General features: G+C 40.8%; 1 protein-coding gene across 2 annotated transcripts; it reads right to left on the reverse strand.

Moving 5' to 3' along the window:
- Positions 1–206: 206 nt before the first annotated feature.
- On the reverse strand, positions 207–52227 carry sorcs3b (sortilin related VPS10 domain containing receptor 3b). Of its 2 annotated transcripts, none has more exons than XM_030442416.1 (27): positions 51339–52227; positions 34649–34716; positions 29275–29374; positions 28963–29121; positions 27774–27847; positions 26839–26903; positions 26096–26214; positions 24317–24406; positions 23942–24121; positions 21085–21231; positions 20044–20146; positions 19576–19652; positions 19390–19481; positions 18461–18568; positions 18164–18281; positions 17842–17975; positions 17152–17265; positions 16157–16328; positions 14514–14700; positions 14103–14236; positions 13621–13744; positions 13198–13310; positions 12700–12834; positions 11746–11845; positions 9855–9960; positions 9592–9752; positions 207–4592 (listed from the first exon to the last, which is right to left on the reverse strand). In XM_030442416.1, the coding sequence occupies exons 1-27, from the start codon at positions 51999–52001 to the stop codon at positions 4528–4530; spliced, it is 3708 nt and encodes a 1235-aa protein (XP_030298276.1). In that variant the 5' UTR covers positions 52002–52227; the 3' UTR covers positions 207–4527. The 2 variants fall into 2 exon arrangements, with proteins under 2 accessions (XP_030298276.1, XP_030298275.1); XM_030442415.1 differs by having other exon boundaries at positions 11746–11860.
- Between the last annotated feature and the right edge of the window lie 19862 nt (positions 52228–72089).

Below are 72089 nucleotides of genomic sequence, written 5' to 3' on the forward strand. Positions count from 1 at the left end.
ACAAAAACAAAGCTTCATGAACCCGTTTTCACTTTCAGGTTTTATGTCATGGCTGCATTTCTAAATCCCTGACAGCCAAAAAAGACCGTTTTAGCCTCTTTTCTCTGGCAAATAATAGAGTGCAAGCCCTCACACGATGTTACTTTTTCCACTACAACACGTACTCTGTTATATGTGCATGCACAATAGGAAAAAAAAAAACATAATTCCATATAAAAATACATTTATTTTGAACAATTTTAAAATGGCAATTTGTTCACAGTAAGAAATATGATTCAAAACAAGACGATTTTTTTTATATCCTCGACAAAAATGGACAATATCATAGATCATGCACAACTTTTTGGCAATTGCACAACTAGACTATTAGACAAGGTGTTGAATAATTTGTTTAATGTGTCAAGTAAACTTCAAAACCAACCATGATATATATTTATATATATATATATACACATACAGCACTCGCTCACCCTAATATAAGTCGTAAGTCTTTTAGCACAGATAATTAGGGCATGCCACTGTAGAAAATAAATAAATAAATACAAAAGAACGTACAGCTTCATGTGAGACTTAAGGTCATGGAAACATATTACTTGCTGTTCAGTGGGTCGACTTTACAATAAAGCAACTGTATAGATTTACATTCCGTCTTATTCTATGTACAAGTTTCCAGTAATTCCCATTTCCAGACCCTCATGTCCCGTTATCACATTTCATTTGTGCACCATCATCATCCCGAGAAAAAGTCATTGAAAGCACCATGTTATCTCACAGAGTAACCACATATTTCATCCTTAAAATCATCCACAACACATCAGATTTCTACATTTTCATATGTATTCATGTATTTACAACTCAAAGACCTCTAGTTATAGGGCGGGAAATGCAGATGTTTATCAAGAGCGTACAGTTGAAGCGGTTTATTCAAAACAACGAAGTGATAACTAAACTGTGAACTCTGAACTGTGTTCTGCCTTAAAGGGATAGTTTGGGATTGTCGGAGTGGGCTTTGTTTGAGGTATTTATCCTTCAAAGGAAGATCCTTTGACTTCACTCAAGTAAAGTTCACTCGTCTTGTCTTGATGAGCAATTTTGTCTTTATTTGAGTTATTTGTAACCAAAAACAAGGCATTTGTGTGTAAAACCTCCACATCAAGGCTAGAAGACTTATTTTAAGCACAAATAGTCAAGTCAAGACAAAAACATCGACTTTTTTGTGAAATAATGTTAATCTTTGATTTGAATCTAGTCTTGCTTGTTTTTTGGGGCCGTCCTTGGGACAAAACATCTAATTCCAAGTTTTAGTCTTTTCAGTTTATTTATTTTGACGCATTCCACTGATAGTAATGGCTTGTTAGATGGTTTACATCCCATTCAGTTAGACCCAACATCCCTCACTGACTATGACGGCAGTGTCAACCATAAGACGTGTACAGCAAAAAACACAGGATGAACCTGGCACATAAAAAGACATGAAGCAATAAAAGACTAACTTTGAAGTATTTCAAGTCTTTGAAGTTTTGACCTGATAGTGCTAGAGGAAAAGTTTTTTTTACAATTTATTTTGATGGAGAACACGAATGTCAGAACCAAATGTTCCAATCCAACCAGTAAATGAGATCTTTCACCGGCTACGCTCACATGCACACAATATTTTTTGGAAATATATTCCGAAATAGACAAAATTTCCGAAATGGACTCCGACGAAGATATTTAAATGTCAAATGAACATGAATATCCCATTAATATTCCCATTTACAGCCGCGCATACTCTGATTATGTATACATATATTTATACATTATAGATTATAGCGGACTTGTTGGACCGTGCAAACACGGCCTCAGTCTTTCATTTGTTCAACCACTTTTTCTGAAGAGGTCCACACCTGCAGCAGAGCCACGGTCTCTCACAGCGGCTGCAATTGTTTGGCTACGTAATAATGTGAGTCACCTGTTCTTTGTTCATTAATGTTTTTGCAGAGTCTTGATGTTTGACCGATTCAATTTTAAATTACATACAGATATTTGCTCCTGTATTAGGTTTGTATGCTGATAGTTTATTGTCTGGTTCTGTTTAGACGAACCAGCTATGATTGGTGCCAGTCTCCTTTGTCCATCATCCTGTTAAATCTACAACAAACCTCAATTACAGTGGATCCTCCAGGTGTTTTTATCGTGCCTGACCACACACCCACAGTGTTTATCAAAACTCCTTGAAATCAGCCTACCCTCCTATACAGTACTTGTATATATTTGCTGTATTTGCGCATATATCCAAATACCTGTTGATTTCTGAGGCTTAATTAGGAATATGCAAAGCTGTTTTTTGCTGTGACAAATTCTGAATATTGTCACATTCGGAATAAAAACCGGAAAATTGGTGTGCATATAAATGTAGCCACTGAAAACATGATAACTTTAGACTGGTGGTGGCACAAGAGGAATAGTCAGGGGATCATCCAAGTCACGGAGTGTCCTTCACTGAGGGCCGTACATGTCTGTACAGAGTTTCATTGCAGCCAAACAATAGTTGAGATATTTCTGCCGGATCAAACTGTTCCACCCTTTGAATTGTATTTTGGTGGGACACAAAATGTTGTAAGTTAAAATCCCGGTCTGCACACATGCTGATCCCATTTTCAAGACGTTTGTTCCAAGGTTGTGTAAAAACTGAGAATCCAAAAAGAAAGAAACGCAGCATTTTCTACTTTTTTCAAGCGTTTCAATACTTTTCAGAGTTGACTTTTTCCGGGCTGGAATCAACTTATTTTAAAATCTCTCACAAATTAAAATGACGGATGCATGGACGGATAGGTTGAGGTCTGTATCTTCTCAAATCAAGCATTTATGATTTAGATTTCACCTTTGCAGTGCAGCAGTAAAACATAACAAACTAAATTTCAGCCACTTAAAATAAGTCTCAACTAAAAACATTACCATCGGTTTAAGTGTTTGATATATTTCCGATTTGCGGTCAGACAGTCGTTTCTTTTGGCATTATATTTTCTCAACTGTGAAAAACACTCCATGTGCTGGTCCAGACCTCTGCCAAATAAACCAGATTAAAGCGAACTAGTTCACAACCTGGTAAGATCGCACTCAATACCTACAAATAATTAAAATGACTCATGAAACTGCAATAAAGAAATGCAGTTTCCACAGAAGTTTCCCCTCTTTTTCCAGCTCCGCCTGCAGAAGTTCTTCTTCTGTGTACTTTGGTTCATGTAGTTATATTCCCTTTTACAAACCGCTGAAAGTCTGACCCAAACTGTTAATCTGCAGTGCACAGGTATACAGAAGCTCTGCGGTTGAGAAGATTTTGTGCTGTGAAGGGCTGTCTGACGGCAAAGTAATGCATGAAAATATTCAGAATACGGAACACAATGAATAAACGTTTCATATGGGACTTCTTTCAGGTGGCTCAGATACCTTTTTTGCTACTGACCCGGTCCAGAGCAGCACTTTGCTTTGCTTCAATGCAGGGATTCGTCTCCGCTTTGATAAAATGAGGCTTGCCAACCGCCACTTACTGTCGGCAGTCGGTTTGTCGCTCTTATTTTTGTCTGAACGATCGGTGATGATTGATTAAGAATTGTTATAGCACCCCTAAAACTTATGGTCAATCCACCACACCCCATCATACGCCCAAAGACCCAGACTATCCCTTTAAATAGACGACTCTACAGTATGTTGTTCGGGTTTGTATCATCCAGCGAGGATTTCTTTACAGAAAAGACATAAAATGATAAATAAAATAAAGTGAAAAGGTTCCACTTGACAAATTTTATAGCCTGTTGGTTCAATTTATGAGCAAACATTACACAAAGAGGGAAACATTATCAACACATACTGTAAGATTACAAAACATTTTTATGGCATTAAATTAGTTTGTCACTTCAAGCCCTGTATGATATTATTATAATGTCCCTTAAGGGTCTAAATATCCTGATTGTAAGTTACGTAATCCTCTATCAGTCACTGCTGGAGTTAGTTTATCAAACTTATACAGCCACCTCCACACTCTTTCTCTTGCTGACCTTTTTAGTTACTTTGGTACTTTTTCTTATGAGGCATTTTATTTCTGTAAATCAGTTTTTTTTCTCTCCTGACATCCAAATTAAGGACAATAACGTCTCACAGCCAGTAAGGCATTAGTCAAATTTGCACAATGGCATCTGAATATTCATGAAATATCAGCAATAGATCCATGGCGTCTGTGTAGAGCTATGGAGTCTTGATGCTAATTAGACATTTTGTGCTTGATGCTGTACTTACGGGCCAATTTCCACAATTTACCACCCTCAAACTAGAGGCCCCAGGAGTCTGGCTCGCTGGATTGGTCTTCATCAGGTATTGTAAAGTAGATACTATCTCTATCCATGTGAGTTAAAAAGTATGACTTTGAATGATAGCAGCGTGGAGTAAATTAAAAACCAAAAAAAAAAACAATGCCAACAGAGCAAACAATTCCAGCACAATTGTAACACTACAATCTGTACTTACTCAGAAACAGAGAGCTTGTTTTTTTTAGACATTAGTACAGTTTGGAAATTCCCTTGTAACAATTCTCTCCACATTTCTTCCGATTCCACCTGAAAACATGCAAAACAAATAATGAAAATACATTAAATACAGGAACATTCAACTGCTTTGACATCAAATGCATGTCACACCTAGCTTGATTTGAGAATACGATCGAATAATTACGAGAGATAATCCTTGAAAGCACAGCTTTGAGCTGGAATAAGTGATACATGACATGATTTTTGGAGTGAAGTAATGACCTTAAACATCAACCAAACAACTCAAAATTCAATCTTGCTGTCTCTAATCTTTCTGACTTGGAAGATCAAATGGTTTGTATGAGTTTTTACACTTAATTATGAAGTCATCAGCCGTGCATTTTTGTTGAAAAGCCCCCTGTTGCCTCAAAGAAACTTGGCCTATCCAGGCAGGGCTGAGCTGGAGATGAGGGTCTGATGAGATGGGATCGCTGCGACAAGTGGGGTCGTTCAGATTGTGCCGACACTGGCTCTTTCAAAGGTGCCGCTTTTATCTACCAACTGAATCAGTAGTTTAAATGCCATCACTTGTACCGAGCAGCGTGAAGCTAATCTCGTGTTCGCCTGTGTGGCTAATAACCTGACAGTGAATTCATCAAGGTAGAGATCTGGCAGTCAATTTGGATTTGCCAAAGAATATATGATTTATAAGACAGAAATTGCTTTCACATGGAGTATATTTTAAAATTAAAATGAAGTCTGCAGTGAAGTTTTAATTGCCCGGTGAGCCCCAACAGAAGTTACAATATCACAATATGCCAGGGAGGATGGTTTGCCATTTCCAGAATGCTGTTAAATATAAAGCAGCTACAAGGAACTTTCATATTTATTGATTCTGGCAGATTCTGTATAAAGATCTTGTTTTCTCTTTAAACACAGCTGTTTGCAGGATGTCTAATGATGAGGTGCTGTATTAATGTGTTGCTGTTTAAGATTAATAACTGTGATATGATTTTTGTCCTCAGCAATAATTTTACTTTTATGACTTATCCAACCGAGACAAGTCAGAATTTGACCCGGTGACAGACATTGAGAAAAACTATGATACCTTTACTAATTTCCCATTATGAATTCATTCCACATCTTAATTTCAACATTCAATCTTCAATAACAATTAGAAAAGCATATCACCTTTTAAGATAAGGTGGTAGTTTCGCAAACAAATCCAACATTTATATATTTAACATTTATATTTATTTATGGAGCATTTGTCATTTATCTGTAGCACAGTAGTGTTTCTGATCATACAATAGTCAAATATTCACTCTCTTATAGCTCCACTTTTGGTCTCCACCCACTCCTGAGGGAAATATCTGCCTCTTTAAGCTGCTAAATGCTCTACTCTGTTCACCAGCTCGTCTGTCTGCTGTTCGGTGTTAGGCAGGTAGTGTGAGGCTGATCATTGTTTGCCTGCAGGCTCAACACAGATCCTAGACTGCAACGTACGCAGGTGGCCTACGCCGAAGTGACCATTTATACTAGCGCACTGGTGTGTCTCTGCAGCATAACCCAAGAAGAGCAGCAGTTGGTTCGTCGGGAGGGAATGCAACAGCCGAAGAGGGAGGTGTGTCAACTGGGGAAACTACAGGTCACGATCCCTGTTATTAACACCGCTGCTCAACACCGGAGGAGAAGCTGGAAAATGGGATTCCAACATGTGGACCAATCAGTCGTTGTGGTCTGTGTCATTGCCATGCAGTTACATTTTGGGAGAGGTGCACATCTTTGCAGAGGTTATGCCGTAGCGTAGATTCAACAAAGAAGTATAAACCAAGCGTGAGGTGGGTTTTTAAAGTCTGAATTCTGAAAAGAGCTGCCTGCTGTTCGTTGCGAGGGTGAACCCAAACAACAAAGTTGTGAGAAAATCAAAAGAATGAGCTCAAACTTTAAAACTTAATAAAAGCAGCGTGGAGCTGCAGATTCAGATAACTCTCTGTAGGTTCATCTGAATGTAGGATTTTGCGCAGTTACAAATGAAATATGACTTGGTAAAATGTGAGGAATGCATGGTAGAAATCTTTTACCCCTCAAATGGCTCTTAATACCATTTCAAAGTGTAGTTCGTCGAAGTTTGATAAATACAGGCTGGACTCCCCACAATATATTCTCGGCTCACATCCCACCAACTTTTGTCAAAAACAACAGTTTACTTCTCCTTCATAGCGTGTGGGAGAAGTCAATGGTCTAGCAAGAGACGATTCACATCTATCAGACAACTGTGTTTATGAAAATACAATTTTTTTTCCCTCTACAATATTTATTTTGCATTGGGAAATACCGGCTCGACTGCAGGGTAAATCTATTCTGACAACCTCCTGTCTTGTGCGATGCATCATACGGGAGAATCTCGAATGTCTTTTTACAGCTTGATACATTCCCAGTTCAACTGAACCGCAAACTTCGACTTATTATGAAACATGAGGCCACGTGAGCTGTCATATTAATCATTCAGAACCAATTTGTATTACCATAAATCAAATCAAGACCCTTAATTAAACATGGACTCAAATTTTCATTTTAATCTGTCAAATCCTGTTTTTTCAATGTTCAAATCTTTGTTTCAACCTTCATGAATTTTGACTGTGATTTTTCTCCATCGCTTTCGCGGCACTGTGACAACTATCAACAAATAGCAGATTATTCTACTTTTAAGAGCTTTTAAAGCCATTTGGATTAAAATGAGAACACATAAAATCACTGAACACCGGCATTAATTAAATTAAGACTGGTTAATGTTTTTCCTCTAGTAGGGGGCTTGTTTCCCAACGCCTGGAGCAAGATTTAACTTGCAAGCATTGGGAAATACTGTTCTGTTTATACCGAGTGTTTTAAACCCAATTAAATCTACATGTAAGCGTAGTATTTACAGCGTATTCACAATGTAAGAGCGGGAAAAAAATGAAGGCAATATAGAAAAACAGAAGAAAAAATGGCTATTAATCCTGCAGCTGGACGGTGATCTGCATGAGCAGATGATAGATAGATTTTTTTATTATATTCCCATGAACCTGATTGAAGCTGGATACAACAGACTCAGCTTTGTGTTTGTATCTCAGCCAGGCTGTAAAAGAAACAAACCAAGCTTCTGATTGTTAATGAAATCTTTGAACAGCAGGTTGTAAATTAATTTAATCAAGCCCCCCAATCAAAAGGTCCCTCGCTGCTCTGCCCTCTGGTAAATAAACACTTTTCCAAAGTAACTGAAAGAGTTCATTTGTCTCAGATCAGCAAGGACTCGGAAAAGGTAGAAACAGCTGAGAAATGAAGAATAGCAGAAAGTGCTGAGTGACCAGAAAAAAAGGCCTGCAGCCCACATGTCTGTGTCAGGAGCACTGCAATGCTACTTTTGTCAAATCTTCCACACTGTCTGCAGGGACCAAATAGATCTCATCTAAAAGACATCACAGTAGATGTCAGCCGTGGCAATCAAAAAGTTAACTTGTCACTGGGATATCTGGTTACCGCGCGGCAGTTGTGCTTGCGCCATGCACTTTGTTAAATTATGACACATTGCATCAATAACCACATTCCATCTCCTCAGATGTTGGCTGTGCTTCAACACACTGTCTCCTCGCGCAGAGAAAAGACATGATTTTAAATGAAACTTAAACAATGTTTTGGGTCTACAGTGACTACATGTTAGAATTTTATTCCAAACGGATGCTCAGTGATGTGTTTTTATGGTAATAAAATGTTAATTAGTATCAGTTTCTCACAGTGGCAGTTATCCTTTAAATCCCGTATTAATGTGTCTGAGTGGTACACAGATTTTAATATTCTGAATTTAATTTATTCTCTGGGGGGAAAAAAAATCATGCATCACAGCTGTTGTATGCCGCAGCTTTGACTCTACATCTTAAAAAACATCCACTTAAAATAAGCGTTGGGAGGTTGGTAACTGTATCTGTAGTTACTTTGCAGGTTAACATGCGTTTCATATCATGCATTGTTCTACCATGAGCGGTGCTTCTTTGTTTGAAAGGTGGTGCATAAGACTGATGTACTGTATATGTGTCATGAACATGAGGGACTATTTATAAATATTTATGTCCATCATCAGTAAGTGTCATTTCGTCAATTATGTCATTTTTGACGGGGCTAGGGTCAATTGATTGAATGACAGGTGTCAACCACTGTCATCTATGGGTTTGTCGACCTATAGGTTTAGTCCTCGAGTTTGACATAATGCCTGTAACGAGCCAGATGTGACCCTAATTGGACAAGAGGGCGGAGCTGTACAGGATGTCCTGATTGGATCCGACTGTGCACCAGAGGACAGGTCTTGGTAGTGACTTGTCAATGACAAGGTAGCAACACCAAACACCGTACGCCGATTTAGTTTCCTCTTTATTCTAAAAGGGACAATCATTTACAAAATGAACATCAATCTATGTTGAAGAAGACTTAAAATTAGTGTTTGAGACCTTAAATCCTATTTGGAAACGATTTACTGAGGAACTAAATCAAGTGAAAGTAGGGTCTTTTTTTCATAAGCATACATACAATCAGGTTTCTTTGAGAAACCAGTGGAGTTGCCCCGTGTAGGTTATTATGAATAATGCAGATTTCAGACACCTCCACTCTGGCTTGTCTTTTCAGACCTTAAAGCTCCGTCCATATTTACAACAGCTATAAATATTCATAGAGGATCCTTCATGTTCATGAGTCATGTCAGTCGTATGCACAGCCCTTCAAATAAAGTGTCACTGCGTAGAATAAATCACTCCACAGTAAAAGCATTTTTAAAATGAGCTATATATTAAAATGGTAATATCGTAATGTAACAGCAGAGCTGATTTTGGCTGCATAGTAAGTAGTTTTACTTTTATACGCAAGTACCTTTCCTTGATAACTACGTACTACTTGTACTCATTTTAAGGTTTAAACTTTTTTATCTCCACCTTCAGTAAAAGATCTCAAAAGGTCTTCCAAGTAATTTCTCAGGGATCAGTGTAAGAAAACACAGTAACAGGTCACATATAAAGAAATATATAAAGGTGGTAAAATAATACATCTATAGCCAATGTACCTCTGCTCCTGGCCTCCAGCTCCTTCTCCATGAGCTCTTTCTGAGAGGGAAACTCACTGAGCTTGACCTTCGTCATGTTGTCGTTCTGACCCACTGTACTGATCACTTCCGGGTCCTTCTCGTGACTGTCCTCAGTCTGAACATGGATCCAAGGGATTTTCCTAATGACGAGGAGACGAGCGGAGCAACTGTGTAAGGTTTTCACCACCAGCAAAGATACAGTCTCCTATTTACAGCTGAATTAAAATTGGAAGTGAACAAACCTTTTGAACTTGTAGATGAAGAATGCCGCTAAGCCAACAGACACCACAGTGACCAGCATCAGCATGGCCGACCCACTGTGGATGGAGTTTGAATCCACAAGTGGAGCTGAAAAGACAAACACATCAAATAAGCGCCACATTTTGACCAAGACGAATTAGTTAAACCCTCCCTTTTGTCTTTTTTTTTTTTTTTTTTTACCTAGACCCTGTCTCGTTTCAAGGAGATTACTTTCATTACCCTGTGTCATGTAACAACGGCAGGTGGAGTTTGAAGAGCTGCTCTCTGCATGTTATCCCCCCAGGATAATAAAAGGAACCTTTAGGAGGTCTCCTTTCTCTCCCCGGGGTCCGTCATGCAGGTAAGCTTATGCATAGTCATGGCTTTTTAAATGCTGAGATGCAATATTCAAAGTATTTCCCTGCACCGCCCATCTTTCTCTCCTTCAGAGAGATGCCTATGAAGTCCATGACCTTTCAGGATCATTTTAAAAGGCAACCCAGACCTTTGTATGCAGACACAAATGAAGACAGATCCGCTGGTGGATGAAAAGGGTAAAGCCACGCAGGGTTGATCGACACGTTTTTGCGATATGCTAATGACCCGGTGACCCTGCCGATTTCCTCAGTGCATACCAAATGCCTTCTTTGTCAATCATGTCATTGATCGACTGATTTCAAAGAGTACTACTGTCTCATAGCCTCAGGTGCAGAACTGATGCACCGTGAAAGATATTTAAATCTTGTGATATACGGAATCATATACGTCTCACTCAGGGAATACTGTTTTACTACTTTATCTCAATGTCAAATCATTCCAAGAAAGATGCGTGGCTTATCTTTTTCATATCAAGGAGCAGATCAAACGCACTGCAGACGTGTAGGCACACTGTAGTTAACTGGAATAAACTAACTAAGATTTGAATGCTTTTTTTGAAATTTATTTACCTGCAAAAGTTTTTATAATTATAATTACTTTGATCCAGTTGTGCAGAGATAATAGTCTAAGGTATTGTTTTTTTAACCCCACGTTTTAAAATCTGCCCTAACACACCTGATTCACATGAATGGGTCATTTGAATCGGGCGTGTTGGAGGTTTGGTTTGTGGGAAATATTAAATTCTTAGGCTGCATTCCATCACACTCAGAACTCGGGGGGGGGAGGGAACCTTGACACAGGGAAATGCAACTTAACGGTCTTCCTAATCGGAAACTTAAGCAAGATCCACTTCGTGCTGGACTTAAAAGCACATGACATCACAGCAGTATGGTGGCGCACAGAGTGAACAATTATCTTTTCATTACTTTTTATTTTACGTTGCGTTTGTGTTGGAAAACATGCCGTGACAACACCTTTGTAGTCGCCATGCAAGAGTTGTCGTTTACTGGAGGACATGCACAGGGACGCATTCAGATTGGAAGTTGGGAATATTGACTCAGAAATATCGACTTCCGATGTTGAATGGGTTGCAGCATTAGATGCATCAATATTCTAACTTGAAAGATTATGTCTGGATGCAGGAATGTCAATAGAGATCTAAAAACCCCAATTCTTGACATTTTGATTGCCTGTAAGAGTTTTTTTTAATCTGGGCTGTAAATTCCTTTTAGCAATTGGATGGTAATAGCTAATGGAAATAAACATGCTAAGCTAGGTTAGGAGTTTTGGTGAGGATGGCTGAGCGTGAGCAAAGATGATAGATGTTAATTAATCTTTTCATTTTAACGATGAATCATCAGAAATACTAATGTTTTAAAAGTAGCAAGTGGTCAGACAGTGAAAAGAAACAAAAGTCCAACATTTTGATGGATCAGTAGGTCTTAGTAATTGTATTGTAGCTTGTAGCTCAAATCTTATTATGAGGAGCCAACAGATCTGATTACAAGCACTTACCCAAAGTTTGCTGAATCATGTACACAATAATGCGAATATCAGCTTTCAGCTCGAACTGGATCAGGCCTTGGTTCAGGAAAGTGACAAAATTATCTGATATCTGTTTGAGGAGAAACTGATGTCAGAGAATGATGTGTTATGGCACAATAAATACAAAAAATATACTCTCTATGATTACAGGTCCAGATTTAGTAGCACCTAGTTGTTGGTTGCAGATTGCTAATTAAATTAGCTCCCTCCCCTACAGTTGCTGCTAATAATGTGAAAAACACAAAAGGCTCTTTCTAGAGTAAGTGTTTGGTTTGTCCACTCTGGGCTACTGTAGAACAAAAACAACAGAAACACAACATCTCTTATTTTCAGGTGATTATTAACTAATGAACTCAAACAATTTCTGCCCCTGAACCCTACATGCTGGATCTTTTTAAATATGATAATATCATGAACTGGAAATTTTCTTGCAAGAGTAGTTAAAAAAAAAAAATGTAATTCAAGAGAAAGATGAGAAAATTGACTCTACTCTTGATAATGGAGCTGGAGCCAGGAGGCACTTAGCTTAGCTTAGCATAATGACTGGAATTAGGAGGGAAAGTTAGCCTGGCTTTCTCCATTATTCAAAATTTCACTAATTAACATGTAAAGACATTTAACGTGACATGAAAGATGCACAGTACTGTGTTATTTAGTTAGCTTTAGCTTCAAACTCTCCGCAAAAAATCCCCATTAAAACACTGAACTATTCCACTAAGCATATTTTGGTTTGTTGGCTCCTTTCCACAGCAGCTAGTATGAAAAAGTACATAACAATCACAGCCATAATCAATAATCTTATTTTATACTGGTGGATATTTGGCCTTCATATACTGTTTTCATACCTAAAAATATATGATTAAACATATCGGCTGTTTTAACTAAAAGTCCACATGATAATTTTCCACATATCAGGGTTCGTACCGTCTCCAGAGCCTCCTCGCTGCCTCTCTTGTGCTCACTGGATGAGCGCTCATCAGGTAGGATAAAGAGCTCTGCTGTACTTGGAAGTCCGGGGTACAAAGCCACCAGCAGCTGTTCCTCAGGAACCCCAGACACCTGCAGTGACAGGACAACACAACACACACAACAGACAGGCATCACTCCACTGAGGAGGTAAAAAGTTTGAGCTGCTACTTCTAAACTTTGGACAATAAAGTCAAAATCTATAAAGTGGCACCGTCCCATGACACACACTTTGACATCAGTCTGAAGTCAAATTCACACCAGACGAACTTGTCTGGTTTACTGCCATCAAAGGTAAACTAAAAAAAAAAGGCAAAATTCCTCACACAGACCATAAAACATTGTGAGTGCTGTATCAGTACTGCACATGGGTATAAAATAGTAATGACCCTGAAAGCTGATGGTAGCTGATGTTAGCTCCAGGGAAGGTCTCACAGCAGAGAGGACTGGATGTACCTGTGACAGAGCTGTCCGCACCACACGCCCTATGTCCTCCCTCCACTCAGGGATGTCAGGATTGTGCTCATCAAGGGCTGGCGAGAACGATAGCAGCAGCGACCTGAAGAACTCTGGAGGAAAGATGAAGTGATGTCTGTGTGAATATGAACGCTTCCTCTGGTTTGGTTGTTGATTAATCTGATGTGCAGTTTTGTCTTTTTTCATTTGGCAACATGCGCCTTGAAGTTAATTGCTCCTCAAGATTTCGTGTTCGCCTACCGTGACATTTTATTCATTAGACAAGTCCACGTTGACATCAGCGTGGCGCCTCTTACACAGTGGACTAAGAGGCATTACACTTTCCCCAGGATAGCATATTGCATATTCATGGTCGTGCATCGCACCAATTAAAGCGCTTTGAAGACTGTCTCCCTCACTCACCTTTAACAGTTATAACTTTTGAATCCTGCATTATGGTGCTCCCAGAAGCAACCTGGACCGTGACCTTGTTTTTTCCCTCTGTCAGAAACGTGTAAGAGATACTTCCCTCCAAGGTTATAATGGGCTGGATATCAAAAGGAAAAACACAGAGAATTTCAGAGGAAAACCTGCATCCTCCCAGCCGAATATAGAATACAACGTACATGCAGCCCTTGACATACTGTATAATGAGGAGGTGCTGCAGTGAAAACAATCAACATGATAAATAAATACGACCAGCCATCCTAGCTGGATCCTCCAGAAAGACACAGGCCGGTCACGGGCAGTCACATTTTATACGATTTGTGCGAATGCTTGGTAGATTTACACTTTGTAAACAACAGCACGAGGATGTCAGCAGAGGAGTGGGAAAATGGAAAAGACTGCAGTAAACGGGACTATTGTGGTGAACAACAGTGGGAGTGGGAGGAGAAGTTTCTCACCTCCGAGCTGTTGTCAAACCACCAGAAGAAGGTCAATGTTCTGGTGTGACTCGGCCAAACCACCACGCTGAGATTAGCCTCCTTCCCCCGGACGGCTACAATAGGAGCGGAGAGATATATACGCTCCACTGGACCTGAGGCAGAGGCACATACACCACCGCACACACATGTGTGCATACAAATCAGTGCACCCACACACAAAAGACACACATATTTAGCAAACATGGAGAATTATTGTGAGCACAGCTGATGTACATTTAACTCCACATTTGTGTTTTTGTGTTAAAGTAGCACAACCATGTCTGAGATGAAATTCAGCAGAATGGGAAGGTGACTATCCATGACAGAGAAGGGGTTCATGCTGTATGCGCTTGCCAGGGGAATGAGTAATGACGTTTCTTATCCACATACTGGTGATGTGTAAAAACAGCGTGATGCTGTCAGATCCCTGGCCGTTTTCAGCCGAAGCTGTCACTCGGTAAATCCCAGTCGTTCTGTAGATGTGCTTGATGCCGTCGTCAGTCCTGCTCAGGTTAGAATATGTGATCTTGATGCCATCTCCGAAGTCGAGCGCGATGCTGGTCCTCTGCGAGTCTCCCTGTGGACAGGTGGGAGAGACACAGCCTCTGTCACCGCGGCTTAGGTCGGGAGACTTCAATTAGACCACATACAAGTGAAGCACAGCACAGTCCACTACTAAAGTGCTTGGGCTGAGATGTCTTGTAAGCTGTGTCACAAACACTTTGAGGGTGAATATGAATAGATAGAGACAGATATCCAGCTGAGAAAAGAAGAGGAACAGTAAAAAAAAAAAGAGCTGTCGAGGTAAAAGAGGTCACAAAATCCTCCCAGAATACCAAGGATCAGTTTATAATCTTTGTAACCTTGCCGACTTATAAAATTGTCCAAAAAAGCCAAACGCATTCCAATTATTAGTCTTTTTTCATCCAAATTATAAAAAAAAACCATTTTCTCACTGACCCCGAGTCACATCGGGCCACCAGTTTGCCCCTGGTTTTATTTGCCTGCACTTTGAGGTATCTGTTCTGTAATATTCTGGCACCACACTAATATAACAGGTCAATGGGGCTTCTTTTTTGTTGCTCACAATATGAAAAAAAACACATTTAACGAATCAATAACAACTTGTCTTGCCAGAAACAGCATTCTTGTCGGTACACGTGTACCCAACACCTTGACATCAGTTCTTACAGAGTTTATTTCTCCTGTAGAAAGCAGTTTCGAGGAAAACTGCTCACAGAGTGATCTGAGATCTGAAGGTTCTCCAGAAAGATAATTCTGATAACCCGGTACTATTCACCAACAGTGTACCGGGATTTCTAAAAGCTTCCTTGCGTGTGTTCTCAAGAAGTGAGAAGTTATATTTCTAGCCATACTCGTGGCGTGGCCCTGTAGACGTTGCGGTCAGATCACCAGACTGTAATATCTTTACAACTATTTCGATGTCCAAATTCATGGTTCCAAGAAGATGTATCCTAATGAGTGTAGTCTATCCCGACTGTTCACTATTGTACCACAGTGAGTTAAATGCGTGTCTTTATGTGAAATATCTTGAATAATATGGGCTCGATTGTCATGAAATGTGGTTCTGACATTCAAGGTCCTCAGGGGAGAAATCCTAATGACACTGGTGATAGCCTGATTTCCTAAACAGCGCCACCAGCCGATTTGAAATTTCGAAAAGTTCCATGTCTGTAAATCAGCATACAATCTGGCACTGGTGTTTATTCTTACCAGAGGATCCATCAGACTCTCATAGATCTCTACATTTTCCTACAGCGCCACCAGCAGGTCTATGTTTTGGGTAAAATATTTCAACAATTATTAAACTGATAACATAATTTGTTACACATATTTGCCCCATAATAACTTTGGTGAAAACGGTCAGTTTTTTATACACTTATATAAAGATAGACAGACAGACAGACAGATAGACAGATAGATAGATAGATAGATAGATAGATAGATAGATAGATTTACTTATACTAACTCTATACTGCTAACACTACAGATGTCTCAGTGATATGACTTACATTATCGAGGTAAACCATGAAAGTGACGTTGCTTCCGACAGCAGCACTGAGCTCTCCATGACCGGTGGACAGCCGGAGGCCTCGGGGTGGTCTTGGACGGCACGTCTGCCTCTTGGGTGAATAAACGTTCCTCCCTACCTCCTTACAGTTATTGGACAAAACCTTCCGATACCTTTAAAGAATACAGCATAGAAAACAAGACAGGTATCAGGTCAGGTTCCCGTATTACATACTCATTGGATATAGATTTCGTTTTTTGTTAAATTTTTATCGTGTACAACTTTGCACAGCAGTGCAGTATTTGAGTTTCCCACCCTGAGTGTGATGTTAGAAGAAATGGCCGCTGTGTGAATATGGTCCATCTACCAAGTAGGTATATATGTGAACACACATTCACCAGCAGAAGCAGGTATGTCATGTTTTTACATGACATACCTGCTTCTTACATACGTATATCATTTATCATCGTAAATGTTTACAGTGAATGCATGTGCATGAGTGCAACATGTATTAATGCGTCTATTAAAATATATGAATATCAAGGTGACATTTGTAAGTAAAAAAATGTATAAATATGGGAGTGAGACATATGGACGTGTGTTAAACATATATGAAATGAGAGCAAAATGCAAAAATTATATATAAAACAGATTATAATGTATAAATGTGTGTTTAAAACGGGACTAGAAATGTGTTCATGGACGGATTAAATAAGTGGGAGTGAAAGTCTGTGAATGTGAGTGGGCCAGAATGAATTATGACTTGTCCCGCCCACATATCAATATGTACTTCACTGTTTTGTCCTTACATTATTATGTATTATGGAGGGAGGACACAGTCCAGGTTACTTTTTTCCGCTCTACTCTGACTTTTTTTTTCCTGAACCATCGAGAAAGCGAGGCATTATTTTTTGTTTGTGTTCCAGACAACATGACAAACGAGCTGAAATGGAATAATATTGTTTGGTGATGGATTGAACATTGGGGCCCACTTACCCTGTGCTGTTAAGGAAGCTTTGGCTGCTGCTGCAGCTTTTAGCCGCACCATTTGGATTAAACCAAAAAGCAGGGGAGCACTTCCCGTCTGCCTGGCGTTCCCAACCGTAATCACTGCCAAAAAAAAAAACCACGGCACTTCATAAAATGATAAACACAGCTATTCAAATAGTCGAGCCTCTACAAGCTTTTGTATTGTGGAGCTTCATGGCATATTTTAAGACCATAACTAGAGACATGATTGTCAGACAAGTGGGATCAAACAGAATTTCAGACGGATGGATAAAAGTTATTCAAAATTCATTTAGTGATTCATTATTAATTGAATTCTAATAAGTCACTTGACATTATGCAAATTACAGTGGCACAAAGAAAAAGTTCCCAACTCCCATCTACAATTTCAAAAGTGTAATTAGTTTCCATGAATACAGTCGTATTGGTTATCCAGTAAATATGCGATGCAACAAGGATATTAAGGCATATGAAGTTCTGCAAACTGATACTTCTGTTTTCGATTACAAATGTCTACACGCAGCAGTAATTAAGTGCAATTGAATTAGATGTTCAAAGGAGGGGGGGGGGGGGCTGTTTGGTAAACATGTAATGAAAGAAATCACGGATCACGGAGGACAAAATGTTTAGAGTTACAGTATAGTCTCAGCCGGGAAATCGGAGAAGGGAAGTCATTACCATTCAAAATCGTAGGCAGTGCAAACACACGGCTCTGACGAATAGATCCTTGAATAGTCCTGGGCCAGCATGCAACGGTTTCCTGGCCGGCGCTTCATATAGATCTGCTTCTCGCCCATCACGCACAGCTCTCCCTGTAATCGCAAAGAAAAACACGGTGTAGCTCTTCACGAGACTGACAGCAAACTCTGGGAAAGCGAAGGGGAGAGGCGGAGAGAAAGATTTCTGCTCGTGCATCAAGCCGGCGTACTGTGTTTACAGTGACAACGGGCAAACATGCATCTCTCGGCAACAAATCAATGACGTTTAATATTCCTGGTACCTTGTTGTGCAGGTGCCACGTCTGATAATCTCCATCCATGCATCTCCTGCTAAAGAGGCCCTTGTAGTTGATCTTGATCAGCTGCCACTCTGACCGATGGCCGAAGTGTCCGAAGAAACTGGAAGGTGATTCAACAAAATGCTAATTCAAGTCGAGATACAGATATAAGTCATGCCATTAACGCTGCCGGATGAGATGAAAAGTTGTCGGGTGAACCTTTTCTCTGATTACAGACAATTCCTCAAACCTGAAATGTGTTTTATTCCTGCTGGGTTGTACTTGCGCGTCTCTGCTTACGTGATAATGTGATTGTCGGATTCTGGCTCCATTAAAACTCCATCCACATACAGGGGAGCCAAGGAGAAACTGTGACGGTCCCATTTCTTTCCTTCGTCTAGACTGATCCTGCATAACAAAAAAACAAAACAAAAACAACAACAACAGCTGTCAGGGCATGAACATCTGTCTGTCTGCCTGCCTGCCTGTCGATCCCGCCGCGTTCATCTGTAGTGGCTAAATATATTGTTTTTCTCTTTGCATACGACATCACACAAAAACAAGCGCACAGGTTAAGCAGGGAAAACAAGGAACAAAGAAATACGATGAAAGATTTCAGGTCATTTAGCTCTTGCCTCTGTTGAAAAATGAAGCACCTTGAATCCACTGCAATGTGAAAAATTATCTTGACAGCGAGCTGAACAACAGAACGAATGTTCTCCGGCGCAGGTAAATTTTTTAAAAGGTGACAAAACAACAGAAAAAGAGAGATACGGCTCAGGTTATAACGTTAGAAATAGATCTGGGGGGTTTCAAATCACCTTTCTCGGAGCTTAATCACTTTTGACAGGGCTGTAGTGAGCGGGGACATCAAAGTAGATAGTGTTACAAAGCTCCCACAATATGGGGCACTTATGAGGGCATTCTCAGTCTCATATTTCCGCCCTGCTCTACTTTTCATTTACATAAAAGCACTCAAACCATCACATCCAACCACGAGTACAAAGCTGTAACAGACTCTTCTGTTGGAAATGATTCTGACAGTTCTGAAGCCGCAGTGGCGATACAATAATCATGCAAACTCGGCCCATCAGCGTTTTCAAAACATTAAATGTAATCATACGCCGCATCAAAACCAGAGGAATGAAATTACGCTCGCAATTTTCCCCACTACGACTCCACAACACCTACACTTCCTACCTACAGTAATTACGACGCCGGTCACCTACCGTAAGTGTCGGATGGGCGTCGCTGCCTGTAAGACGGCCAGCATGGCGCCACCATTGTCAAGAAACCACACTTTGTGCTCCTCTTCAAAAATCTGCATTGAAAAAAACACACACTTGTGAAAGCGCACAAGTACATAATCTGTTTAAGGTAAACGCGTGCATTGTGTAGACACAGATGGGTCTCACCTGTCTCCAGCTATTTCCTGCATCAGATGTTATAAACATCCCAAGGTTGGTGGAGGACAGCTCTGTTCCGATATTCCCTGAGCACAGAAAAGATGAATAATTTTCACTCCGCGGGTATTTACATAGCAAAGACTCCATACCACACCTGTACGCGCAACCACCTGATAAAATCGTTAGTTATTTTTGCAAAATCTGTGCGTGTCCTCACTTTCCACCAGAGGACACATTTATGAGTTACCGCAACCCAATAATCTCGGCCCAAAATATGAGATGTGGGCGATGAAGTTTCAGTATCCGATTTCAATGACAGAAAGAGGGCACTGTGTGATTGGTTTTGTGTGTGTGTGTGTTTTTTTTTGTCTTCTGAGAAAGTCCTCTGGTGATGAGAGAACAAATAGCAAGTTCTCGCCACTTATGTCAGGTCTAATCTGATCACACATCAAATGCACATCCTTTACGGAGCTCTACCTGTTGCCACGATGATGCCAGGCACGGACTTTTTGCTGGTGATGGGTCCGGACGTGTAGGGATTCTCCGACATCTCCAGATGAAGATGCAGCGAGCAAAACGGCTGTCAACACAAACGGATCCCGATACGGCGCAGGTTGAAACAATATGTATCGGACAGATCTTCACAGAGGCAATTATAATTAGCTTTGCATTCACACTATTCTTCCCATTGAGAGACAGAGAGAGAGAAAAAAAAACTGCTAACATTTTCAGACACCATTTATAAAACAAAGATACTTTGTTCTTCTCATCTCCTCTGCCAGGAGAAAAAAAGAAAGAGACAGAAAATGGCTGAGAGGACACAGAGGGCATTTGAATTGTTTCATTCTAAAGCAAACAAGGCATGTAATTAAAATTCCCCAAGATGCACTGATAAAACTGGCAAAATTGATTCAAATCATTTTCACTCATCTCTCAGACTAAAGCACGCTGCAAAAAAACATCAATAAGGCTTTTCAAACCGCCGAGGTCGGAGGGGGGTCGGGAAGCTGGCAGGAGCATGATGGTCAATTGGGTGACACAGAGAGACGCGCTTAACCCGCTATTAACTGGACAATATACATTATCGCTAAAGAACATACTGACTGGATTAGGTGGCTATCACACCTGCCGAATAACAACATGACCACCATAATGCAATTCAGTGTAATCTAACATTCATTAGCCCGCCGTGACTACAGGTAGTAAATTGAAATCACAGAGGTTAATGGGAAGCCTGGACCCCTGGAACTGACAGCGGTGACACTCTGCGCCTCACACCCGTAATAAGAATATTCCAGCCAAGCATCTCCTCGACCATTTAGGAGACTAAAAAGGCGAGCTGATGCCGAGGCTGGCACCTGAACGCCCCCCTCCCCGCGCAAATATGGCTCCAAATCAAAGAACATCCAACGTGCGGCCGATGAGGTTGAAACATTTGATGAATGATATATGTCATAAGCCTCATTTCGCATGAATACGAGCATTGATTCCCTGCTGCCCAAAGGGCCCGAGCCTCACCAGGATGCAGTGAAGGTTATTTCCAGCCACATCGGCGGCGGGAGCTGGCAGCAGGGCCCACGTCTGCCCCTTGTTGTATGTGATGAAACTCTTGATGTGATTGTCCACCAGTTTGTTGGCGAGGTACATGCCGTTTATTCCCTCCACCTACGGAAGGAAAACGGCAAAAAAAAAAATGCATCGGTGGCCTTTCGAGATGTTTCAGTCATGACGCAGCAGAGGCTTAAGGGATTTGTCAATTAATCGATCAGCAGAAAATGAACCAATAATAACCGATTGATTGTTCGAGCAGCGGTGGAATATATATTCAGACCGTTTGCTTACAGAGAACATTTGCTGTATTGACGGTAAATGTAGTCAATCAAGGCAATAAAATCCTGTGCATGCCATATTGACTGCTGCAGAGTCTGTTCTCGTTCTGACACCGGTCAAGTAATTGGTGTTTGAGAAGAACTACAAGATATTTCAGCCTGGATTTTGCCTCTGGGGTTGTTCGGCTGCTCATAAACAAAACTTGTTCTCTCGCTTGTAAACTAGCTAAATTCCCAACAGTTGAAATGGAAAGCCGGGGATGTTGTGGACAAAGATCGCAATGCATCCTGGTACACGTGGGCACTGAGGAATTTATTGCTTCGAAACTACATTATCATCAAGTCTGATTGGACATCAGGTACTTTTTCCCCATTAAAAAGGGGCACTGTGAAAGATAAGGGCTGCAATCACTTAAAGACCTGAATGTCGACAACGTTTTTGTTTTTTTTAATGAGATCTCACAAGAACATCGAGCTTCCACAATCTCCCCCTTTTATTCATGACTTTAAACGTAATTAAACATCTCATGTTTTCCTCAATTACCACGAGAATCCATTCTAGATGAGATTTCACACATAGAACCAAAGAATAAGGGAGTTATCTCCAGATTATATGACATAATCTCAGCTATTAATTGGTCTTCTTTTCATATAATTAAGTCTAAAGGGACTTGGAGGTGCAATTCTCAGAGGATGATTGGAAGTCTATTTTAAAATTAAAATATTTCAAAAGGTCTTTCCTGATTTAGTTCTGAGCACACATAGAATTTCTAATGGACCCTCTGGACCCGTCTATCCTCTTACTGGCCCTCTGCTTTTGAGACATTTGCATATGCATTTGGAAAACCATTTGAACCCTCCCTCCTAACAGCAGTCCTCGTTGTTGTCATCTTTTATCCAAACAACAGGCTAATTTAGTGGCTTTCTCTTCTTTTGTAGCTAGACGCCTAATTGTGTTAAAGTGGTAGCAAGAATCACCACCATTTCATCTTTAGTGGATCAGAGAAAAATAAAGTATACTCTTAGAGGCTCGACTGGCCTTTTTTTATCTTATGTAGTCAGGCTAAAACTGCGCTCTCTCCCGTAGCACAGGGGTCTAAATTCTCCTGTTGAACGCTCCATCGGTGGAGGTTTATGAGCTGTATGTCGTGCAGAATAGTGAAGCGAGGACACAACACCATGTTCTGCCTGCAGGAAAGGCACCCCAGAGGGCACTTTATCACAATTTAGAGGGGGCACTTTTGCAGAGTCTTTCCAACACGGGGCCACCAGAGGGGTCTTATTCACTTGTTTATCTTTTTGTTTTCTTTGTCCAATGTCTGCATTTTACTTTAATTATTCACTTTTATCTTGACTATTATGACTTGCAATGCTCTCTCTAATAAGATGCATTTTCCTGTGTCCGTCTGTCAGTTGAAACAGCACTGGTGATGCCATGTTTCTGTGCACAACGTTGTAGCACAAGCAAAAGCAATAAAATAACCTCTGTGGAACTTCTGTGGCCTGCTGGAAGCCGCTAGTTGGTTTATGTCCGCAGACTCTATTTCTAAACAAATATTAGCTACTGTTGCTCTCTGTAAGCAGAGCGGTGAGAAGCTCTGACACGAGGAACTCGAGACGGGCAGACACCGAAAATCCGACCCGAGTCCTTCACAAAGAAATCCACAGCTCAGCCGCATCAAACAACTTAAACAAATCGGTTAAATACAGGCTTGTAGCAGCAACTGGGTGACAGGGAAGGTCTCATTTTTCACGTCATGTTACAATCTGCTCGCATATGTTCAATAAAAAAGATGGAAACAAATTGTGACATAGAGCGCCTGTCAGTAGAATCAGCAACATCACAATACATGAATGCTTGTTAAAAGTGAAAGTCGTGCATTCGAAATGTTATTTAAAGCAGCATTATGCAACTTTTGTGGCATAAATAACAGCTTCGAAATCATGTTGATGTTACAGCGTCTTGCACTTTGTATCATTACATACATGTTTACTTCAACATACAAGTTTTAAACACGTAACACTGATATGACGTGATGAGTTTTCTTTGTCATCAGCACTTACAAATGAGCAAATAAGCACCTGTATCTACGACAGTGGTTTCGCATCAAATCACACAAATGTGCCAATTTCCACATGATGTTGCTTTAATACCAGTGTTCCACGACTCACATTCATTCATATTGTATGTTTTAGTTTAGTAAAATCCGAAAAGTTATTTGTGAGACCAGGTAAAATATTTGTTTGTTTGTTTGTTTGTAGGGGAGAAGAAAGTAGAGGTGTAGAGTCACATTAAATGGAAGAAAAGGAAATTGGACTTCCACCTACCAGCTTCCTAAAGGTGATTTCCTACTTTTCACCGTTTTCTATTATTCCAGAATGAATGTCTTTACACCGTTGGTCAGACAAAGCAGCAATTTGAATATGACCACCTCAGGCTCTGAAAGCCATTTTTGGCAACTCCTGCTGCTATTGTGTGAAACACCCGGAAGGGGAATTAGTGGTGCTGTGACAGCAGCCGGCCATGAAGGAGACAAACTACGCACCTTGTAAAAATCAACCAGTAGGTTACCGGCAAGTCCTCTGCTGGTCCTCAGGTTCTCTAATGAGAGCGTAAAGTAGACGCCGGGGGAGTCTGAGATGTAAAGGCTGTAAGTGTTGTTCTGATTCCACTCCTGGACCGCAGCAAACACCTGCTTCTCATCCGTACTGATGATATGCATGTCCTGTAGGAAGGTGTGAGTTATAGACAGAGGTGAGACTGACAGGCGCGGGTGAGAAGAAGCTTTTGAATAAAATCTGACATTTCTTCACTAAAAGAAAACACTGTTGTGCGACTTTTATCCGACCAAGAAATGGAAACAATATCCATGTTTGTTTGAGATAATACATCTTTTGTTATTTGACAGCTATTGTCTTACCTTTGGGAGACAATATTTAGGTAACTCCATCTTCCTGAAGGATTCTCTCATGTAGGAGACGAAGTAGCTGGCTTGTCCTGACCTGGTTACCTTTGCAATCAAGTCAAAGAAGCTTTGTCACCATTTAAACAGACTACATATACATATTTCACTGACACTTCACCCAACATCTCATTTCTTTATCATTTCATTGGTTTTAGGTCAGTGTCTCTGTAATTTGCGCAATTTCCCACAGAAAACAACCAAACAGGAATGGAAGGCAGCTGTGAGAGAGTTTGCAAACTGCCATGAATGGGACTCTGTTGAGAAACGAGGACGTGAAGCCGCAGCGTCTCCTGAAGGACGAGTATTAATTCACAACGCATGACTGACTTGATAAAACGCTTGCACTTTCACTCTGCCTTTTTCGCAGCGTCGAAAAGCAGACTTAAAATTACAAGCACAACAGATATTATTATTATCTCTATTAGTTTGAAGCTAAGAGGACTGAAAATTGCGTTGGCTTTATCTACAGAGTGTGTCCTGAAGATCTTAATGCACTACCACTTTCCCACCCACTTACAGGCAGGGCAACACTACTTGATTGCTTATTTTCTAATCAACTAGAAGGATGGCGTTTGTCCCCTAACACACTACATTAGGGCTCTAATGGAATAATCTATCGAAAATCAATGAGCTGCTTTTTCCCAGGCCACATTTTTGAGGATGTTGCACTTGGCTGTTCCTCCTCTCCCATGAGACTTTGGAGGTGTTGAAGACTGCTTATTTCGTTGTAGCCCAATCGATAACCTCATTACTCTTTGTCAAGTTAAATCCAAATGCCCCGAGCAATGAAAGTCACGAGAAAGTCATCTGTGCCACCGCGGCGGCTCGGTGCAGACACTCTGTGTCCAGTTATTTTCACCAGCATCTTCCTCATGTCTGCCTCGGCGGTCAATCTCATCTCAGCTAAATGCAATTTGGGGCATTTTATTGAATCACCATTTCTGCATCACGCTGTGATTTTTTATTTATTTTTTCCATACATTGTCATTCTTGCATCGCAGCCGTTCCAATCGAGACTGTGGATTAAGTGTGTTGAAAGTAAAACTGGGTCACCGCTAAAGTGTTGCTGCTGCATCATATCATATCAAAAGATTAAATCTGTGGATAAATAAATTAAAAAAGCAAACATTTAGAGGCGTTTATTGAAAAAAAGAGAGAGAGCAGCGAGTGCAGAATGATTCACTACAAACACGGAGCCTCAGAAAACTACTCTAATTTGATTTCTGTGTTCCTGAAACTTCGTGGGAGTCCAACAAGGATGGCCAAATGTTTCAAGGCTGACCAGCGGAGAGAAAATTACTTAGCTGAGGATGGAAATCAATGACAGTGGAGGGCATTTGAAAATTAAATTTCTGATAATGACCCTGACTGCTGCTGTCTAATTGGAGTCAAAGTCAGAGTGAATGGTAATAAGGACACCGACCTGTCTATTCAGAGTGCTCTCTGCTAGCAATCACATTTGTCAGACACGGAGAGTGTCCGCGCAAACACTGAACCTGCCTTGACATGAACGAGACAAAACATAATCAAAACACACACCGAGCTGGTGGGGAACAGGTGTGTGTTGGGGAAAGTCATTACGTGGGTTTTGATGGAAAGGGAGACCCAAATAAAATAACCCAAAAAGCCCAAGAAAAATCAAAGCTCACAGACACGGGAGCCTTCGCATTGAAAAGATGAAGACATTACGTTGAGCTTAATCAAGAACAAAAAGTAATCTATTACTATGCAAACCTGTGTGAAAACATATTCATCCTGCACAACCAGTGAGTTGGTGTCTACATGTCCGGGAAAGAGGTACTTCCTGTCGGCTTCGGTGCATCGTGGGGCTCTGCACCTCACGTACTGGGCGCCTGGAGGGAGGCGAAAGGAAATCAATCAGAAGTAAATTACAACCATTTACCTTCAAACAGTTCTTTGTATGCGCTGGAGCTGCTATACAGTATGGACATGCTAAACATACAATTTTCTGAAATGGCTTCAAGCTCGACTAACTGTATAAATAATGAAGAAAATATCCAGCCTGCCCTTTGCAATCCAAATTAGCTAAGAGACTAGACTAGTTCAGGAGAAGCTCCTGCAGTGTGTCACACTGCTAAAACAGTTCAGGATGGTTTGGTCTGAGACCAGAGGAGTTTGCATGCTAATTCAGACTTTCTCACCACATGAGCGATACGAGTATCTTTACAGATGCAGGGAAACCCTGTAATTGGTTGACAGAATATACCGTGATGTTTAGAAGGAGGGGAGTGGATATGTGTATGAGACACAGGGGAAAGATTTAGAAGAAGAAACATCCATCAACCCAGCAAAAGTGTGCGTTTTTGTCAGGAGACACCCATTCTGCTTTACTAGACTCCAGGGACCAATCTGACGAGCAGATCGGGTCTCATCTTCCCCTTGACCTCGCTCTAAATGAGAGGCAAAGGGTCCTGTGGGTCTTGCTACCGCGGTGGACTGGAGAGTGCAGCACTCACGGCCTTCCGCGATGCGCGTCTCGATGTGGACCACATCAGATTCGCTGTCCAGCCCCATTACCGCCCTTGAAAAGAGCGGGAGGAGGAGGAGAAGAAGATGGAGAGAGGAGCAGAAAGATTGGAAAGAAAAGGGAAAGATGAGGAAGAGATAAGAGGGAGGGAGAGGGAGAGAAGGAGGGCAGGTTGAGTATCACAGCTGTGGATGGACAACCTGAATGTGCGAGAGCCGCAGCAGGATGTTTTTATCTTAATCAGTTAGTGTAGAATCTGCGCCACCAGTGGCAATAAATCTCAATTCAGCGACGAATCAACAGAGGATACAACAGGAGGGAGGGGTGACGAAGCATCAGCCAGTCACATAAATATCTAACCAAAGGAAACGAACGCAGTTATGAAATTGCAGGTGGCTGCAACACCATTTTGAAAAATAACTCTTTGACATAATGTGCATGAAGGCACGGTGTTCAAGAGCACAAATAATGTATTGTCTCGGGTGCCACGATGCACGCTGAGCTTTTCTTATTTATCAAACGTCTCGCTGCTCATGCATGTGGAGAGGACGCCCTCCAACCAATGTCCTTTTCTATACCGGCTAAAGAAAAAACAACTAAGGGGTTTGACAAATACCATGACAAACAGGGATAAACGGGCTCAACATCAATATTCACTGCCTTGTGCCCGGGCTGTGGAGATTACTAAATGACAGCGACAACAAAAGCAGCATGTCATGTTTGTGCTATGGAAAAAGAAGCAATATGCCTTCAGGTCTACGTGACGCGAATGAGATCAGCTCTGTGCTCGAACTGCCGTGCGAGAGATCCATTTTTGACTGGTGGTCACTGGATCCTTCTGACAGCACAGGGGTCATGAACACTATCATTATGCAAATTACAATCAATCAAAACAGTTCAGAAATAGGAGCCGCATAATCATACCAGTAGAATCTGCCTGGCATCACGTTGTCGTGAACGAGCTGCCATTTCCTCCCGAAGTCCATTGAACTGTACAGCTGCAAGACAAAATTAGGCCGATCTTCATCACACTTAAAGTTTTAGGGAGGAAGATATTGCACAGAGATCATGACATGCACAAGCACATACAAATTACATTTAAAGGGCAACTCCACCAGTTTTACACATTAATTAGAAGTGTGTTTATACTTCTTGGGGAACACTACTGCCTATGTGAAAAAAAAAATGGTATAAAGCCTTTTGTGGCTCCAGAGGAGGCTGCATGTGATCTGATGAGCTGCCTCCAGTGATGTCACTCAGTATGCATTGTGGGTAATGTGTTTTTTATTATTTTTTTTTTTTAAACAGTCCCCTCCTAGAACAATCTTTGGCTCATTATGAACGGTTTGGAAACAAGTGATTATTCCACGCACTCTTCCTCCCTTTCAAAAACTTGCCTACTTTACCCACAATGCAACTCGGCCACTGACTGACATCACTGTAGGCAAAAAGCTTTGTTTTACTTTTTTCAGACTTGAACTCCCCAAGACCTGCAAACATAGTTTAATGTGTAGAATTGGAGGAGTTACCCTTTAAAAACAGGTTATGGATTAGGGCTGCACAATTAGTAGAAATATTATCAATGTCGCAAAATCCAAATCAGAGAAAGAAGCTGCCATTTTTCGATCAAATGTGAGACAAAACAGAATCTGGTTTCTCCAGAAAGCTGACATAAATGTTGTGTGAATAAAATAAAATCAAACCTTGCGATTTTTTACATCCGTGGTGTTTTGAAATAAATGAATGCATTATAATCATGAAACCATCAGGGCTTGGTATCAAGCTTCAGTACTTGTACAGTGCTTGTTGTGCCAAGAACTAACAGCGCTGGTGATTGGCTGACTTGAGGCATGAAGGAAAAACACTAGGTTATGCCCAGAGACGGGGGCTCACAACATGTTTGTGTAATTTAATACTTCTTTAAAACAGATTTCTTAAAGCGGTATCAGTAAAAAAAAAAACAAAAAAAAAAACACACATAGCTGAAATAAATCACAGTAATCGTAGGATCAAAATCTGTAATCATTACTAATAGAGCAGCCCTATTTTACATTTAGTATCTTTTAGCATATTATCTAATTTCCACTCAAAAGTTCATTGACTCAGAAGTTACCTTGCTGTCATCACTGTAAGCCAGGATCCAGTTCTCCTGTGCCGGGTGGAAGAGCAGGCTCAGGATTTTGAAGTTAATGGGATGCTTCTCAAAGCTTGCCCCTTCATCTGAACTGATGAGAACAGCGCTCTCTACCTCTGGGTCGCTAAGCATCATTATCTTAAGTACAGCGGGCCAGACGAGGGATATGGCATTAGAAGAGGGGTAGAGACAGAGATACAGTCATTTGGCAGCAATTGAAAAAAAGTGTAATTTGATGGTGAGCTCGCAGGAGATCAGACAGAGAGATAAAAGCAACAGAGAGATGCTGACCTTCTGTTTGTTGGTAGGGCACACATACAGGTAACTTAAAACTGTCCTTGAGCCCACTTTGTCGTTGAGTTTGGTGTAGGTGCTTCCGTAATCGCTGGATCTGGACACAAATAACAAACATGTTGGATGTTCGATGCACAAAATATCCACTGAACGTATTTTCTAAAGCACCATACTGGCAGTTTAGCATGTTTTACCCCATTAACTGCAAATCAGGCATTCTTTGGTTGACCGCGTCTCCACAGAGCATCATACGTTTTCGGATTGATTTTTCAGCCGTCCATGCAGCCTGTTGATTTATGGAATGAGAACGAACTCGCAGAGAGAAACAAGCTTCATGCTAATGTGTTTATTTTTGTTTTTCTTGTAAAAAATGACTTTTTTTTTTTTTGGCAGTCTTGCATATAAATGTGTTATACCGCCCAAAAAAAGTGTGCTGTCATTACTCCAGCGGTTTTCTAATGTAGGTGCTTAAATTATAAATACAACCAAATGTGGGGGGAAAAAAAATACTTGGAAAATCACTTATGAGAAGCATCTGCTCTTTATTCAACCAACATGTTTCAGCACATGGTGCACTGAATAAAAAGCACTTTTCAAGTAGTCCGTTAGTGTTGCAGAAATGTTTTTACAGAAATGTGCTGTAAACAGACGGCTGTTTTGAGGAGCCCCGTGGAGCCTTTGACCAGCGGCGCGATGTTTTGATGAGTGGCTCTCCATTTTGTTTATATCTTTCACTCAACTAGCATCACTCCTGCTTTCATGGAACGTAGCTATAGCTTCCTCAAAACGTCATTAAATGTCTATAGTTTAGGTCACATGCTTATTTCATATGTGACATCATTAGGGAAGTATTTGCTTAGTTAGAAGATTTAGAAAAAACTAAGGTAAAAAAAAGTCAAGCTAAACTTATTCGATTGAAAATGGAAATAACTAATGTTAAAGCTAGTTACTGTAGAGTCTGTTATCAAATATCAATAAGCATTTAAAGCTAACTCTACTACCTCCAGTAGGATGTTATACAGTACAAAATGGCACTAACTTGAGTTTGTGGCAAGTCAAACATAAAACAAAAGAATAAATACTCCACTATACATGGGAAAGTGTAGGACTATCAGCTTTTAATCACAAATCAAAACAAAAAAAAATCATTGCATTTCTGTAGTTACCTACATAGTTACCTTAACGAAAAGGTACAAATATTTAACTTGAATCATGTGAGTTATATGAATGTAGCTAAACCACTAGCAGGTTACTGCACTACTGGTTTAATTACATATAGGCTAGTTAAATATTTACAGTTTACATTGAGGGCATTTAGCAGACGCTTTTGTCCAAAGCGACTTACAGTAATTCACACATGCATTCATACACTGATTGCTTTGGCTGCCATGCAAGCTGCTGACCAGCACGTCAGGAGCAATGTGGGGTTCAGTATCTTGCCAAGACACTGAGATTGGTAAACTGCACATTCCCTCAAAAATATGGGGAGTGTTGAAGCCAGAGGCAATGGTCTGTTCTTAAAGTCGCTAGTAGTTTGTTGAGCCCGACTGAATTTTGGGTCTATCTAGTTAGGGAGTGAAAGATTCTGATATTGTATATACACACACACATTTTTTGTGATGATCCCTCAAATGTGATCAACAAAGATTTTGTAACAAAAACATGTAAACGAGGCAGGATAGTTTACAGTTTAACAATAAACCCCTTAGCACCATTTTCTCCATTATAATCTACAACATATACAGCAATACCAGCAATACCAATATATCTATGATAAGCTGATATTAGATGATAATATCTGGCAACCGATTCATCGGTCGGATGCTAGTCACTAGGTTAGATGGCAACACAAGCTGTAAAATAATAACAAGATGATCAGGTTAAATACTGCAAATTACAGAACTGATGGTGTCAACTGGTGAAGGTGGAGCCGCGGTCAAACCAAATAAATACCTAAAAGAAATTGGCCACGACTATCAAATGAGAATGAGGCTGCTTTACAGGACTTCTTTCAGTTTATCCCTCTGATCACCAATTAGTGGCAATAACACAGCGAGAAATGTAGCCATGCACCAGGAAAATACAGGAAGTAGAAGAATGCTCACCAACGTTAAGAGGTTTAATAATGCAGGTATTTAAAGCTTTGCAAATGTTTTATAGAGCTCAACAGTGACCGCCCACTTTTTTAACGGCTCCGGTTCCGGAAGTGAATTTGCCATTCATTTACTCCATTGACGTTTCATAAAATCCTTATATAAAGAGTTTTAGGCCTGGAACCAAGCCAATCAGCTAGCAGATGAATCGTGACCATAAAACATTTAATTCGGCGCAAAAAAAAATGTTGGACAACGGAGAAAAAAGCAAAGGTACAAGACTGTGTACTACTCATCCCATAAACCATTGCGAATGTAACAGCGACGTCTCTGATTGGTGGAGCTCGCTGTTACCATGTAAATGTTTACCGAACCCGCAAATTTCATGTTCAGCTGAACCCTTAATAAACTCTTCTCCTCATCACTAAATGAACACAGTAGGTCAGAAAGTGAAATCATGGTCGCTCTGTGGTAAACGATCGTAGAGTTCAGTGTTAGCAGTAACTAGCTAACATGAAATTCATGGGTTTGGTAAACATTTCCATGGTAACAGCGAGCTCCACCAATCAGAGACGTCGCTGTTGCACTATAGGATTGTGGGTAGTGTAGTACTTATCCATGACATCGCGAATAAAACATGTTTTTCTCAAAACAAGATTGATATCATACGGACTTGTGGCTTCTACAGGATCATATATCATCGTTTGGCAATCTGATAGCTCGTGGTAAGTCTACTTTGGATGGTTACGACATTATGGCCAATAATCAAAATCTATATGCAGAATATGAATGGCATTTTCACTTCCGGAACCTCACTGTTGAGCTCTATGAGGGAGGGAACACGCCACATAATTGTGTTTATAACAAATCTCCACGGAGCACCTTTAGCATACTGCAACATCCTGTTCTCAGTAAAAGTATGTTGTCATTGTGTTGTAATGTATTAGCGCGCGGGGGATAATCTGAAAAAATTCCTCCTCGGTACTACATTAAAGAAAGCTCTAATAAAAAGAGCGCAGCAATCAGATTTTGACAACAAAGAGGAAAATATGGATATCAAGAGAAGCATAATGCAAGCTTTCTGCATTAAAAGTGTTGACATATTCATTAGGGCCTTTATTTCCTACTCGCAGCTACAGTAGCGTTCAGCAGTAATGTAGCTTTGACAAGCACATTATGCAGGCTAAACATTCACTTTTTACACGTCAAGCCACAGTCTTTGTAAGCTGAATTTCATGCAACACTGACATGTAATGAAACCACAGCGGCTGCCTGCGAGGTAGGAAATCAATTTATGAACTTCAGGTGCGCTTCGGAATATGGTCAGCAGGAAGGTGAAGTGCGTACAGTAAAGGCAATTTGCAGAGAAAGGGCTCAAACATCTGACACAAGCATCGTCCTCGAGTATAACGAGTTCCTGAGTGATGACCATTGTAATGTTGCAGGATGTAGTGAGTCATTACCCTCCTTTCATGCGGCTGGATGTTGGTGCATTGAGGACATTGAGGAAGGTACATCTTGGTGAAATCCTCTTTCGTACAGTTATTTATCTTGAATGTCGTTTTTTTTCTCTCTTCCATTGTCTTTCAATCAGCTGTCCTTTCAGCAGTGCCAGCTTAATTGAGGCATTCTGTTGCTATAGTGCCTCAAATTAGCAACACAAAAGTGATAATACAGGTTTAAGTGAGATATGCTATAAAAAACCAAATGAGATCACATCGCCCAGGTAGAATAAGACGTTAAGGTGCAACATGGGAAAGGTACTTGCTATTCACAGGACTGCCTGTTCCCTTTTAGTCCATCCCATGACAAGAAGGCTAGATGTGTTTGTCATCCCAATCTTCATATTTCTCCTTCGCCACAAACAGCCAATCCACGCTCTCAGTTCTACCTGAGTGCCTCCGAATGTAATTTCACTGCATAATTGGATAGATACCCGGCGTCTGCCATCATTGTCTGTGCATTAATCTGAATTGTCCCATTTGCTGTTGACATTGTTTTCAAAGACTTACCCCTAAACACATTCGTGTTTGCGCTCAAGTACTCCCCCTTTCAGTCGGCATATCTGTCTTTGACTGTGGCAGTGGAAGAAAGCCTCTTAAATGATGTAATTACGTAGTGAGGTTTCTTTAGCGGAGAGAGCGGCCGTCTCACAACACAAAGGGACTTGATGCGTGTTTAGATGGGGCTCTGCGAGTCGCCCATTGATCTGCACATTGCATTTTGCCACCAACAGTGGCCGGGAGCTGTAGTCATAAATCAGTTATTGTGTTATCACAGAAATCATTTTCTCCTGTTTCTTTTCATAACATTCAAATCTCTGCTTTTCTAATACTCCTACTAAAAGCCTCCGTGCACCCCCTGAGGTACACTCTAATTTACTTGTGGTGCCATTGTTAAGCAGACACCTTGATGATGGAAGACCTCCTGTACACAATATGGGATTTCAAAACGTGTCAAGTCGGGTGTAAATCTTAGTGGCGCCTCTGGTGAAACAGATATTAATTTGAAACTCTGTGCTCGGCGGACTGATGGTCTCTTTTTCATGTGCATTTCAGAATGAAATGAGTTCTCTGCAGGCTATGGGTGAGGTGAGAAAAAAAGGCAATGCACGGGCTGGATTGGGCTCTACGGTATAATCCTTAATGAATTCCATTCTTATTTATGACCTGACAGGGCACTGTAACTCACCCCTCAACACTGACTGAATGGAATTACTACAGCTATACAGTAGCAATTGCATGTCAATTGCCTCTGAAACAAAAGGTTACGGATGACGATCAATCAAAAACTCCATCAGGAAGTTTCTAGGTCAGAGGAAAAGATCCACAGATCCAAACAAAGAAACTCTCCGATAAGTCTTCCGGTTTATCTTTCTTTAAAAAAAAAAAAAGATTGCCTTTCAAAAAGGTTTTTTCGCCTATGATGGACAGGAGATAGGTTGAGCCATTTCTCAGGAACACTGCTCCGTTCTCAGCTGTGTTATTTATGGGACTGCAGTAAGCAAAGAGGAGGATGCTTCATTCTCAACTACTTCACAATGCTTTATTAAAACATACTTTATATTGGCTTCCACTGTAACTTGATTGTTCATATCTGCGCACGGCAGAACACTATAAATCATACTCGTGTGTACTGCACTCTCTATGAATATATTAGTCTTATTGTTTTTTAGGGCTGTGCTTTTGCATTTTTATAAAATTCCTTGCAATGATGCCGTAACCTTCCTGGTTAGACGGCGGAGGAAAAATTGCAGCGATTAAAAAAAACGAACTCACCTCCAGAGTGAGCTCTCAGTAACGGCCCCCAGGCTGGTGTCGTACAGCTTAGTCAGGATCAGGATCACCTGTAACAGCAACAGACATACGTAATTACATGCCAGCGTCTGCACTAAAAAGCCTTTGCATAAGTGCTTCACCAGCATATATTACCTGTCTACTCGTAATGAATGAATACAACATGTCTGCTACATCCCTTTACTAATAAATATCAACCTCATACAGTATGTTATCCCCGTGACAAGGGATCCTCATGTTGTCAAGAGATGTCAGTCTGCTTGTGGCGGAAAAAAAAAAAAACCCATGCAGGGCTGTCAGAAATCGTGTCTGTATCTCATGTGGAATGATACCTACATGACAGCGAAATCTGAACATAATTGTTCACTGAACAATGAAAAGAAATGGAGTCAGTGGCTGCAGCCTCCCTCATTCCCCCCCATTTCCTTTTTGTGTCTTTCTCGTTACCTTGAAAATAGTGAAATCGCTTAGCTGGAAAAAAACACAAAAACACCTGAAATGGTGACGGAGGATGGTGTGTCACTTATTTTACTCATTGGAAGACGTCCAGTTCCAGTTTGGGCTAAATGCTTTTGCGTGTTCTCTGAGGATGGTCGGACAATGTGTTTCTGGGCAAACAAAAATGTAGCCCATAAAAGCCTGCCAAGGCACAGAGGGCAGAGTGAAATGGTGTGCAAACGAATTATTGTCACTCCAATGGCATTATAAATGACTTCCCATGGGGATGCTCATAACTCAGGATGGAATGGGGGTGTGTGCGTGGAGGGTTTAGGGCAGGGCACGGAGGGAAGGGGAAGGAATTGTAGATAATAACAATCAAGGAGCAGAAACATGGCATAATATGAGGAATATTTTAAAAAGCCTGAAAGATAGGTCAAAAGCTCAATTACAGTCAGTTTAAACACATTAACCTCGTGGGACCCACGGAACGAGTCATTAAACCGAGAAAAGCCACACAAGACTGGCTAGAACAAAGACATGCCTCTAAGTCTGCTTTGAAAATGTTAAAAAACCAATTGACCCACAATTTAGCCATCAAATGGCCACTGTGCATGGCTGGGACTATCTGCGTTACAGGTTAATTAACCAATCACACAGAGAGATAAGCATTTGCATAACTAAATGCACCATGTCTGCAAGGTCCAGCGCTGGAGTCTGAATCAATTTGGAGCACAGACTTAGCTAAATGGCTGTGATGTTCGGCCTAATTGCCTGCTTTGAAAAATAGATAGGGGAGAAAAACTCTGCCAAACTGTTGATCGTTTGTCTCTTCGGTTCTCTTTTGCTATCAACAATGGCTCCGTGTCATGGGACATTATAAATACTACGAGGTAAATTGAATCTGCGATTGATTTTTATCTGTGTCAAAACTAGAAGCTCGCTCCCCCAACCAAAGGGATTCAAATATCCAGCCTGGCAAATTAATTGAGTGAACATTGAATAAATGTTCACAGATTTAAGGGTTTCAATCACTCGCACCGTCTTGCACACGGCTTCCAATTTAATCAAATGTTCGCCAATTCAGTTGAGGATGTAAAACAGCGTCTAAAAATAACCCCAAAATGACAAAACTTGATCGCACGAAAGCCTCTCAGGACCCGCGCAGTAATTGCCATTAGGAGCTGTGTCTTAACTGTTGTCATCGTGTTTGTGCGGTTGGCTCATTAACAAAAGCTGACCCGCTGAATTGGGTCATTGGATTTCTACCTCAGGGACCCACCGACTAGTGAGGCAGATGACTGTTTGGATGATTTGTCCCTAAGTGGATACATCAAGAGTACATCACTGAAGACTGTGTGTGTTCCCACGTCTTCAACATTATTGATAGGCTGTGCATCTGCGGCTCCGCTCGGTTCCAGGGAGCGGCTGCTATACATGCAAACAGCGAGACGGGCAGGGACGACACATGACGTGCACAGCAGAACTCGACAAATGAAGGCGCATTAGACACATTTTTAAGAGTTCGCGATGCAGCCTTGCATTTATGTAAATACTGGGAACAAACAAACACAAAATGGCTTCCAGAATTATTTTGAGCCTTCTAGGTAAATACAATTTTCCATGCATATCATCGCTCACTTGCATACATGAAATTAAGTAAGGACCCTGGAAGGCCCAAAGCAGTGCATTTATTCATGTTTATGTTTTATTGATGTGAGCAAAGAGAGCTTTGCCCGGGGAAAGTCAACCAATCATTTTTCAGATTGGCTCTCACCCTCCGAGGAGTTGGGTTTAGTCATCCTTTTATCCTAACATTCTATTCTTGTCGCTTTCTTTCCCAGCTCTGCCTTCCCCTTTTTGCTGTTTCTTCTCCTTTTTGGCTTTTTCCCCTTTCATTCGTTCATCTTTTCAATCTTTCTGTCTTTCTTGTTTTGGTTTTTTTTCTCCTTCTATAAAAACAGGCTCTCCAGGTACTTCCTTCTGCCGTCTATCCCCACAAAAGATTAAAGCAAAATGAAAAAAGGCATTTGTAATAAGAGGCACCGATTAGCATGCAAAAGATCTGGACTCATGGTGTTACAGCCATGATGTCACTCTGATGTACTGCACCAGTGTCTTATCCACACTCTGATGTATACACTCCGCTTGCACAGGCGTTCAAGCATGCAGTGTATGCATGTACGGCACAATCGCAGACACAGACCGTTGGACCAAATCAAATCTTTAGAAATTCCATATCAATCTTTTTTTTTTTTCTTTCCAAGCTAAAGCGCAGATTGCTCAAATTTTTTGAGTGCTTCAGTGGGACGTGAGAGGCATCTCAACACCACGATGGTGGGCAGAAGATTCTCCACACGCTTCGCAATTTAGATGTGAATCATCCCTGTGTACTGTACTGCAATATGGCTATTAATAAAATGAAATGCATCAGTTTTTTGCTGTGCTTTCTAACACCACGCTCCGCACGGAAACCTGTTGCTTATTTATCCCAGAGTAAAGCACCGTTAAGGCTGCACCCCTCCAACATTATTCCCATCTAATTGGGTAGTCGAGGGAAAAAAAAGACGGGGATCCTCGTTCTAAACATCACACCTGCAGACTGTTGTTTCTTTCCTTCAAGTGTAACACAACAGGAGGAGAAGGAACACTCTTTAGAGATGTTGGGTATACAGTCACTTTCATGTAGATCTGCTACTGTTTTTGAACCTAACCGGAGGGTGCAGCTGAACATCTAAATTAATTTCCAAGGGACCCCCAAAGTTGATAACAGTGAATGATGCACAGCTCTTTGTAATAACACGGTTAATGGCTCATGCTCTAGGAAGAACTGACACATATCTGTTTGTTTTTTTTTTGTACCTTTGGCATCTTGTGAGAAGTTCACGCTACAATGAGGCACATCTACATCCTCATGAATACACATAAGGCTCTTGTATATTGTACTGTAGGGTAAACGCATCCATGCACAGAGACACCTCCCGAGAGCAAACCTTGTCTATTTACCAACTACAACATCAAAATGCCTGAAAAACTCGCCGAAAAAGTGTCAACAATGATTAAATCAGTTCTCAAATATGAGTGCTCACAAAAGATGACTCTTTACACAAATGTGCTCCTTTTTTCTCCGTCAGCTTTCTCAAGGTCAGTTTTCATGGCCTTATCAGATTTTGTAAACAAAGTAAAAACGTTGGCGTTGAATTAATTAAGTGACTTGAGTTAAACACTATCTGACACGCTTTGATGGTCTTTTATTTACATTTACAGTAGCTGCATATTTTTTGTCTCACATAATTTTGTAATTTATTATAATATCATATTATTATATTATAATAATAACAACCTTATTTTACCAGAAAGTGCCTCAAAGAGATTAAAGGAATTTCTTTGTTTATTCTTTTTTCCCTTGAAATGTATGAACTGGTTGTATTTGTGTTTTTGTTTTTGCAAAACTGTGTTCTTGAGACATTTATGTTGATTAAGCCTTTACTTTGCAGCCTTGACTTTACTGTTCGCAAGGAGGCCTGACAAGTTTGGTGGCTATAATTAATATCTTCACGATAACTATATATCAAATGACAATGACAGCATGAAAAGATTAGCTGCTAATGATGAACCAAAATCTGCAGCTCCCCCTCGACTTTACGCAGAAGGAGAAAGTTTCAGCTCATAGTGTTACTTCTTTATTTTTTAATGTTTTGGTTCCTCATATGGTTTCTGGACGCAGCAGCCGACTGTACACTGCTAACTCTGCACCAAACCTCGCCCAGTCATGGTCAGCGACTAGCTGGTGAACACAGGAGCCTTTCGCAACCAGACATTTTAAAGAAGTTAGCAGAGACAGAGAAGAGCTAAAGGAGAGCTAATATTTAATTCATGTTAACCAAGTGAATGATAATGTTGCTGCGTAACTGCTGAATGTGTAATTAAGCAGCTGTTTGCTCAAAAGTTCGCCATTTAAAATGTTGCTTTTGATTTCTCTCGAGTGAGAATTTCTTCCTTGTGAACTTGTTTTTCCTGACAACTGTTCATGATAACAAGCTGCCATGTTCATGATGTTCCTTCAGTCCAAGTATGTGCTATTTATACATATGAACATGATAATAAAGTGTTTTCTGGTTCTTACAGATTTATGTTAAGCATGTGAAACATTTCTAATTCTGAAGTACATAATAAATATGCAGCTGAGACGATGAGGCTTCAGCTACTCGCTATCTGCATATCATATAGAGGGGACTCTTGGCCTCGGTGGAGTTTTGCCCTCAGAGTGCCCTTCTAGCTTGTATGCGTGCCAAAAATGTACAGTCTCAAGACTACCAAACATCTGTAACAACATCAGCCTCAGACGTCAGACTGTAACACAGGGATGCAGGATAATGACGTGAAATAGATCAAATGTGAAGAAAGCAATCAAAGAAAACACATCAAAAGACAGAAATGTAAAATCGACTGAATAGCAGCCGTCTACTCGAGCTGCACAGTTAATCAAAATATGATTAAAATCACAGAAGCTGCAATTTCTCTCTGATAAAAGGTAAAATAAGTTACAAAACAGCGTTATGATGAAGGTGCTGTAGCGCTGCAGAGATGCACTGCTCTACAAACCTCGTCTCCGGATGTAAAAGAACAGGTTTGTTGGTACAGACTCAGCAAACGTCACATCATTATCATTTCATTTCCTGATATGAGGAAAATTGTGACTCAAAAATGATAATTCCCAAGAGTTGGAATCACAATATCTGCCAAAAAAAACCACAATATGATCTTTAAAACATATCATATAGTTCTATAAATCACAAAAATTGACTGATAATCCCAGATGAATTGTGTATTCACTGATATTTGTGTTCCTAGAGAATAAAAAAGTTGCATCTAAACCACACAGAAAGATGTTTGAGAGCAAACGCCATTAGTGCTTTGAATAAGAAGCAGCAGCAGAAGAAGTGGTTTGGAAGAGGAAGCGGGGTGAAAACGTAGATTACAGTGTGAAGAGCCAAGTCTACCAAATAATGCAGATCCATGGAGCCCCCCCTAATGCATCCCGGCCACAAAGAGACACCAAAAGCTGGCATATCAGTGTGACAAGGGCAGGCTGGGACACCACTGTTCACCTGACTACGCTCCATTTTACTGGCCTGTTCAGAATGCAATTCTGGAGACACAAAAATAAAAACCTGTTTCATTTGGTGTTGAGCTCATTACATTCTCGACTTCATTAAAGGGAAGGAAGACAAGAAGCCAAGGGCAAGAAAGAGTCACTCGAGTAATTTGACAAACATTGTTTTCTTTAAGTCAACTAGCTAATTAATGCCAGAGATTTCCTCCACACAATGAAATCATTTCAGGTCGGTTGTGGACTATCACTTTTAAATTTCATTTTCCTGTGATCTGAGGGACAGAGATCATCAGCCAAGCACGAGAAAAAAAGATTGTCTTCCGTCCTTTGTTGAGCCAAGTATAATTTGGGAAAAAAACGCTCCAGCGAAGATGTGGAAATCAAAATGAGCTTTTAACTTGAGTGCCACAACACATCCAACACTGCAGACGTGAATCGCGAAGCTTCTCTTTGTTTTCCTCACGAAGATTAAAGATTAATATATTCATGCATCCATTAGAAATTATCTGATGCAAACACCTGCGGAGAAAAGAAATACAGTATTGGTTTGCACATTTGCATAAATATCTTTAAGGCTCGACAGCAGCGAGGGGCAAAATCAAGAAGTGGGCGGAGGGCTGAAAACACAACATCTTGATTATGGCTCTGTGAGGACGTCGCCTAAGTAGAGCACTTAGCCGAGGAGACAAACTGCTTTTAAGAGAAATGGCGCGGTCGAAGAGAGGCCTTACTCTGTCCTCATCTTATCTGTGGCCCAAATTGATTGTTTGTACTTTTGTGGGTGAAAACATACTCCGGGGATGCTGCTTTCATCAACTAAACCTCGGCGAAATGTCCCTTGTGCATTAGTCTGCTGTCTGTATGTTTGCTTATCCTCCTGACTCCGGAGCTTTGGTCATATAGCCCTGATGCATTGCTCTTCAGAGGTCTCAGCAATCAATTCAGTCCATTATGGAGGGGGAAATTAATGAAATGGTCCGACTAGGAAAAGGGCTCCACTCCAAATAGAGCTCTATTGTGAGGAGGTTTTGTGGCCATGTTATGTCTCTCTGCTGCTACCAACGGTGCACAATAAACCGTACTGTTTGCCATTAGTGGGGGGAAAAAAGATTGCCTCATTTCTTTTAAGAAAGCTTGGGGTAAAAAAAGTCAATGAAATATGTTTAATGGACTGGGAATGGGAATATACACCGCGCTCGGTCCATATTTTCCCCCTCTGTGTTTTGACGTCACGGCACAATGCGCCGCGGTTTGCACTAAAAGGTGAAAAAACAAGGAACGCAGCATTCAAGGACAAATCTGATGGAAGTCATTTAAATCTTTTGACACATTCGACAAACTTTTAGTCACATCCCGTGCAATTTGATATTAATTTGATGCATTGGAAGCAGTGTGGAGAGCCAAAAATACAGCATTAGCATTTTACTCTGAGAGGTGTATTTGTTCTGTGCCACCCTCGTTCGCTCGTGTTTAGTGTTCAGAGGTTGAAGGTACAGCAGCATGACTACTTTTACTTTTTGCGTGTAATCCTCTTTTTCACCGGGCCATGGAACACTACAGAGATTGGAAATTCACGTGGGGGAAATATGATAATGTATCAGCAGGTTTTTGATAGGTTTGAACACTAGTTAGTGTTTTTTGGAGAACGTTGAGCAGGAACAGTGTTCAGACTTTTCCTCCGGTCTCCTCTGTTCCTTCAGAGCTTTGGCTCTCTGCTAATGGCTTGCCTTCTGCCCAAGGGGGTCTGAGATGGAGCCAAAGGCGTTAGTGGGTCCAAATTGAGACTTTGGAAGAGAAAAACCCTCCACCTAAAATTACCCACTTGACTGCCAGAAGTGCTGTGAGCCTCGGAGATCATGAGATACGCGTGTCACACACAGCCCCAATTTGCAATTTTCCCACATCGCGTATTTGCCATTCGACATAATGTGTAGAGGAGTAGACTGGCTGCACTTTAAGGTCTAGTCAAGTTTAGGTTGAAATGACGTTTCCACAGTAAACCATATCTACTTTGTCTTGCCGGTTAGATGGAAATAAACACTGCCAGGATTATGTTCAGTGGGAACTTTTACAGGAAATAAAGATTTACAAACTTGGACGCATGAGTGAGTCTTACAACCTGGAAATAAATTCTGATTTTTGTAGGGTTTTTATTTAAATACCTGAAATACACAACTTTAAAGCATTTAAATGTTTTGTTCTTCAGCATAGAGTCGATCAGTAAATATCCCATGTTTGATTCTTAAAGAGAGTGCACGCCTTTAAAGTAGACCTATTATGCTTTTTCATTTTTTCCCTTTCAGGTAAAAAGTCTGCATCAACAGAAGCTCCTCTCTCCCACTGAAAACACTGCTCCTGAAATGCCTCGTCAGTAGTCCAACCTTTAATTCTCGGACTATTTAACATCACACTATGCCACCATGTCATGCATTTGCATAATTTATGCCTAGCGGCTCGTTTGGAATGTAAGAATTGATTTAGCACGGCTGCTCTGTTGTTGTTAGTAGTGCTGGCTCAGGCATGTGTGAACTAACCAATCAGAGGAGACCTGGTATTAGGGAGGGGGACCTTAAAAAGACACACAGTGTTCAGACACAGGGGGAACACTGTGCTGCTGACCTGGACAGTATGATATGATCACAGAACACTAAAGCATGTGAACCTATTCTAGTAGTAACCAAATATGAAATTCTTCTCATCAGGATTGTCAGATTTGATGATTTTCAGACTGGTCTGTTAGAAATAGTTTTGACTGCTTTCTGTATCATGTTTGTGCTTTCCTCCTGACAAAAAAGGTATAGACACACTCCATTGAAATGTTCCATTCTCGTCTCCAGGTGTTTGAGTCAGACTGTCAGGGCACCGAGTTCAAATGGAACAACATCCAGTGACTTATATCTGCTGATCCACAAAAACCAAATGTCACCTCAATTCATTACAATGAAGCTGAACTTCTCTTACAAAGTGATAAAAGCCTTGTGAAAACTTACATCTGTTCATATAAGTGATGACCTTTTACGTTCACCGTTACGTGAGCTGAAAGACCTGGTTCATATAATTTTTCATTAATTCAAAAGGTCTCATGTTTGGCTAATTTCTAGGTTCATACATTTATTTTGGGTGTCTGCAAGAATGTTTTTCCATGTTTTAATGTCCCGCTCCGTTTCAGCGCCTGTTACTTCAAGGCCCCACCCTCCTGAAAAGCCCAGTCTGTTCTGATTGGTCAGCTCTCACAGGCCTGAACAGGCACGGACCACCATGTTTCACCAGCTCTGTTTGTGTTTTCGCAACCATGGCCATGTTGGGGGCGTGGCCGAGGGCGGCGACTGTATAGTTGTGACATCACAATGTTTCGTAAGTCCTGATTGCTCATTTGAGGGCACTGTGCATTTCCACATAGATTCAGTATTTTAATTTTAACCTGAGTCATAATAAAAACAACATATTCACATCTCATCTTCTATGATATGTGACCTTTGGGTTCACCTAATTACAATAATAAAACAGAAAACCAGCCAAACTTTGTTTTCATCTTGCATTTGTGTTCAGCCTCAGACCATAACAGAGTTCTGAGCAGCAGAAATCCTTCCCACCACAGGAAAAACCACTGAACTACGTTATATCTGGCAACAAACGGTGGGTGTTCAAAGCACAGACTTTCTCCGGACTCCCACATGTGGTTTGGTTTAGACAACAAAAGCATTTTTGTTGGGGTTTGGAAGGATCAAGTCTTTCATAAACATTAATAAATACAACATATTCAAAATCACTGATGTATTTTCCAATACTTACCGCAGATAGCTGCCTCTCCCTAAACTTAGAGACATATCATGCTCATTTTCAGGTTGATAATTTTACTTTTGCTCACTACTAAAACAGGTCTACAGGCTTCAGTGCTTGAAAAACACATCAGTTTTTTTTTTCACATTGTCCAGAACTGCAGCACTGTATTCATCCTGTCTGATACACTCAGTTTTAGCTCCTGTCGCTTTAAGGCCCCCCCTCCCAAATACCCGGTCTCCTCTGACTGGTCAGCTCACACATGCCTGAGCCAGCACCGCTAGCAACAACTCAGCAGCTGTGCTAATTCAATTCTTGCATGCTGGACTAGCTGCAAGCTCATAAATAAGGCGACGGTGTGACATAGTGACGTAAAGTTACATCACAAAGTCACAGAATTAAAGGCGGGACTACTGACGAGGCGTTTCAGGAGCAGTGATTTCTGTGGGAGAGAGGAGCTCCTGTTGGTGCAGACTTTTACCTTGACTTTCAAAATCTTTTACATGAACAAGACACAATATAAAACACTGAAAACATGTTAGATATTATAGGAAAAGAAATAAAAACACTGTCAGTTAACATTTCACAGAGATGTTTGGTATCATCACTGTGGCAGGAGGCAGGGTTGATAATGTTGGTCACACTAGGTCAGTACTGGCAATCATAGAGTGTTAATTTGATTAAATGGTCATTGGACAAAATACGCTATGTATCCTTTTATAAGGTTTGTTGTATTAGTCATGGTTTAATAAAGTCATAAAGTGTATGTGGAACAAAGGAGGGATAGTTTGGCATTATGAGAAAATGAGAACAGAAAACTGAGGCTCAGGAAAGATATTCAGTGGAGCCTAGAAAAGTAATTATGCTATAATAATCTTTCACAGTTTTAATATGCTCCCAATACTGCAAGGGTCAATAAGATAACTGTTTCCCAGTACTGTACCCCAAAGGTACCCATTATTTAGCTAAATGTATATTATAGCAGAGCTGAAACCAATAATGGATTTGTTGTCAACTATTAAATTAATCGGCAACAATTTGGTGATTAATGATGATTCAAATGTGTTTTTTCTTTCACTCTATGACTGTGGACAAAAACAGACATTTGAGTATGTCATCTTGGGATTTGGGAAAGACTGATCTACATTTTGCACCATTTTCTGTCAACAACTAATTGATTAATTGAGAACGTAATCAGCAAATCATTGTTATCCAACTGCTACTCCCTTGATTACCATAATTACTGTTTACTTTCTCTGAACATTTAAGTATGAGCAGTATTTTTCTTTCTTTCTCAGTGTGTTTGGTTATGAAAAGTTTTTTTTACTGTAATATCATCTCAAAGTTACCAATTTTCCAACACATTACATTCACAGACTGGCTGATTCTTGTTTGCCACAACCAGTTTATTGTATTTCACAGCTGCAGTAGTCCAACTACACCGTTTCTACAATGTTTCCAGAACATCGTGTAATATGATTTTCTATTACCTCTGAAAGGAACGGCGAGAATATACAGCTGAGAAGAATCAACTTGAATTGGAATTCAATCAAAGGTGGTGATGAACAGCACGATTTTACCATCGGAGGAGTGTCAGGTAGAGAAGAAACCGCCGTGAAATCAGGAAATTAAAGTCCACAGACAGGTGTGTGAAATGGTAGCAAATAAAGCTGGAACACAATTAGATGTTATTTCAAATCCGATGCGTGGTTGTTTAAATAATTTGTGGTCTCGTGACATTCTTATTGATGTCAATTCACATCCGCTCCAACACAATCATTAACTCATGTTAATGATGTGTAGTTTGAAATCAGGTCTCGAGTCTGCAAAGATTTTGATGAATCTGTTGTCATTATTTCTGAATAACTGCCATCATTTTGTCCATATTTATGCGACCATTTATGTTGCTTCTGATTTCGACAGTAACTCAGCTTTATTCGCTCAAAGCAAAAGGCGACTAGTCATTTTAAAGGATTTGTTCCAGGATACCCATTGAGTGAGTATTCTGTATGTGTCATTTTGCGTTTGGAAGTTTTCCATCATCGCCATTGATTGCAACAGTGGGTGTGTGTGTGTGTGTGGTGCTTTGGTTGGGTGTTTTTTTCTATCTCGCTAGATAGGAAAAACCATTTCCTACTGCTACTAATACATTCCTGTCACTGTAAACTGCCAAGTCGAACCATTATTTAAGCCGACTGCCACCTGAGTAATCCCAGCCATCTTTAAACATGATAGTAACTGCTGTGTCGCTTGAGGCAATATGATGCTTCAAGGCCCAGCGAGGCTCAAACACTCAATGTTTCCAAACCACGGTCACTTGGTCTGCCTGAGATTAGGAGTGAAGAAACCAAAGAATTAAAAAAACATAATCAGCCGTGACCTTTGGGCATAAAAAAAAACAACTTCTTGTGTTAACTCTGCCTCCATGATGATTAATTAAGAAGTCGTCTCCCAATTTGAATTTCAATTTTTTTGATTTTCCCCAATCAGAAAACGCATACATTTATTTTTTGTAACCAAATCACAGCTAAAGTATGTGTCCCGCACACTGCGACGGTTATTAAACTAATTAATCACATGCAAACCTGTCAAATACGATTCTGCACCCGCTTCGTCACTTTGATTAAAACTGAAACATGAGCGCTTGTGTGTGTGTGTGCGCGTGTGTGTTAAAAAGACAAAGTGATAGCAGGCAGAGAGGAACAAAGGCAGCGACAGGGTGCTTGCAACATACAACTGATGGCAGGCCTTTACTTGCTGCTCAAAATGCACTTTGTGAGGGAAAAAACTGCAGCGCAACTGCTGAGGAAGTGCTGTGAGCCTATGTTGATGTGATGCATTATGGTCCCCAAGCACAAATGATTCATGAAAAAAAGGGCACATGTGTCATTTGAGGAGTAAGAACTGGGATTTCACTGAATTATTACTACAGAGAGGTTGAAACTTGTATCCGGTGTGCCATAAAATAAAACTGAGGGCATAAAATAAGAGAAGTAACAATTGGGAATGCTGCTTTTTATTCTCAAAAAAAAAAAAAAAAAAACCCTTTCAAAATTGCCAGACTCCTGAGCAATTGTTTTTTTTTTCTTACATAGCACGCAGCATACAGGATTGCTGCAGTTTTCTATCAGCATCTAACAATCGCGTCAATGGACATTGCACCCCTTAAGGGCTCGAGACAGGCCGGATTAATGGACAGACTTATGGTGCTGACACCCCCGAGGGACGAGCACATGGAGGACGGAGAATGGCTGGGAGAAAAAAAAATTACCTTTATGTTTGTTTTTTCATTGACGACAGCTTTAAAATCCATTCTTAGTCAAGAATCTGGATCTAAACCCAACAATAATAAAATAAGATGGAGTGTAGGGCTTTGAAATAATATCACAAAATTTTAAGTCTATATTGTGATACACGGTATATATAGTGATATTTGGAAATCTCCTCAAAAGCACTGGGCAAAGAAATCAAATATTCTGATATTTTTTACCAAAAACCTAAATATTGTGAGAATATTTTCAGGATGATCCCAATTTTTGATGAACAAAGAAGTGGAACAGTCTGCCATGTTCAGAAAATGACATCACTTTCCTGTAATGCAGCCTTTAAAACCAAGACAACACTTACCACAACATAAAGAAATCCAAAATCTAAGACGATATACACTCCCATATCACCATAGCGATAAGCAGTATATGGTATATATTGCCCAACCTTAATGGAGTGTCGCTAATGATGTACACAAAAACTTCAGAGAGGGCTCATCTGAATTAAATGTTTCCAAATGCTGATGTGCAGCAGAGTATCCGAACACAGCGTGTGCCACAGGAGAGACACAATTTGTACTGAAATGTTAAAACATGAACCACTTTTGATTTTCATCAAATGTAGTGTGGATCAAAAATCCCCTTAGTTAGCAACCAGGGGCCAGAGGATGATGAAAAGTGCACGGATAAAAGGTTTTAACAAGGTCACACGCCGGCCTCTCTGAGCATCGTGTGACATTTTCATTAAAGGGTTCTTACCCCAAATTATAAGTGCAAATGCAGCTGTGTGTGCAAATGTGTGTGTGTGTGTGTGTGTGTGTGTGTGTGTGTGTGTGTGTGTGTGTGTGTGTGTGTGTGTGTGTGTGGAATATGACAGACAAATGTGGGAAATGACCAAAAAAACAAAACCACACTGGAACTTTCTCCTGTTTCATATACGAGCAGGTCGACAGTGGCAGCTTTTTAATGCACTTTTTCATCATCCTGCGACACCCAGCAAACTCCGGTCGAACACCTCTGTGTATTGGGAAACCATTCCATTTGATTTTATGGATCAAGGAGTTTGTATACAACCAGCTCTGGCATGTTAAATGGAATGGCTGTCTATCTAATGAACCGGTTTTAAACACAAGTGTCCCCCAGGGCCGTGCCATTTCCTCTTTTATATTGTCTATTTATGCCGATGAGATTATGTGCAACAATAACTGCCTCGTTCAGATTAGGCATGCGGACAACGCGGCCCAGGAGGCCAGTCTGATTCCCCGTCAGCGGCAGCAGAAAAAGACAACGTTACCGAGCTGACAGATTGGTTTTGACTCTCGCCACCTCAGACAAAACAAAAAATCCAATGAGTTTTTTACTCCTTGGCCAAGAAGAGCAGCTGGCCTCATCAATGTCCAGCTCCTCCCAGAGCGAGCTCCTAACAGCAGGCCAGTGGAGAAGAACAGACCTTTATTCTCCGGGTACAGTAGGTGGACGTTATTCACACCGACATACAGCATCATTCCTGCAGCGGCAGCTCAGGGGACGAGATGTCAATAACAACACTCATTAATTGTCCTCACCTTCAACAAACTGTCCTAGTTTGGTCAACTGTCTGTGAGGAGCTTGCAAAAATGGTCAATCGGGAGCCTAAATTCATTCTGCTGCCAATAACTCCCTGGTCACCAGCTGGCTTGCACACTAAGACTTTTGCCTTCAGGGGGGTTGGAGGGAGGAAGAGTGGGGATCTGCATCCCATGAGTGTATGATGTGCTGCTATGACTGTTTAAAATGATCACCAACACAGCACAAATGCAGCTTGAACACCCATGTGAGGCAAAAGACTGAAATATTGATTCGCCACAGAGGACGTCCCCGGCCAAGTGTGTTTATTAGTATTTTTAATGAGCCTCATTTTCGGTTTTTCGCTCATTTTTATGGCCCACATCATTACAAATCATCAACCTGCATTCAATCCCCATTCACATTCAGGAAGGACTTAAGAAGCCAGAAAACATGCACAGCCAATCAATACTACATGTAGTTAAGAAGCATGAATTTGAAAGGAATTCATGCAGTATATGTTTTATTCCCATGGTCGACTCCAATCAATGTTATCTCTCTTAAAGCCAGAGACCAGAGAGCTATGACTCCGGGCTTTGATGTCTCAGACAATCGCAGAAATCAAATAACAGTTGAGAGACTGATTTGTGGACAGATTTGAGGTTTTATACACGATGAGATTCTCTGTTTTTTTTTTTTTTATCACATCTGAACTCTGGAGATCCCCTGCTGGCGCTTTCACCATCACCTTCTACATCTCTCTCATTTCAGTCACTGTGAGGTTTTACATCTTGGCCAGATCACAGGCAAAGTCTCGAAGTGAATATTTGATAGAACTACTCTCGACCACAGGAGTGAAGTAATTTTCCTTCAAACGTCCCCTTTAGATTGGATTTATTATCAGTCATTTACATCTGATATCGCCTGAGCTCTAACATCTAGTCATAAAACGCCATCAATTTAGACTCTGCAGTCCCAGTCGCACTTTTGGGACGGCAGACAGGGGGGCTCAGACTGTATAAATCTCAGATGTTGACTGGCTGCAGTGACAAGCCCATCAGTGATGATCCAGTGAACAGTGTCCTGCAGTACAAAAGGCCATCGTTGCTGAAGACGTCTCGAAACCAACATCATATTTCACGATACATCCCACAAATCAGATTTTATTAGGTGCATTCCCGCTTTATTTCCGCCCACCGCTGTGCAGCCGAGACCATGATGCCTTTAAGGTTGTGACATATTTCACCAAACAAGAAATGAGAGAATACAAGTGGAGGCTGAATCCTGTGGCCCTATCCGATGAAACGTATCTGTTGGGGTTTTTTTTTTTTTTTTTGTTGGATAATGTATGAATATTTGCAGTGTTTCTGGGACACAGGAATCTTCTGATGTGGGCCCAGATTAATGCTGCTGCCACACACCCTTTTTTTTTTTTTTTTTGCCCAGCATACTGAGGTGAGCTGAATTACCTGAAGAAGAAAGAAAAAAGGCAGAGCAGCTCCCTTTTCTTTCCTACAAGGTTGTTTGTAGTTTTTTTCAGATCTCGGTGTCTGATAAACACCTTTGCATGCTGCATATGTAAAGTAAGAGATAAAATCTCCATGGCTTTGTCTTTCTGGTGGTAAGACAGTGTCAGCCACAAAGTGTGCTCGCAGCTGTGGTGCCTGTGTGTGTGTGTGTGTGTGTGTGTGTGTGAGTGAGTGAGGGGTGGGCTGCTGCAATCCCTCGCCATCCATTTAAGTTGTGCACATCCCCATCAACCCGCTCTGGCAACGTTTCAGACAACAAACACACAGCAGTGTTGTGTTCATGCAGGCAATTAGACAAGTGCCAACAAAAAAGTGAGTCAAATGTCAAAGATAAAGAGGTTTGTTCATTTGCCAAAAGGTCACACAGTGTCTCATCAGCGTCACATTAAGGGTCAGGTCGGACACATTCCCTTTTAATTGTAGCTATGCACCTTCCTCAGGGACGCCGCCTGATTGTTTCATAAATAATTAATGTGTTGTGATTGCTGCCAAAATGTCTGCACCTTCGCATAGCTCAATTGTCAAATAAATTTACCTGCGGGAATAATTGCTAATTTAAAGTTCAGGTGGCAAACACTCAGCTGAAATAAATGACTGTACTCTAGTTTCGGAAAGAGCGAAGAGAGCGGGGAAATCCTGCGAGTGCACAATCAAACATCCATCAGGCGTCCGCACGAGCAGCCGCGCAGTCCGCATGCAGTCACAACCCTCCGTGTGGGCAACAACCACAAACACAATCACGCATCTGAGGAGAGGGGGGACGCGTTTGCTCAATTCAAGACTGTGTCGGGGGTGAGATAATTAGTTTGTTGGGAGAGGAGTCCTCTCCCGCGCGCAGACACAGCTGTGCGTAAAAATGAGACAGATTCATGCAAATCTATTTAAAAATGTTGAAAAATATGCATTTCACACAGGAAGTAAGTCATGGGCATTGCAATCAGCGTGAGGGGAAATCTTTATCACATACGATGGAGTGTTTTTGTCAAACTGTAACTCACGCTGCTGTTGTGTCCGGACCAGTGCACCATCGCCTGGTTGTGTGCCGAGTCTCCCGACAGAGCAAAAGTGGTGGTGTCCAGGTGCGGCTCACTCTGCCTCGGGCTGGACCCTCTGGCTTCCTCCCCGGCGCGCCGGTACTCTGGTCTGGAGTTGGAAACACCTTGGACAGTCTCCACAAACCTCTCTCTCGACTGCGCTTCTCTACTTATACTCCTATCCACGTTTTCGGCATGCGTTGCGCCCGCGCTCCTTTTCGCCCTCTTCCTTGTGCCGGGAAAGCTGTTGTCAAACATTGTACGTCGCCTTTGGTCATCCTCGAGCATGTCGCTATACTTTTCAGCAGGTATTTCGGGGTAGTTTGGTGCCGTTTTGACGCTGGTCGGCGCCTGATCCCGGAGCCCACTCTCTGATGCACCCTTGCCATTGCTCGGTTTCAGAGCACCGGCTGCTTCCGTCTCAAAAGCGCTGAAAACTTTTCTGCCATTGTCGACTTTTGCTTTTCGGGTCACACCAGCCTCCAGCGGGGTTACCTCCAGGCGATAAAATCTGTCGTTCGCTCCGAGGGAACTTATTTCCGCCTGAGCCACAAACTTGGGCTGAAAGGGGCGCAGCAGCGACACGAAAGCCAGAAGAGAAAAACTCCAAAATGACCACAGTCCCATTGTGTTCCTCCACACTGAGAGCTGGAGAGGGGAAAAAAATATAAAATAAAAAAAAAGGGGGGAAAAGATGTGGCAGAGCTGTTCAACTTCTAAAACATTCAAGGTATCATGTTTAACGAGCACGAAGCCATTCAGCAGACCCGCTCACGTCCAGGAATTTGTCAAAGTGAGGGACCAGTTGGGGAGGCGCTGCGCATCAGGCGAACGCGCCGACGGAGAGTGACTGCAGGAGCGGCTCGAGCTCATTGCTCATGAAAAAAATAAATAAAACAACACCTTAAAGGCTGAAATCGGTTTGAAATGATTCTTTGACGCCTCACCTGTGAAGGCAGAGCTTTTATTGAGTTTATACTCAGGTTATTTGTGTTCGCCTGTAAAAGTTAACCCCCCTAAATAAAATAAAAAATCAGCTCCTGGCTGAGTCGGAGAGGTTGACGGACACATAAGTAATGTGTGCTTTTGCAGAACAGTGTTGTGTTCACGCTGTGGGAGCATCTTCTTTTTTTAAACATCATTTGGTCGCATCAATCAACACCGGATTCACCTGTCAGCTGCGTGCACGCGCGTGCGCAGGCATGTGAGCAGATCTTGGGGGGGTTCAGTTGGACTCCTCGATCATACGCGTGTTGCTGATTTGATGTGCAGGAGAACAGAGGTGAAGTGTTGTTTTTACTCTCCTGTGACTGTTTCTGGTGACACTGAGACTTGTGTTTTTTTCTAATTAGGCCGCTGTGCTGCTGCCTCAGGCCTTCTGTGGCACAACAGCCCAGGAAACATGGAGAGCTTTGAACTCACTCCGTCATTTGTTTGCTTGTAATCTTCATGACTTCAGACTCCACACAGGCAACAAGCCTCCGACATCTCCTGGTTTTTAATCTTGCCACCTTCACGGTCTCTGTTGTTCATTAATTAATTTAATTTTTTTTCTTACTGTGAGCGAGTGAAAAATCCAACTTTCCCCCCCAAATCAATATGCTATTTGAAAAGGTATTAGTTTCAATTAGTGGAGCTGAATGAATCCTGGAAGGCGCTTCCTGCTTCCTGCTGACAGAGCGCTCTGTGGAAATTCTGTTTCTTTACACAAACTCTTATTTTTTTGACTTAGAGAAGTTCCCATGCTGCCGGTGAGGAGCCAAAACACATGTTAGATCTATGTTTGTATCAGCTGCCAGAAAGGGAACCATACAGAGACGCACTTCTGTCTTCTTCAGGGACCAAAAGGACATTTGGATCACGAGAACTGGACAAAGAATAAAATCTGATATGTTCTTAAAGGCGTAGTACGTAGTTTTGGGACGTTTGAATCAAAAGAGAAAGATCTTCACTGACTGATCTTTTTTTATGCCGAAACGAACTAAATAAGCAAACTGACCTTAAAGGACAACACAGTTTTATACTGTTTGTTTGTGTGTGGCGGACCCTGCCACCTCTCTAGCTTCAAACAGTGTTCTGGGGACCTATTTTCTACCTTAGTTTATTCACTTATGCAACATATAAATCTTTCGCCAAAACTACACAGTGCTCCTTTAATGTGAGGGCAGAGATGTACATATTTGGAGAGAACATTGGAGCAATTACTGTTTTCTGCAAACCCATCCAGACCCTGAAGATACAATAAACCTCCACACGTGCACAAATGTGTCGAGTATGAGACGAACTGTAAAAGTGAAGAGGGGGATATTACTTCGCCGCCGACCATCCTGTCTCTTCATTTGACAGTAAACATCTGAAAACAGACACAATTTCAGAATTCATCTCCAGGACTTCAGCTTTGTCACTGCACCGCGGATGAACTATTCGCTTCAAAATGACACATCAGCTGAGCTGTAAAACATTGTCTAGCGGGGGGATAAGAAAACTCATCGTCCTTGAAAGCTGCACAGCAAGATTTCAACTCGTACAGTGCAAAACTCCAGTGGAAGGAGTGACATTGACGCGAGTTCATTCCTGAGAAAAGCAACCTCTGATCTTGCAGAGCGTCCTCAGAAAGTGCAGTTATATAAAAAAAAGAAAAAGAAAAAAAGAGCAGCAATCAGAAGGTCAGCCGGTGGTGCCATCCTCCTCAGAGGGCTCACTTCTCATTCCCCTGTTTTTTTTATTCTTGCACAGCTGTACAAACAAATTCAGATTCGTACAAGTGAGTTCTCCAGGCAGCAGGTGCTAGTGTTGCTACTCCGCCGCACGCCAGACAGCTCAGTCTCTCTACAGGCCATTCCCGCCAGAACGCCTCTGCAATGAGGGGGTAATTGGACTGATCACACTCTGTTTACCCATTATGCTGCTAAAATGAAGTGGGCTGTTCCCAAACACACTGTGACAGGCCGGGGAGGGAGGAGGAGCCTCTTCCATCAATGACACATCTTTTAATCTGTACTAACCTTGGGGCCCCGGAGAGCATTGTGGGGATTTTTCTGCCGTGTTTGTGTTTGTGAGACAGAAATAAAAAGGGAGAGAGACGTGTGTTTATATGTAAAGAAATATCTGAGGGGAGAGTTTTAATGTGACTGCGCCTCACATCCTGCACGCGCTTAAACTATGACAGGGAATATTGCATATCTTCCTGGCTGGAGAACATCTTGGATTCTGCATAAATCTGAGCCCCAGTGAAAGAGAATAAAAGAAGAAGAGATGAGAAGGACCAGACGGGAAAAAGTGTGTACATCGGTGTCGCTCAATTCAATTTTATGCGCTCTCCTCCCCAGTGTAGATCATTAGCAAGATTATCAGATGTAATCATCTCATTCTGGTGGCGCATAACTCAGACGTCCCCCCACCAAACGGCACCATCGCCTCTCCTGTCTCTGCCGAAGACACCGAGCAAAACTCTAAAGCTTTCAGGACAAAATCCCATTTGTGCATCCGCTGTCTGCATCCCAAGCTTGTTAGTTCCAACACTTCAGTGATCCCGGCGGAGCGGACGCATAGGCAGCAGCAGGAACCATAATGGCCATCAGCCAGACAGCTCACACTCGCACGCAGGAGATGAACAGCAAGGTGCACTCCCCGCTCAGCTATACCCACGCCATTAAAAAAGAGAAACTTTCTTTTATTGCAGGCGGCAAAACACTTATTTCGTACCTCCTTCATCGTCTGCATGAAATAAAGGCGTTTTAAAATCACAGTGGGAGGAGCAGTTTAGGACAGTTTACCACCGCAGTAAACTGGCCCTGTCGCTGAAAATACAGCTTCCCTCATAGGCGAATCGCTGTGCTGCCATTATGTCTTTGATGTCTTTGTTCCGGGGCCTCTTCCTGCACGCGACGAGCGCGGGGACGAGTCTGTCAAGATATCAATACAATTTGCTTGATGTCCCACAGCTGTAGCTCATGTTTCACACACATGGATGTAATGTATCAGTCTGCGTTTCCTCTGTGCTGGGGTCAATTCTGCATTCTCTTCTTTCAGCCGTCCCCTTCAACATGATTCGTATTATCTTAAAGGAAATTTCCAGTTTATTACAACTTGATTCGTCATAGTTTGTGTGTCTCTTTGGTAATATTGTGCCTTCCGATGTGTCCTGTGGGAATTTGTTTCGGGAAAAAAAAAAGTACAGTATTGAACTGGGAGGGACAAATACATATAGAATCCCATTTGAATTTTGCATGAACTATACGTTTGTCGAATTTAAAAAGATAACTTTGCAAGTCAAGAAAGTCAGTTTGTCATAAAGGGAGTGAATTATTAGTTTTGTGTAAAGCTGCTCAGTGAAGAGCAGACGTCACCAACATCGACATGGCTGCCACCTCTGCAAAGAAAGTATTAAAAAAGAAGGTGAAAATCACAGCAAGTCTGCTCATATTGACGACTGCAGTTATGTGAAGGGACAGTTAATCAGTTTGGTAGAGGAGCCTTTTTAATGACATACTTTCACAGCCCTTTACTTCCACAGTTTTATGACAAACTGCGACATTCCTGAGTTAAAAACAAAATAAATCTGTCACATTTTACAAACATCCTATTCAACCAGGATCCAAAAAAAAGATGTACCCCTCTTCATTCACTACCATACAGGTTTTTTCTGAAATAAGGTCCCATGGTGGTCCACCGCGTCTTCGTCTCTTCGTACGGGAACATGGACACCTACAACAAAGTCAGATGGGATCAAAAATACAAGCGGTCATTATCAGACAAGATGAAAGCCCAAAGTTTAGGTAAAATATCCAAACCCTTCTTTTGGCTGTAGATCACCTTGTACGTCTGTGGAGTCACGCTCTGTAGCTGCTCTTAAGTACACCTTTTTGCTGCCCTTGACTTAGCTGCTTGACCTCCTGCGTGTGCATTGAGTAAATATTTTTCTGTCATTAACATTGTACAATGTGTGTGTGTGTGTGTGTGATAGAGAGAGAAAAAAGTACCTTTTCCTTTAACTACACAATAGAAAAAGAAAGTAACAACTGTAACTAAGGTAACAGCACAAAACACAGATGTGGGATAAATGCACCGCTGACAGAAACTAGACTAAAATATCTTCAGTTTTAATCAGATGAAAATCTAAATTAGTCTCAGAGTCATCCGTCTTGATCTTTCTTAAAGATCCCATATTATACTGTTTTTCATCAATTTCACACAGCTGTCAGAGGTCCAGCAACACTGTATTCGAAATGTATTTATGTTGTTTATTTCGGGCATGTCAATTCATAAACATCACATTTCATCATTGTTCAAATAATACAATACACATGGCCGAAAGGGAAAAGCGGGAGAAGCCAAAGCTTATCAAGTCCCGCCCCCATTACCCACAGGATAAAATCTTCATCCTGATCTTTTCTTGTCTTTTGCATTTTACATTTTCTTTTTTCTTTTTTTTTTTTTTTTTTTTTTTCTCTCAATCGAATGACTGTTGTGTGCCGATTTACAGGGCTAGTTGAGTTCTTCACAGCTCAGAAGAACTTGTGATAACTCACAATAGTGTCACAGTGTTCGTACCTAAGTTATCTCACATTGTTGATACACATTATAACAACATCCTGCTATGTACAACTGGCAAAATGCATTGCCCCAAACCCATCCGTGGTCTAAAAGTCTCTCAAATGCTCTACTGAGAGCAGGCTGTTTCTGTGCCTGCACCATTAAATGCTAAAGAGCTCCGTCTGTCAACACCTGCCTTGTCTGCTACACGCCTCTCTCAGAGAGACGATGCCGCTAACGCTAGCGGTAGCATGCGCTAATGTTTACGGTGGATGTATCGCTATGGCTCGCCGAGATGCTGTCGTTCAACCATAGTTTGACCCAGAATCAGACCCAGAAGGAGAGGCTCCTGAAGAAGGACAGACTCTGCGGCGGCAGCTGGACGTTTCAGAAAGGTTAGTGTCTGAATATGTTACTTAGTTTGTTCAATGTGGTGTTACAGTTATACCATGTAGCTAATGCTAGCTGCTGCAAACAGTAAAGGTAACTTATAGTTCTTCAGCAACTGTAAATACTATCTAAACGTAGCGACTCGTACCTGTGGCTCGGGTGCAGTTTCTGGGTCCCATATGGTTGGGACTGATCCTTTTATGAGGGTCAGCGTCGAGGCAAAGCCAGCTTTGTACTGACCCTCGTCACTGAAGCAGTCCGACCTGAAGAGGTTAGCACACATATACAAGCTAACACAAACCGTAGCTGGCACGCTGTCGTTAACATTGAAACGCAACCACTGTCTCTTTTGTTGTTCTGTAATTGGGACAGAATATAGGCACTTGTTGATTTTTACAACCAACGACAGAGCAATTTGCGTCTCTAGCGCTGAGCAACGACATTGCGAAACACTGCTATCTTACTGCTGGACACACCGAACTTTACCTCGGGGATGAATGCCCCCCTCTCGGATATCTCCTGGGAGAGGGGGAGTGTTTTTGTGCAAAGGAGGCCAGCCTATAAAAATCTCTCCTTTCATTACATAACGACAGGAGCTGAATCTGAACAGCCTGTAGGAGCGCTGTTCTACCAGTAGAGTGATGATGCAGGACTTGTTTGCTTTCCTCAGTCTGGGAGTTGGCAGGCTCAGGGAGGACCCGTTCATATACTGTATGTAGACACCAGAGAAAACGTGTTTTTCATAAAATGGGATCTTTAACTAGAGTACATTTTCCATCAGATCACAAACTAAATCATTACGTTTCCTGTCAAAGCAAACTCAGCAAACCAAATTGTTCTCTGCAATATGTTTTGCCTTTCCACTTCATTTTCTCTTCCAAAGAAGTTTGGTCAACATTGAAGTTGGTTTAAAAGCAGATAACGTCACTGCTATGTATTAGTTTTTTAATATAGTGATAATCTGTGCTTGTCCAATTGGAAAGCCGACAGGAACGGTACTATTGGAACTAAATTACATAAGTTTGCCACACCACCTTATTACATTCATAACATTGATAACAACTAATATGTCTATTTTAAAATTATATACTATTCTAACTGTATGCAGTTCACTTTAACAGGTTAAATATTAACCACTACTGGAAGAAAGCAACATTTGAACACACCATAACATCAGGCAGATACCTCAAACATGAATGAAGAGTTTAGTTTGTTCCTGCGTGGCGTCACTGTGCTGCATTTCTCACTTCAGATGATTAGAATCATATTTTCGTGTACTGTTCAGCTGTAAAAAGAAAAAAAAAAAATGAATGTTTGATCAGACGGCTGCCTTTTAACTTTCTTGAGCTTGTTGTTCAGGGGCGGATTATTGAAATGTGAGCCCCGGGCTAATGTCTCTTCAAGGTGGAGCTTTGATTTTAAAGTGATGCTGAATAGTTAAATGAATAATAATGTGTCCTATGTTATATCTTTGAAGAGCACATTGTGAATGGCCACTGAACTAGTCAATGAAAAAATAATCTAATGTAGTAATTGACTAGTCAACCGATCGCGCACATGCCGAGTAATCAGCGTTAGGATGCAGGACAGAAACTACAAACCATATTTTAAAAAAGCAAAAAAAATAAAAATAAATCAGGATCCTTTAACAGGGCTGGTTTCTAAGCTGTTGTGAGTTTGCATATCCTCTCAGCGTTACTCTCACATGTAAGTTGGGTGAAATTCATCCCTGAAATTGATCTACCCCGGCAGGAATGTGTGTGATTATCTCTGTCTGTCAAAAATGTGCTGGACTGACAGCGCTCACCGGCTGCTTTTACCATCTTGTGCCCAACATATGCTAAAAAAGGCAACAAATCCTAGGTATGGCTGAGACGTAGGGGAAGAAAATGAGTCAATACTTTCTTCAATTAAACCAAATCTGACTGAAAATATGTGAGAACATATGTGGCTCCAGATTATGTTATTGAGCAAGTTTAATATGTCACCCCACACTCCGGCCAGCAATTATGACCGACAGATATATTACTGTTCACAATTAAAACGCCTGCCTGTTCTTCTTCTAATGAACATGTTTGTTTTTATTGCCACCAGAGAGAAAACACCATCTGTTTCAAACAGAAAATTCTTTGACCCACTTTGAGAAGATCTGTCTCTTAAAGGGAAATACCACTAATTTTATGCAGAAGGACATTTTGACTTGCATGCATAAATATTTAAACTCAAACCTTCGCCCAGTTGTTGGAATATGACAATATCCGTGTTTATTTTTATTTCCCCTCCTTGGGGCGAAATCCAAGCTAAAGACGCTCGTGTTCAAACTATTTTTAATGTCAGACAGACAAAGTGAGCTCCTCCACAGAAAAGGAAGCCGGGATACACAGAATTGAATATATAACATCTCCATGTTAAAATGTCTGAAATCAATGAGGCTTTTGTTATATATTTTGTTAAGTTGTCTACATGTATTATCCCAAATGTTCAAACCCAAAGAGATCTCAGATTTGATGCAGGGTAACAGTACGTTTCATTTGGTTGCCCGTCGCTATAACTTTCAGGAGAGAGCCTGAGAAAAGAAGTCAGCCAATGTGACCAAATGCAACACGAATAAAACTACATAACATCGTCACTCTCTGTCTGAATCCGATGGCTCATCATCACCAACGGAGGCTGTTGAGAGGTCACCTTTTGTTGGCATTGTTTTTGATTGACAGATCCCTGCTGAAAGAAATTACGTACTGAGTGTTTAAGAAGGAAGACTGGACTTTGGCCCAAAGCTTCTAAATCTGACACCACAGTTACCTCTTTGGCGTTGCTTCTCAAAATGCCTCTCTAGTGTCGTAGCATAAAGAGTGAGAGAAGTCTAAGTTGGGTGGTTTGTCAGTAGAGCTTTCACAACTACAAATTTTTAGTAGTTGCAAAGTTTTTCATAATGCCAGTCGACTAGTCTTTATGTTGGACGGACACACAAGAGATCTACTGAACAATGAAAATTGTATTTTGTAATGCAGAAAGTTGAAGCATCGCACTGTGACATGTCACGCTACGTAGGATCACATTTTAAAAACATAGCAGGACTAAATGAATAGCAATTTGGTTATTCGAAACAAAAGGAATAAAATAACCAGTTGTCATCAAAGACATGCGGTCAGCCAGCGGCTAGGTAACCATGACGACGGACTGCAGTCTTGCACTGCATATTTTGCCACCTTATATTAAACAGTGAACAACAGCATTTTACATTACTTTACATCCTTTTTTGAGCTAAAGCAACACAAACAGAAACTGGACCCACCACCAAAGTGAAAACCAAACTCCGTGATGGTGACTTAAAAGAAGAGTAAATCCTGTAATTCCTTTATAAATATCCTTGATAACAAAGTTTGAAGAGCAAGTCTGTTATCAGCTGTTCATGGCATCTCATGTTTCCAAGGTTTGCATCTTTGTGATAAAGAATCAAGATGGCATTTTTTTTTTAGATATGTCACGTAAGTAAGTTCGTATGTACGTACGTAAGTACGTACGTATAAAATGACATGCCATACTGTTGACTACATTACTAGATGTAGCGTCACTTACGTAAGTTTACAAGACTGGACGTAGTTATATATCGATTTAAAGTATGATCCGTTCCTAAACCTAACCAAGTATTTTTCTGCCTGAACCTCAGCAAACCGCAACCGTTTCATATCATCAAAAACAGTCCTGATACGTGATTTTTATTTTTTTTTTAAAGTCGATCTGGATGATGGATATTTTGTATTAATGGCATCTCGACTGTGGAGCCATTGACTCTGATGCTAGAGAGACAGGTAAAGTGTTATAGTTGAATCCGAGGCCCTCTTACCAAGCTGTCATATTTGACAAATAGGGAATGAGAATGAGTTTGAACCGGTGAAGATAAACAGGCTACATCTGCTCATCTAATGCCAGTTCCTACAGTATAAGGAGGTTTTTTTCCTGTCCAAGAACTGATACACTACAATACTGTTGCAGCTCATTTACAGTTCATACATTTCTCATTTCGTTGATGTAAAAGTCGAGGCAAATACTCCCTGAATCTCCAACGTGGCCTCTGTTTGCACTGGAACAGAGAGATCATCACACTGACACCATCTTGACTCTCTGCTCTCTAGCTTTAGGACATCTTTCTGTTCTCAAATCCTGCTGAGGATGTCAGAACATATTGTGGGAGTAATATATGCACGTTAAAAAATATATATATTTCGAAAACAGTATTCTTATTTACGTTAGTTCCAGTTGGAGCGGATGGCAAACAACAACAACAACAAGAGGAACAGATTAGATTAGAAAAGTGATAAAAAGCAGCACGACGCGGAGTTCATCCAAATCCCTTCTCTCCTTGTTAGCATTAGTATGATGCCGGGGCAGATTTATAGGAGTATAACATGGCAAATTAAAAGGAACTGGTACGTGTTTGGACTGACAACTGATATAAAAAAAAATAAATAAAAAGAGGCCATCCTTTCCATCTCCCCTTGCTCCAACATCATAAACAAGTAATGGTTGTATCAGTTTACTGTCGTGTTATATTTTATGCTGACAAGAGCGAAGCCAGAGGAGAGAAGCGTCTTTCCCCATTATGGATTTTGTCCCGCATTTACACATCGGCTAACTTGGACTTTCAGTGGGTTTCCTTTAGGCTTTCCTTCGCCGACTGACGGGAAAGTCGATTGAGCTTTAAACCCTCTGCAACTTTTCAGAGATTTTTTTAAATGAGCACATTAGAACTTGGCCAAAGGTGATTTGTTTTCTGCTCCCTAACCCTTTTTTTTTTTTTTTATTTATTTATTTTTTTGCCTCTATTGGCAGCAGTTGCTTACCACCAACAGCCCTGTTTCCTCCCACCACACACACACACACACACACACACACACACACACACACACACACACTACACACTTCTCCTTTTTGTCTCCCTCGCTTTCTTGGTTTCTCTGTCTTCCTTTCAAGTACATTCCCACCACCCCACCCCATCCTCCCTCCCATCTATGTGTCTCCACTTGCACTTCCTCGCTGCTTTCCCATCTTCGCCCCCTTTTGAAGTCTGAGACAGCTCGAAATCCAACGCGGTTCTCTTTTGGACAGCCGAGGGGAAATGGCTCAGAAAGAGAGGCTCAAGTTCGATTACAGCTGTTAATCAAAAAATCTACACTGCCCAGCGTGGTGTGATGTGAGAAATGATTTTGGTGTTTCGACCTGTCAGGGCCACTATGTGTTACGTGCACGGGCCCGATATGAAGATGTATTGTTCTGTACATTTGCACACACACTCGCAAGAATTGAAAACAGGCTAGGACTGCATAAAACACACACCCGTGAAAAGATATGCAAGAGAGGGCAAATGAAACTGAAAAACGGAAAAACACCAGCGAATATCCATGCTCAAGCTGCTGCATCGTCTCTGGCTCAGTGCAACTCATCACCCAGATATAAAACCATTCTCCAAACCCTGGATTCTGTTCTGTGGCGATGTTATCGAACGTGCGGAGAATGTTTGATGCGATTTAACATATTTTGAATAATCCTGATGGCATGTTTTTGTGATCGAAAAATTAAACAATCCTAGTAGCGGCGTGTGTTTTTGTCTGCCATGTTATTGTTTAAAGAAAGGGATGATTGATACGCCATCTATCTATCTCCTACAATGGATGGGACTAGTCAGAAGTTGTTAATTTGAGTTCGAAATTGATATGGGTTGATAAGAAGTTGCTGTATTTACCATTTAGCTGAAAAAACTGTGTGCCGAGCAGCTTAGAATTGAGCTTCAGATCAATGTTTTTGATCCCAAGAGTAAGAAATATTTACAGATCGAGCTTCCCCGAACTTGTAAAAAGTACATTATCTGTATCGGACGCTGGTTGTAACCAAGGATTGTTTAAGTTTTGTGACGAGTTGGGCGATATTTTTGCAGTTTTGCTAAATAATCATTTTAAGAATCGGGCGGATGGCTTCAAAAATGAGATCAGTTACTCAGAACAAATGAATGAGGTTGTTAAAAAAATAAATTGCATGAAAGTAGAAACTAGGGCTGCAAGATATTGGAAAAAACTGATATTGCGATTTTTTTAACCCTGCGATATATATTGCGATATGAAAAAATACAAAATACATTTTCGTCAGATGACCTGAATGGCACTTTATGTGATGCTGCATTTCAAAATGATCAGCATTTATATTTCATATGAGCTCATGCATGCCAGCGACTAACTCCATGTGCAGGGGCTGGTCTGCTTCGGCACACTGATTAAGAACTAATGTGATTGGTGGATCGCTTTGCCTGCAGAGTCTGCACAGTCTGCATGCACAGTGTGTGTCAGGTGCCCTTGAAATTATATGAGTTCATTTGCGTCCTACATGGCAGGCTCTGCGATGTGACTATTGCACACATGTACATCGCGATGGCGATGCTCAAACGATATATCGTGCAGCCCTAGTAGAAACACATTTTTCTATTTCTTATTATCTTTTCTCTCTTCATAACTCCTTTTTATCCCTTTATACTGTGGCATCTGTAATATAAAACCCAATTTCCCTCTCTGGGATCAATAAAGTATTTGTGATTCTGATAACTCAACACCAAAAAACCACCCCAAAAGATGTAGTATATCAATCCTCTTCATCCACACATCACTTAACTCGTATTCAACACTTGAAAAAATGAGTGTTTAACATGCACCTAGTGGAAAAAATTGTAAAAACTATATGTGGAAGCTACTGGACTTGCTTGAGTTTCTTGAGGACGTTTCATCTCTCATCCAAGAGGCTTCTTGAAGGAGCCTCTTGGATGAGAGGTGAAACGTTGCTCACCACACAGCACTTAGATATACTCAGTACTCATTACTATATTATGAGAACTAATGAGCACATCTCTGACCATCCCCATCCCCGAACTCAGCTTTCATGTTCTCAGTGCAGGTTTCCTGACGTTAGTGAAGCTATCAGACTGACATAATGTGACATAACAAAGCAGGGCAAAATACCCAGCACTGCTTCTGTGTCGGTTCCCGCTAAATTAGGTGCCGCCAGGACCCCAAATGTAGGCCAGGTCGCTAAAGTGGAGGGGGCTACCCCGACATCCAGCCCCACTGCTAGGACCACGCTCGTCTTCAAACATGACTTTCATTTTTATCTTAGCAACACACCTGTAAAGTGTCATGACTTCATGTTTCAAGGTTGTGATGCTATTGTGCTGACAAAAATCTGCCCAGACACACCTGGCTAAGCACTCAAAAATGCCTCTGTGTGAGTTTGCACTACAGAAGCTGCATCCAGGACCCACATAGCTGAGTTTGGCATAATTCAAACTGTGAGCCCTTACACTACGTCAAAAAAATAAAAGTCTAAATTGTCAGGAAACGAAAGCGGTCAAATCAAAAATCAGACAAACATGAGATACCATGAACAATGCATTGGGTTTGTAACAAGGGTGTGAAAGTTTGTGTAACGAGGAAACTGGTTCACAGAAATTCACACTGTCCAATTAGGTGAGGGTCTGTCGAGCCAGGAAGTGTCATCAGAGGAGGATCGAGATTAAAGCGAGACTACGTACATTTTTCAGGTTGAAATAAATCACTCTTTCTTTCGCAAGTGAATAGTTGAATTCTCGAGCGCTGACGACACCCTTGCAGTGGCTTCTGGGTGGATATTGTTATAAACGTTAGCATATTTCCGATAGATCGCTGTGAATCTGACGTAACATTCGTTTGGCACACTTAATGACCTTTTTCTAATTGTGCTGCTGTTTTATTATTCACTATTATTTCATAATTTTCGCCCGGTCAATTCTCTATTTCAGTGCACACAGAAACTAGAACTTGTACAACTTGTAAAACCTTACATCTGTTCATATGAGTGAAAACCTTGAATGTTTAATGTAGGCTAACATTATCTGAAATACTTTTATTTCATTTTACGACCGATACTATAAATGTTTCATTATTGTGAGCATGGGTTTGGCTAATTATGATGATAAAACAGATGACCGGAGGCGCGAGAGACTTTTTTCTCTTCTACATTTTCTCTCTCTGTCACAGACACAGACATTTCTTAAACCCTTTCTTAAATTAAAATGAAAAACTACTGCTCTGACAGCTGAGCTGGTTGTGGGCCATGATGGGCCAAGCCACCTTTTTGTCAGTCAAATACAATAATTCATATTGCAAACAAACATATAAAATCCACAAGAGTAAAAGTAAAAGAGTTATTTGCTGTAACAGTTACCTACAATTAGCCACATTTAACCTCAGACAGATAGCATAGAGGCTAGCTTGCAGAAGTGAACTGATAGCAGAAAAACTAAATTAGCAAATCCCAAATCAACAACCAACAGCTGTTATATTACAGTACCAACAAATAATCTTAACACGATTTTTGTTGGCTAACCCAGAAGTTAGCATCGCTCTGGTTCCCTCAACAAAAAAACAATGGGATTTGAACTGGACTTTGGATTATTACAGAAAATAAGCACTGTGGCAAACATAAGTTTATGGTACTTACATGTTTTGTTCTGCTAGATAATCTTCACAGATGACTTTTGTGATTTTCGAAGCTAGCTTAAATTGTTAGAAGTAAAAAGCTAGTGTGGCTTTAAACAGACTACATTGCAGTCTCATGATTTAAACGTCACCACCACAAAGCGTCTTACTGCACAATGACTACACACGTTTTCTGTAAATTGATCAAGCTACAAGTTGTAAAGCTAAACTAAAGTCGGCTTGTAAAGATGGACAAGCGAGTAGATGAGACTCCGCTTAACAAGCTACTTATTAGCAACCGCTATTTCTAAGACACACAAATGCTTTATAATTAAATTGTTAAATCACTCTATATTTGCTTCGTCAAAGATCTGATAAAGAGACATATCTGGTGCAACTTTTGATCTAAATGAAGTGGTATTTCTTAGGTAATCTGACTAAACTGTTAGCCTGTGATGATGTGGCCATGTTTCCAGATATCAACCTTTTTTTTGGTGAGAACAATGTGAAAGCAAGCAGCAGAAAGGAGGTCCAAACTGTCCTGCTTAGAAAGTCAAAAAAATCTTTAAAAAGAAATAAGATATGTCTCGTATTTCTTCATCATATTGGACTGTCATCAGAATAAACGCGAGTAATTCGAGGTGTCAGCGTTCAGCCACTCGCCACCACCTGTACTTGTTGCATCTGCATCATTATCCCATCTGGCATCGTCCCACTACCCTTCATAATCATGTAGAGGAGCAGACTGATCCAGATGAATTACATGCCATTAGACCCGCTTAATAGTCACAGTAACATTTTTTATTTTTTTTATACTTTCCAATTCGAATACCAAGCTGTCACATTTACAGGCTCCACTGTAAATCTCATAATAAAGCCGTGCAGATAAAGAAAGGGAGAAGGTTGTATTAAACTTTCTCACTTCTCACAGCGTTTCTCTCAGAGCATATGCACGCTGTACCGAGAAGACCAGAGCCGAGCAAGACAACTAATTATAAGAAGCCAGGGTCAACTGAGGAGAAAAATACGGAGACAAATAAAAATGGAAGAAGCATGAGAGCGTCTGGAGGATGATGTTAGGTAGAGAGATCGAGTCCAGCTACAGGAGGATATGCAGCTGTATAAACAATAACAAACTGAATCATCACTAGGAACACTTTAATTTTATTATTATTGCATGAAACACGTTCAAACAAACATGTGGAATAGTATATTGCTTTATCTGTTTGACTGTACAACATAATAGGATGTCAGGATGTTATTTAAAGGCCCAATCAGTGTTTTTTAGCGTCATTCTGTGATGGGTTTTTTACATAATTTGGACCATGCTTCCTGCATTTTAGATAGTGAGTGTGATGCTCTTTTTAAAACATGCTTTTTGGCATAGATGATCTGGTAATGGAAGGGGTTTACAGATCCAGTCTTAAAGGGGCTCTCTGTAACAATTTGCAGCAATTTACATGTATTAATCACTTTCTTTATTGGCCATCTGTGAAGGATCTGTAACATGATGTGAAAACTGAGACTGTTCATGTCTCTTAGTTGTTGGTTTGTTTGTTGCTGATTTATTTAGATTTCTTAATGCTGCTGGACTGTGGATTTCTTTGTGAAAGACTAACAGAGGACAACAGCAACTAACTTTAGTTTAGAAAAGTGATCCGCTAACAGATACTTACGAACAGCTTCCACCACAAAACAGAAGCCTCACAAAACCTCTTTAAGCAACCTTAAAATCTGGGTGATTATATTGATAGTCTCATTGCAAGATCACAACAAAAATTCTAGTGCTTGAGGCTTACATAAGCTAGCATACTATTGTTGACTGGTCCCCTAAATTTTCACCTCCAGTTCTTACTGAGGATTAGAAAACCTGTGTTTTCAATTTTCCTCCCCATTCGTGTAACCTTCAATTTTTGGCACTGCAACACATTACTTCAGCAGGTTGTTGCACCAAGCTAATCTCGATTTTGTTTAAGTCTGCTTCCCCATGAGATCACGTCTGAGGGATCATGTGAGGTGGTGAATTGCTCCCTCTGGCGCAACAACGTTATCTGTAGTGTCTGATTTGACAAGACCTTGACTGGCCTAGACTGAGTCCTGACTTCAGCCCCATTCAGCACCTTCGGGATGAATTGGATAATCACCTGGGAGCCGGCTCTCATCGCCCAACATCAGTGCCCAACCTCACTCATGCTTTCGTTGATGAATGGGAGCAAATTCCTGCAGCCAGGTTCCAAAATCTTGTTGAAAGCCTTCCCAGAGGAGTCATGGAGGTAAGAACAGCATATTGATGACAATGGTTTTAGGATGAAATGATAGATAGATAGATAGATAGATAGATAGATAGATAGATAGATAGATAGATAGATAGATAGATAGATAGATAGATAGATAGATAGATAGATAGATAGATAGATAGATTTTTCACCAACATTACTTTCTAGGTTTGTTTCTTAATGTGTTCATGTTCAAAAGTCATACTGGAAATTCAGGTATTGTGACTCTTCCTAGGTAACTACTGGTATTTACCATTCAAGGACAACCTAGTAATAAAATTTCACTTAAAAGCTTGATGAGGACCGCCTGAATGCACCATTAGTTTTGTCTCTGAGAGGCGAGTCCGTCTCATTTTTGAGTTGCCAGCGGTTCAGTCTAGCCTTTAGGTCTTTTCGAAGGACACTGCTTTGTGGGCCGTGTCCTTCAGAAGATGCAAGCCTCTGAATCAGGAAGCAATGACAGACAGTCTCTTTCCTGCAGCAGTGCAGCTGAAGTTAATATAACAGTGTAGAAAAACTACTGACATGAACCCCATGGAAAGCCCAAGAGACCAAATCAGAGTTAGGCTCCTCGTTGTGTGGATCACTAACCTTTAATTTGTGACTTGTAGCAATTCATTACATATTTATATCTATATATAATGTATTCAACTGATCAGAACGCAGGGATGTGTTTGAACATTGCAGCAGGTGATACCACCGAAGTTGCTCAGCTTTGTGTTTGGGCAAGATCTCCTTAAAAACTCCTTTGGAGAAGATGCTGTATGTCGTGCTTACTTCCACTCCTCTTCTGAACTTCTGAACGTATTTCCTCTGACATTTTTTGGTGAAAACACAAAAAAATTAACTTGGTCAAGTCTTGCAAGTGTACGATTGGATTGCGCCCCAAGCATGCCAGGCAGAGACAAGAGACTTTTCGTCTAGTGAAATGACAGAAGAAATGCCAGACTTTGTCAGTTTTCACTGCATCGAACATCAGAAAATGATACATTCTAAAATGATGCAGAGCGTTGCGCATGTGGTTTCATTGTCTCTGGAGCACTACATTCATTCATTGCATTGCGATGCATTAATAGGTGAGATTGTTGTTCTGCGGAAAAGTGCTTCCTAAGAACCTCCTCGGCGAGATTCACTTTCCTGGACAGCGAGGAGAAACACCAGTCAAAGTCGAATGCCCCGCAGTGGATCAAACATTTAGCCCTTCAGACATCACCTGCCACAGGATCGCTCTGAACTTACAGCTTCAAGCAAGAGAGATAAACTTCCAAGCTATGTGGTGAATGACATATAGCATTCGAGGAAACAAAATAACTGCTCTGAATCTGTTTCTTATCAATCTACTACTTGATTTAATTCACCTCCCAAGAGGAGATTTTCAACTTCACTTAAAAAACCCCTCTCCATGTGGATCTCGCTCACAACCATCACTCAGCTCTGCCCTTCCAATCGAGCTGCTCTGGAAAGAGAGACAGTTGAGTCGCAGACAAATCAGAATCGCAAAGTTGAACTCACAGCAAGTGTGGGCCGCTTCTGGAGTTTGCTGTTAACCGCTTGTAAAAGAAATGATGTCCTTCTTTGAGAGCGGAGACACATCTGAGTTCTCAACCATTAATAGGAGGAAACAGAAACTGGCGCCACGCACAGCTCGAATGCCTCACAAGGATTCCTACAAAATATGACAATAATAACGATAACTGGAGTGCCACCATCGCCAACGTAGAGTGCATACCAACACCAAGGCTAGACAGCCACTTTTAATTAGGCAAGCCAAGTCCAACATCAAAATAAAAAAAAAAACACTAGATCTGGATTGTTCTTTGGATCTGCATCAAATTGTACTGACTCACTCATTTTTGTTTTAGACAAAGATGGAATCACAACGTGTCCATTGGAGGTAACAAACCAGCACAAACTCAACAGAGCTTTACCTCTTTATGTAACGTGAAGAAAGTCAAGGACACGTCTGCCTCCGTTCATCCTTGTAGTAAGGTAATCCTGTTTTAATTAGGATATTAGTGGCTGTGTTACATACTGTGTCATAGGATGACAAATTAGGCCAATGTGCTGAATGGCAAGGGCAGCTTTTGGGGTTTTATGGTAGATTAGTCTTTGTTTGAGGTGAAAAGGGTTTTTTTTGTATCAAAAATCCAGTATAACAACATCTAGTCTATGGAAAAAATAAAAGTATGAAAAAAAAACACATCTATTAATCCCTTTTTGAAATGAAAAAAAAAATGTGTTTCTTTTAGTCTATTGTTAATCTTTTGTTATTATGAAAATAGCCGAAAAAAAGGTATTTAGGGAAATATCAACTTTGGCTCAATCACACGGAGGTGATACAGCTTTCTGTGTTTGACTGACAGCAGCTGGCACCCTGCCGGAGTGTCGGTGTTGCAGCATATTGTAGAGAACAAAGCAAACAATCTTGCGCTGTGGCTTACATGTCACCAGCAGACAGCATGTTGTTAGTGGTTATAAAAAATAAGGACCCAACCAACTTTTAACTGGACCCAAGTGACATTTGCAGGTGTTTTAACATGCTTTTTATTGTGCCATGTTTGAGAGTCTAATTAGTTACCTATGTGGCAAAATGATATTTGCAATACACAATACACTACCACACTATGAATGTATGTTTGGACACTAGATCAACAAACTGAGGTGCAAGAGTAAAGCTATGTGTGTTGTTCAGAGTCTGTGGTTGAACACTGACGTCACTGCTTTATAAGGGATTTGTAGACGTAGACGGGATGATATTAACTCAAATTAATGCAAAACTAAGGGGCACAAAGATGAAACCAAAAAATATATACATTTCTCCATCTCTATTTTAAATTGTCTTGTAACAAGTGATTCTAATGGACCAAATTAATGTGCATTTCATTTATGCCCACACATTTTTTATATTTAACAAATTCTAGATGAAACACTTATTAAACAATTTTAGATCTACTGTGCACCTACTGAACAAAATACTGCAAAACAAACATTTTAAAAAATCTTTTTATTCGTATTCTTATCAAAGCCCAATTATGATTTCTTCCTGTCTCAGAAAATTACAATGTGCTTACTTAGGCTTGAACCAATTTCGACCAATATTTTTATGACCTATCAATCTTTAACATTTAGCAGAACAGAGTTAAGGGTCATTTGTTTGACTCTCACAGTTTTTATTGCATTAAAAGCAGACAGCTGTTTTCAGTCTTTAAAAACAAGGGCTCTAAAAGCCCTCTGCTTGGCACCAAACAGTATAAGGACAATGTTAGCCACTAACTTGTGAACATAGTGGGGCATTTAGCAGCTCAAAAGCCAGATATTTCCCTCAGGAGCTGGAGGAGAGCAAAACATGGCTGAAAAAAGAGAGTGTATTGAACTTAAATTTGCAGATGGATACAAACACGATTCCAAACGAATACTAAGGTCGCTCCATATCTGCTGGATGTGGAAAAAGTTTGCTAACACATGCTCTGTGTCGATCGTTGCATTAACAGCTCGTAATGCAAATATATAAATGAATGCAGGTTTAAAGGCTTTAGAGCTCAAATAACAAAAACAAATTCAATGTTTCCAGGTGTTACTGACCTTTCCCAGCGCTAGAAAACAATAACAAGATAAAAAGTTAATCAATCTGGACCTTTAAATGCAGAAGAAGCTGGATAAAACACTGAAGGAAGGAAAAATACAAAAAGCACAATACATCTCCTTTGAATAATTAACATTTTACATCCTCATACTATCTAAGACCATCATACCTAACACACTGTTTGTCTGCAGTTCATTTGCCTGAAACATTTAAGACGACTACAACCAGGCTGGATGCACATCTTTAACATGTGGAAATTTAAAAACATCAAGTTGACAAAAAAATATCATGAATAAATAAAGGATCACATTTAATTTAGTGTTTTACCAAAGTGCCAACATTGTCATTGCGAGCTACTGAAGCAAAAAGAATTGGTAGTGCAGAAGCTGTTCAGGCGGAGGCTACAAACACGGTATAAGAGTCTGGTGGGCAT

The sequence above is a fragment of the Sparus aurata genome, chromosome 15 (assembly GCF_900880675.1).
Source record: "Sparus aurata chromosome 15, fSpaAur1.1, whole genome shotgun sequence".
NCBI lineage: Eukaryota > Metazoa > Chordata > Actinopteri > Spariformes > Sparidae > Sparus > Sparus aurata.

Bases quoted from the DNA above. Each gene is read 5' to 3' on its own strand.
- sorcs3b (XM_030442415.1), bottom strand. From the start codon at position 52,001: ATGGGACTGTGGTCATTTTGGAGTTTTTCTCTTCTGGCTTTCGTGTCG. The intron at 14,701-16,156 runs GTAAGTCATATC...ACCTGTCCACAG, and splicing joins TCATGGTTTACCTCGATAAT to GGAGACTCGCAGAGGACCAG. The intron at 9,753-9,854 runs GTTTGTTCACTT...CCTCGTCATTAG, and splicing joins TTCATCTACAAGTTCAAAAG to GAAAATCCCTTGGATCCATG.